The sequence below is a fragment of the Oncorhynchus mykiss genome, chromosome 12 (genome assembly GCF_057628025.1).
Source record: "Oncorhynchus mykiss isolate SJ-2025 chromosome 12, ASM5762802v1, whole genome shotgun sequence".
NCBI classification, from domain to species: domain Eukaryota; kingdom Metazoa; phylum Chordata; class Actinopteri; order Salmoniformes; family Salmonidae; genus Oncorhynchus; species Oncorhynchus mykiss.
In genome coordinates this window covers 73,198,813-73,259,211 of record NC_143033.1, presented here as the reverse complement: position 1 = coordinate 73,259,211, position 60,399 = coordinate 73,198,813, and the positions used below count along the sequence as shown (strand labels likewise).

The following is a 60,399-nucleotide window of genomic DNA, read 5'->3' as shown; positions in this document are numbered from 1 at the left end:
AGCAAAATTATCCTTGGTATGACCTTCTTAAAACAATTCCACATAGTTTAATAGAACCTCCCCTCACCCCCCTCAAAAAAAAACAATCATGGAATTTCAGCAGTTGAATTGCCTACAATGGGCAATCATAGAAGTCACAAACCACAATTGGGTTCACAAGTTTGGACAACACAGTACAGTAGAGTAGTGTAAAGTAGAGTTTAGTTCAGTACAGTACTGAACTATCACAATTACGTTATTGTGGAATTTCCCAGTTGTATTGAGTTGAATGACTGTGTGTTTGACACTCAATTCCATTTAAGAGACAGCAGAGAGAGAGAGAGAGAGAGAGAGAGAGAGAGAGAGAGAGAGAGAGAGAGAGAGAGAGAGAGAGAGAGAGAGAGAGAGAGAGAGAGAGAGAGAGAGAGAGAGAGAGAGAGAGAGAGAGAGAGAGAGAGAGAGAGAGAGAGAGAGAGAGAGGAGAGAGAGAGAGAGAGAGAGAGAGAGAGACGGGGCACTGCTTTTTTGTCTCTAATCACTCACTATAATAAACTAGAGATAAGGAGAGAGGAAATGTACTATACTGTATATATATAAGCACAAGATAATAACGATGACACAACACTACTGAAGTCCCAGTGAGGTGGACACTTTGACTTTAACCTTGTAGGTCTAATGAGTGTGTTGTGTGTACATGTGTTTGCAGTTACGTGTCTCCGTATGTGTATTGGAGAAAGTCGTATCAGTTAATACCTTCTCCTCCCATTTAGCTTTGTCCTCTCACTCCTCTCATGCCTTCTTGTCCTCTGGCGTTTGATCTGCTCTCCCTCCTCCTCTGTTCCATTTTCACGCCCCCTTTCTTTGGTGATGAAATGTTTCTTCTGCTGAATGCAGAGCCCTGTGATCAAGTCAGTGTCCTCAAGTCCTCCATTTTGTCAGTGTCCTCAAGTCCTCCATTTTGTCAGTGTCCTCAAGTCCTCCATTTTGTCTGTGTCCTCAAGTCCTCCATTTTGTCTGTGTCCTCAAGTCCTCCATTTTGCCTGTGTCCTCAAGTCCTCCATGCACGCACGCACACACGCACACACACACACACACACACACACACACACGCACACACACACACACACACACACACACACACACACACACACACACACACACACACACACACACACACACACACACACACACACACACTAAAGCAACAGTGTGAAGGCTGACAAAAAAGTGAAAAGAGAGTGTTAAAGACAAACAACATGCCACACCACACCAGATGATGTGCCATCCGCCAGTATGTCCAGGCTCTCCAGCATCTAGGACAGAACAGACACAAGCACACAAACAAGCTATTCGTCTGTCCAGCCAGTCAGTGCCAAAAGGTTGTCAGACAGTGATGGTAACAACTGCATGAGGCTTTTTGAGTAACGATTTCAGACGTTTATTCAGGGGCCACAAACAATGTGTGCCACCCTAAGGACCAGTCTGTCTGTGTGGGACTGGCCAGTACTAACACCACCGTGCAATGTCTCAGACACAACCAGATTCATAAAGCCTGATAATTGCCACTCGCTGTCTGTTTAGTACCTTTAGAGTCACACATTAGTCGAGTTGAGCCTGAACAGCATCAGGAGATGAGCTATTATTAATGAATAATTTCATATTCAGTGCCCTCTCCTCTCCTCTCCTCTCACACCTTCCTCTCCGCTTGCTCCCCCTACCCCTCCCCCTCTTCTCATCACCTAATGTGTCGGGGTGAATATAGATGAAGGCTTAACGGAGAACTCCTTTCAATAACTCCGATCACAAGTCCCATCAAGAGAAGGAGCATATTAACTATGAACAAGAGGGAGTGAGTCAGTCGTTCACAGTCAACAGTGATGAATCAGAGAAAGAGAGGGAGAAGGGAAGAGAGAGAGAGAGAGAGAGGAACAGAGAAAGAAGGAGGCTGATGTGAAGGAGAGAAACAGACATTGAGAGAGAAAAGAGAGAGACTGAATGAGACAATGTGAGGGATGATATGAGAGAGAGTGTGTCTGTGAGTGTCTGTTTGTACGAGAACAGGGGCGCAACTTTCACTGGGGACAGGGGTGGGGACACATTCCGAAATTGCATTTTTGTCCCCCAACCCCACAGTTTTATCATTGGAATGTGAAACAACACAAGTCAATTGTGTGCTTTAGGACCATGCGGACGCCGCCTCCAAGTGGTCAGGTTGGCTGTTTGGAGTGTTTATTTGACTGGACAAAAAATATATATGTCCCCCCACTTCTAAAACCAAAGTTGCGCCCCTGTACGAGACAGTGTGGGAGGGATTGAATAACATCAGTGTGAGAGACAGGCAGACAGAGACGGAAAACAGAGGAGAGGTGGAATTGTTTAACTACAGGTTTCTGTCCAGTCATCCCCCACAGCAGAGTAGCACAGTTCATCAGTTGGAGGAGGACACAGAGGGCCTTGACTCACAACAGATGGGAAGCAGGCGTCACAGTAAAGTGCTTATAGAAGCTGGTGAGCCAATGATGATGAATTACTACTGTAGTGGTGGCACTTCTGGGTCAGGACAGAAACTTACACTGAGTGTACAAGACATTAAAGGAAAACTCCACCCACAAACAATCTTTTGGTATTTGTTTCATTAGTCCATTGTTGACATTGTCCCAAAATGTTTTGCTTATCAGCAATTAAGTTTTCAAGAAATGTAACTTTCAAAATTCAGAAGTCAACCCTATATGATGCATTTTGGGGATGATTTCTGTATTTATAACGGTTTTGTATTTTATCCCCCTTTTCTCCCAAATTTCGTGATATCCAATTAGAATCTTGTCTCATCGCTGCAACTCCTCAACGGAGTTGCGAAGATCGAGTCATGCGTTCTCCGAAATATGACCCTCCAAACCAAGTTTCTTAACACCCGCTGGCTTAACTCAGAAGCACCAATGTGTCAGAGGAAACAACGTTCAACTGACGACCGAAGTCAGCCTGCAGTTTCCCGGCCCGCCAAAAGGTGGTGCTAGATTGCGATGAGCCAAGTAAAGCCCTCCCCTAACCCGGACAACCCTGGGCCAATTGTGCGCCGCCCTATGGGACTCCCGGTCACAGCCGGATGTGACACAGCCTGGGATCAAACCTGGGTCTGTAGTGACACCTCAAGCAGTTACATATCTTGAAAACTTGATTGCTCACAAGCCAAACAGTTTGGACTAATGAAACAAATACCAAAAGATTGTTTTTGGGTGGAAATGTTCCTTTAAGACCAACTGCTCTTTCCATGACATACACTGACCAGGTGAAAGCTATGGTCTCTCCCTCTCCCTCCCCTCCCGGAAGACCTGAGCCCTGGGACCATGTCTCAGGACTACCTGGCCTGATGACTCCTTGCGGTTCCCAGTCCACCTGGTTGTGCTGCTGCTCCAGTTTCAGCTGATCTGCCTGTGGCTATGGAACCCTGACCTGTTCACCGGACGTGCTACCCTGTCCCGGACCTGCGGTTTTCAACTCTCTGTCACTACTGCACCTGCTTCTCGAACTCTGAATGCTCGGCTATGAAAAGCCAACTGACATTTACTCCTGAGGTGCTGACCTGTTGCACCCTCGACAACCACTGTGATTATTATATTATTTGACACTGCTGGTCATCTATAAACATTTGAACATCTTGGCCATGTACTGTTATAATCTCCACCAGGCACAGCCAGAAAAGGACTGGCCACCCTTCAGAGCCTGGTTCCTCTCTAGGTTTCTTCCTAGGTTCCTGCCTTTCTAGGGAGTTTTTCCTAGACAACATGCTTCTACATCTGCATTGCTTGCTGTTTGGGGTTTTAGGCTGGGTTTCTGTACAGCACTTAAAAATATATATGTTTTATTACATTTAACCTTTATTTAACTAGGCAAGTAAGTTAAGAACAAATTCTGACTTGCAATGACGGCCTACTTTGTCACACCCTGTGATCTGAGTGGGCATTCTATGTTGGATGTCTTGTTTGTCTGTTTCTGTGTTTGGGCCTGATATGGTTCTCAATCAGAGGCAGGTGTTAGTCATTGTCTCTGATTGGGAACCATATTTAGGTAGCCTGTTTGGTGTTGGGTTTGGTGGGTGATTGTTGCTGTCTTTGTGTTTGTTACACCAGATAGGGCTGTTTTTGTTTTTTTCACATTTCTTGTTTTGTATATTGTTCATTTATCATCTTCATTAAAGATGTATCACAATAACCACGCTGCGTTTTGGTCCGCCTCTCCTTCAACAGAAGAAAGCCGTGACATTGGCTGATGTAAAAAGGGCTTTAAGCTTGAGGCATGGAATGTTTGTGTGCCATTCGGAGGGTGAATGGGGAAGACAAAAGATTTAAGTGCCTTTGAATGGAGTATGGTAGTAGGTTTTTCACGCTCAACAGTTTCTCATGTGCATCAATAATGGTCCACCAACCAAAGGACATCCAGCCACATTGGCACAACTGTGGGAAGCATTGGAGTCAACATGGGTCAGCATCCCTGTGGAAGGCTTTCGACACCTTGTAGAGTCCATGGCCCGACAAATTGAGACTGTTCTGAGGGCAAAAAAACTACGATATTAGGTGTTCTTAACTCAGTGTATGTTTTCACCTTAGGTGTAGTAAGCTATCTTGGCCTTAAGATCAGGTTTTGCACAGGCCAGCGAATGTTCTTCAGATAGCCTTCCATGCAGCCTTCTATCTACCTTAGTAGGGTTCCCAGGCTAGCTTTGCCCTATCACGCTCACAGAAATCCGAAGATCAATTGGTACAGTGGACAGCTTGTTTATTCCCCTTGGGAGACGTGTCCTGCATACATGCCATTCATTCATTTTGGGTTGTAAGTTATGAACAAACATGAACCCATTAGGACTCCCAAAACCAGAGGATGTTTGACAGTCAGTGACATAACATAGAGCTTGTGATTAATTTCTTTTGAGGTGAGAATTTCACTCGTTCACACTTTATTTGGATTGTCTGGATGCTCCATCTGTAGATACTCTACAGATGGCCATACTATCAACAAACTATCTGTTGATAAGCAACTGCTTGTTACGGTTAGCGTTAGGTTTAGAATAAGGGTTAGGGTAACGTTAGGGTTAGTAGATAGTTAGTTGAAATGTTACTGAAAGTGTGTAGAGCATCTACAGATGGACTATCCAAATAAAGTGTTACCTTTCACTCTGATATGAAGCTTCCTCTGGCACCTCTTCCCCCCCCCCCCCCCCCCCCCCCCCCCACACACACACACTCTCTCCCTTTACCTCTGCTTCTCTCCCTCTCTGGCCTGTCAGATCTCTTCCTTTCAGCAGGCTCATTGTAAACTAGGAAATGACATCACAACCCCTTACTATTTGTGTTCCTTGTATAAGCATCAAAATATTTAGCCCGTATATTTGCGTTTGTGTGTGTGGGTGGGTGCCATTAAGTACTGTTTCACTCAGCATGCCTCCCTCCATACTCTGCTCCTTATACACTAATTAGGCAGATGATGGCTACTACAGGCAGACAAGAGGACACCAAAAGACCCCTGCTGCTGTAACACACCTCTGCCAGCGAGGGTGCCCACACCACACATTCACACACTTATACACACAGGCATGCACACACACATACAAGCACACACAATAGAGAAAGGCCAGATTGCAGTCATTGGCAGTCATAGAAGTAGGCCCCATTTCAGTAAAGCTTTTGTTATCCCTATACTTAAACAAGGAGTCTGGAATACCATTGTCTTTTCCAAACCTACTGGATTTCTGCACACTATCCTACCCTGCAAAATGAAGTGTAGAGGTTCTTTCACAAAAGAAAGAGATGTGTTGGAGGAGAACACAGTGCAGGTATTGTTGTACTTGTCGTGTATTTGAGGTTTAAAAAGGCTTCTGAAGTTTGGAATTTCCACAAATAGAAGTCAGACTTGATTTTCCCTTGTGAAAAACGTATCAACCCACTTAACAATGACTATTTATTATAATCCACATAATAAATCACATTTCCTGTTGCGCCAGGATTATTTTCCTGCTGTAGCAAACTGGCTCAAATTAAGATCCGACATCTGTAGAGTGGAAGTGAGTGACAATGATGGAGTGAGAGCGAAGAGAGAGCAAAGAGGACATGATGCTGGTATTACAGAGTAAAGTGGCTAGACGAGGGAGAATGAGAGCAGAGGCAGTTACTCACACAACACCAGAGTTTCATTCGAGGATAAAGATTTTTTTTTTATTGAGGCATGTGTTCTTCCAGTGATATTAACTAAGGCTATATCCCGCACACACACACTAAAACATACACTCACTGTGCAGAGCCTTGTCTCCCAGAGCCTTCATCTTGATAGATCATCGTTAGAACTTTCTTACGATGTGTCTTCAGTAGCCGAGTTGTTTTCCCAGAGCCTTCGTTAGTAACGTGGCTCTTAAAAACCTTTCGCAGGCCACTCGTGCCCAAAGTGCCCTTTTGCGTCACTTTATTCACAGCTCTCTGCTTAACACAGCCTAAACATCTTGCTTCTATCTGTCTGACTGTGACAACTTCAAAACGAAGTTAACTACGAATACAAAGTTACCAAAGTATGTGTTACACACACACACGGGTCAAGGATACAATTATGCTTCAAATGAAAAGCGAGATGACTGCTTTAAAAGACACATAGCCTATATAGGCCATGTAGCCTATTTCAATCAGACTGAAATGAATGTAATGTTCAATCAATAGAGTTCTATTCTTCCACAAGGCTACTATCTGTCATTTTTTTGCCTCAATGTGTTTCATGATGTGTGACAACACTTGCGCAATTAAATGCCCACTCTGTGATTTAGTGCATTCATATTGAGGAAGCATAATAAGCCTGCATCAATAGCCTATTTGCAGCCATACTGTAGGTGGTAATATCTCATAGGAGGTGATCCATTGTCAGGATTGTGGGATAATTATAATTATAATGTTAAGGTGAGATTTGAATGGAGAAATCTGATTTGAGAGTGCTCCTTTTATTTTGATCCAATCAGTATTGACACATGGTCTAACGACCCAAACGTTATGCCTCGCTACATTCTTGTTTGGGAAACACTCTTAAAGGGCGACTGCACTTCCTAATTTGGCCTCGTTTTCGATTTGGTTTGTTAATAAATGCTAGCGGCCATGGCTGAATTCAAACGTGAGTTGGTTTCGGGGTGTGGTTTAATGTGGGTGAGTTCACAGGTGGGAATAGTTAGCCAAATTATTTAGCCAATTAGCTTCAGCTGGCTGGTGTGCGATCGGGGCGAAGATTGGTTTGCCTTTGGATAGCCTATCTCTGGGGATAGTTAGGGATGTCATTGAATTACACAATGTAAATGGAACAATAATTTCACGTGCATATTTTTTTGGTTGTCTCAGTAGCTCTTTCATGCAGCCAAATGACCTAGTGGCCTCATGAGTGGAATGTTATTCATATTTTTCATAATTTCATAATTAATCAACATTATACATTTTTTTTAACTGCCGAAAATCTGGTGTTTCTGTGTCAAACAGTTTTGTTATATTTCAGTATTCTGTGATGTAAATAAAGTGTAAAATTGGGATGCAAACTCAAAATTGAATACATATCAACTATATCTGACATGGTCAAGGTGTCTTCCTATTTTAAAGCCCATAACCATGTGTGTGAGGTGTATACTTTGTTTCAAAGTACATTTTTGAAGACTACCAAGAAACACTCCGGGTGAACCTGATTTAGCTCACTGGAGTAAAAGTTTAAATGCTTTCAATACATGTATATACATTTTTACAATTGGTTTGAGGTTTTTAAGTCATTCAAATTTGGAGCTATTCACGTTTTAACGTCCTATTATTGTGTAATTTACTGATGGTGCCCAACTTGCCACTATGTGAGGAACAAAACACTTCATGACCAAAATTACAGAGGCAGTAGCTCTTTAAAAAATATTGGTTTGTAAATAACGATGCATCTGGTCAAATCATCGTAATGCTCAAGTTACATCGCAACTGGGAAACGAGGCCAGAGCCTGTACACAGAAATGCTACACGAAGAGCGAATCAAACAGGGTCCACAAAGGGTGACAGACTCTCAGTCTACACGAACCCTACCGGAAATGTACATCTTGTGTGACAATTCGGCAAGGAATAAGCTAACAAACAATTCCTCCAGCTGTATACCCAGTGACTGGGTATAGCTCCTGCTCTGGGACTGTGAGGACCAGATAAGTACTTGCTACACATAGGAACACATGGCCCCAGCGGAAGGAAAAAACAATATTCATCACAGTCTGTGACACATCATCCATCCACAGACACAGAGGATATAGACTCAAAGATGATCATATTACCATTGCACTATGTGAGGAACAAAACATGAAACAATGGGTGCGTTCGTAAATTTCAGAGCACTCTCGTCTGAGTGTGCCAGAGCGCAGAATAACTGATGAATTTACGAACGCTCAACACCCGTTGAATATGGCCGGTGTGAGTAAACGTCACCAAAGAAAGCATACTTAAATTGTTGCCAGCAGCACAGTTACAGTCACAAACGCTCTGGATAATATTAAAAAAGCCTAACCAGCTCTGCTAGATCGAGTAAACTGGTCCAAGTGAGGTGCTCTCTCATTTGTTTCTGGAAGTAGCTAGCAAGCTAGCCAACGTTAGCCCGTTAGCTTGGGTATTGGACTGCCTTTATGAGGTCTGAACGCTCGAATCAAGCCTCCTCCTCGGCCAGCTCGTCCAGTGTGAGCGAAATGCTCTGAATTTACGATCAGACAATCTGACCAACAATCTGAATTTACGAACGCCCAGAGCGCACTCTGGCACTCCAGATTGAATTTACTAACGCACCCAATATCATCATCATCATCATCACACTTCGTTAACTCTCCAGATGGCTTACTGTATATACTGTATTCTTACATTACAGGAAGCGGGAGGGGACATGTTATTAATGCCACCAGTGTGACAGCTACGTGCTGCAACTCAGCAAGTAGATAGATATCTGTCTAAATCAATAAATAATCAATACATTATGGAAACATTGAAATCCAACCCATTATCCTATCATTAAACATGCTTACATCTACATGTACAATACATCAGTCCAGACACCCTTCCCACTAGCAGCAAAAATGCCCAATAGTGTCAGAGACAGAGGGAAAGAGAGAGGGGAATGGAGAGAGAGAGAGAGAGAGACTGACATTTGATCAATGTTGAATTGGTCATCCATAGACAAAGAAACTTGCATACAGACACATTGATTTATGATGGTTCTACACCTGGGTCAACCCCTTTTGTCTACTTCTCTCCACGTCCCTCCATATCCCTCGCTCCCTGTCCCTCAGACCAGCGGGACCATGTCCGGTTGTCACACTTACAAGGTCTGTTCATGTGGTTTTCCAGCCGACTGGCTCTTGGCTGTTGTTTGTTTACCAGCGGTGGACCAAACAGACGAGCCAAAAGACACGAACACACTTCCCAAGTCTTCCACGGCTCCTCAGTGCCCGTCTGCTAAATTGGCCAGAAAATAGAAACTAATTTAGAGCAGTTAAAAAAATGGTGTTGTTGCTCCATTTGTTTCTTTTTTTATCAATGGCTCTATTCATAGATGTTTTATACAGTCCAGGCTATTCAGAACAAAAAAAGATTGAATTATTTATGTAAGTATTCACCGCCCAAATCTAATTGAATCGCTTGTATTTTTCATAAATAGGACATAGAAAAACAGATTTTCTGAAGTGTTTGATTGATTCGCCAGCTGTACAATAGAATGACGGGGCTTACATCCATGACCTTCTGGAACCTGTCAAGTGCGAGGTCGAACGTTAGTGAGTCAGCCGGTGAGTCAGGATCTGAGAGAGAGTGTGTCGAAATAAACCCAGTTTGTCCTGTCCTCTGCTGGCTGTCTGGTCTGACCAGGGTGTACTCTGCCCAGTGTCGCCCGCCTGCCTGCCCATCCGTCCTTGCAGAGCAGTTAAGTTTTGTGCCAGTCTAAATCAAGATGATGTCAAATCCCAGCCAAGGGACCAATGTATAGCTGAGAAAGATGGAAGGAGAGAGAGACGAGAGAAAGAGAGATAGTGAAAGAGAGAAAGAAAGAGAGAGAGAGAGAAGGTGGACCAAACGAAAGGATGAGAGAAAATGCAAGCACCTACACCTACAACCATCACCAGTCTCCTGAACATCTCACTGACACCGGGCATTCAAACAAGTACATCCTTCAGCATGCAATTATCTCCTTCACGGTCAACTCGTAAATTAATTACTATGATCATAGTAGGCGTCCACCTGTGATGATGTCATCAGGAGTGTGACGCTTGTTCTAGTTCATCAGAGAAAGAACAAATGTTTTCTTCCATGCAGTGTCCAGGAACAGGAACAGGAACAGGAACTCCCACACACAACACAAGTACCTGACTACGGTAACGTATACTAATACTAGGTTCTGTTTGCTCTTGGCAGAACTCGGCTAGGTGTGCGTGCACGACTGTGCTCTCATACGCCCTTGAAGACCTTCATTTGAAAACACTACAGTTGACCAATTACAGGCGAAAGGGCGTAGACGTCGGCTACCGAACTTCAACTTGCCCCAATACAAAATGTTGTTTGAGCGAACAGACAAAAAAAAACCTGCCAAACACCAAAACCGACAGAAACAGCACACGTTTTAGTCATTATATATGCGCGAAACGGAGCGCCACCTTTCGACTGGATATTATGCGACGGCCTTAAACCTGCATTCTTCAGCCTCATGATATCCAGCCACAGAGGACAGTGAAAAAGAACTGGTCAAATCACACACAGAGAGACCAGACTCACCAGACAGAAAATAGTCTCAAAGTTCCTTCCATCCTGAGGGAAGTTACTGGAGTCCACAGCAGCCAGTCCTTCAGTCCTAAAACTCGTACCCCTGTGGTCTGGACTACAGATAAACCCAGTTCACTAATACACAAAGTTACATTACAGCAGGAAAACATGGGGCATTGGGGGCTTAGATAGTCCTCCACAACACCTAGGCCAACCCACTGTGGAAGGGAAACCAACCCTTTCATGTCTGGGTTGTCAGCTACATTGGGGTGGAGGAGACAAGGTCAGCAAGGACAAGGCTGGGGCATCCTCCACATCACCAGGAATTCACAAGCTGAACTGTCAACGCTCCCCTCTCAGTTTAGTAGGGAGGTGGGCCTCATGATGGTGGTGTTGGAGGACCTCCGGACTGGCTGGTCCTCCTCAGGCCTTAAAGGGGTGTGTGGGGAGGTTACAGGGTGCTGGACAGAGAGAGACTGGGGGCTGGTGTTGAGACAGAGGTTAGATCTCCTCAATGGATTCAGCAGGGACCAGTCCTCTCTTCTTCCCACTGCTCAGCTTCAGGAAACCCTCATTGTCCTCACTCTTCCCCACACAGATCTGACAGAGAGGGAGAGACAGAGAGGGAGAGACAGAGAGGGAGAGACAGAGAGGGAGAGACAGAGAGGGAGACAGAGAGGGAGAGACAGAGAGGGAGACAGAGAGGGAGAGACAGAGAAAGAGAGGGGAGAGAGAGAGACAGACAGAGGGAGAGACAGAGAGAGACAGAGAGAGAGAGACAGAGAGACAGAGAGAGAGAGGGGAGAGAGAGACAGACAGAGGGAGAGAGAGAGAGAGAGACAGAGAGAGAGACAGAGAGAGATAGGGGAGAGAGAGAGACAGACAGAGGGAGAGACAGAGAGAGAGAGAGACAGAGAGAGAGAGAGGGGAGAGAGAGACAGAGAAAGAGATGGGAGAGAGAGAGAGAGAGAGAGATAGACAGAGAGGGAGAGACAGAGAGAGAGACAGAGAGGGAGAGACAGAGAGGGAGAGACAGAGAGGGAGAGACAGAGAGGGAGAGACAGAGAGGGAGACAGAGAGGGAGAGACAGAGAGCGGAGAGACAGAGAGGGGAGAGAGAGAGAGACAGAGAAAGAGAGGGGAGAGAGAGAGACAGACAGAGGGAGAGACAGAGAGAGACAGAGAGAGAGAGACAGAGAGAGAGACAGAGAGAGAGAGGGGAGAGAGAGAGACAGACAGAGGGAGAGACAGAGAGAGACAGAGAGAGAGAGAGACATAGAGAGAGAGACAGAGAGAGAGAGGGGAGAGAGAGACAGAGGGAGAGAGAGAGAGAGACAGAGAGAGACAGAGAGAGATAGGGGAGAGAGAGACAGACAGAGGGAGGGAGAGACAGAGAGAGAGAGACAGAGAGAGAGAGGGGAGAGAGAGACAGAGAAAGAGATGGGAGAGAGAGAGACAGAGAGAGAGACAGAGAGGGAGAGACAGAGAGAGAGAAAGAGAGGTAAGAAGGCAAAAAGAAACAAGGGTGTATTAGGAAGGTTCAAATAGAAAGGCAGTGGAAGCAGACAATAAATAGATGGTTTGGCACAACTACAGGGCAAAGGAAGACTACAGGGCAAAGGAAGACTACAGGGCAAAGGAAGAAAGACGAGAGAAAATGAGTGTCTCACCTGATCCTCCTTCACTGGCATGTGTCCCATCCCTCGGCTGGCAGGGACAGGCTGGGTGACCCTCCACACCCTCTCCCCTGGGCGCACCCTCTGAACGAAGTTAGCAGGGAAGAAGCCCACCTTGTCTCCACTCTTTCCCTGTCATACAGATGACACGTAGAGTAAATAGTAAATATGACATACATTCAAATACATTCAGTTCTGTATCCACAGAGTTGGGTGTTCACAATTATGTTCTCATTTACTTTGTCTGGGTGTGTATGATTTTCAGTGTTTTGTAAACTATCCCATAAAATAGAGACCTGTGCATGTGTTTCTGTACCGGTGCTCTATGCTGAGTGACAGGCACGGAAGGGTTAATACGGAGCCTCACTCCTCTCTGCCAGAGACTGAACGCAACCATATCCAGAACATTGAGAGTGACTGAAGCTCATTACCGACTCAGTAAAAAGCTCTTTCAGGTCGCAACGCTAGTTAAATTCATTATGTTTCTCTCTTAAAGCGATTTTCAGAGGAAATTATGTTTCTATTTCTGACTGTCTGGATGTTTAGGAGAGGCCAACAATATGGCAGGTGATACAGTTCATACTCACATGCCTAACTAAGGCACGCACGCACGCACGCACACGCACACACACACATTTACAGTGATGTAGATCATTAATTGCCCACCTTCCACCACTCTTCATTAGAATCATCAGTGACCAGCACCCGATCACCAGGCCTGTGAGAGAGAAAGAAAGACAGAGAGGAAGATAAGGGATGGGGCGGGGGGGGAGGAGGGGAGAGAAAAAGCAGGGGGGGGGGGGAGTACATTAAAGCCAGCATTGAAAAAAGAGAAGAGACTCACACAGGGAGAGTGTGTTCATGATTTCAAACTCTGTGTGGTGCTTCTTTGTACACAGCATGCTACTGTTCACTTGGGATGAACTCCCCTCCCATGACTCAGAGGTGGTGGCTGGTATCCTAGCAGTTAAGAGTATCGGTCCATAAACCGAAAGGTTGTTGGTTCAATTCCCCGAGCCGACTAGGTGAAAAATCAGTTGATGTGCCCTTGATCAAGGCACTTAACCCTAATTGCTGTGGATAAGAGCGTCTGCTAAATGAATAACATGTAGGTAAGGAACAGGTGACTACACACAATAATGATGTTTAAAATAGCAACAATCATTGCATGTGTAACTGACGTAATAGCACCAATCAGTGGCAAGCATGGCGTCGGACAAACAGTGACTCTGTCTCGCTCTTTCTCCCTCTCAAACGTTCTCGCACGCCCGGACTGGACGCACACACACAATTTACTCATACAGAATAACTCACAGACCCCCCCCCCCCCCCCCCCCCAAAAAAAAAATAAACACACGCAGACATGCATGCACGACATAGAGCTGGCACAACAACTGTATAACCGTTGGTGGTCTATGAGTTATTCTGTATGTGTAAATTGTGTGTGTTTGAGAGGGAGAAAGAGCGAGACAGAGTCACTGTTTGTCCGACGCCGTGCTTGCCACTGATTGGTGCTATGAAGACCCGTCTTAACCGTTTAAAGAAAAAACATTATTGTGATGATTATTATTTTTGGAACGTCTGACTGAAGGACGGGTCGGCCGAGCACTCGTGTGGTTGAGTCCACATCTGTGGTAACACGGACTCTAAACAACGCAATGAAACTTTGCTGAAACAAGCAAGGTGTTGTAGCAAACGAGCCTTCAGTAGCCTAGGCAACGCCCCCTTTCCCTTGCAATGGCTGTTTGATATTGTGATGCAATAATCTCCATGGTAATGTAGAATGTTCATTCAAATGATGTTGACTGATGTGGCTCATGCGATGCAATGTATTTTTTTGTAATGTCAGTTGACTTGAATCAACTAATCACAGCACATGTCGAAGCACTTCCTGCTTTTACTTCCACCCATTACGCCACCCCATGGACTTGAATGAGGATGCCCATTCTATTAATGATATTTCTATGGCAGCACATGCAGTCAGGAGCAGAGGAAAGGAGAAAATGTGGACATATTTTTTTCCCCGGGCTATTTGAACAGTTATTGCGTTGACCGCGGTCATTTGGCTGGCCAGTTACCATCATCCAAAATACCATGACCATCACAGCCCTATGCACAAGCACACACCCCTCACAAACACATAAACATGAATCAGACTCATGTACACAGATTACGCAGTATCCACTGTCCTATACACAGAGCTAGTGTACTGTACTGTCCTGTATACACACAGCTACTGTACTGTCCTGTATACACAGAGCTACTGGGCTGTCCTACATACACACAGCTACTGTACTGTATACACAGAGCTACTGTACTGTCCTGTATACACAGAGCTACTGGGCTGTCCTACATACACAGAGCTACTGTACTGTATACACAGAGCTACTGTACTGTCCCCATTACACAAGTTCTCTCTATGAAGTCCCTTGGGTGTCTGCTCTGCTCTCCCTGCTGCCCTATTTGATCGTCCTGGCCTGTCACACTCTCTCTCTCTCTCTAGCTCACTCTCACTCTCACACACACACACACACACACACACACACACACACACACACACACACACACACACACACACACAGACCTGTGAGACACCAGATGGCTGTGAACCATCCCCATGGCGATGTACCTCTTTATTACCTGCACCCACAGCCCTCTTCTCTCCCTAACACACATCCTGACCTTTATACTCTTCTATCTTTCCTCCCTCATCCCTGTCCTTCCTTCCTCCTCCTCTTCCTCTCACACCCGTCTACCCTCTCCCTGTTCTGCTGGCATTCTTTGCATCTGTTTTGTCTCTCCCTTCCCCCGCCTGCGTTTTTTCCTCCCTCTCTGTGCTCATGTCTGTTTCAAGCTGTTCTCTCCATCTAGACCCTCCATATTTCTCCTCATCCTTTCATCTCTAATTCATTTTCAGTGTCTTTATCATTCAGCCCCCACCCCACCCCACCCCAAAGCGGACAGTGTGTATGTGTGGGCGGTAATTGTCGCTGTGTTTTATCATCAGCAGGCTGCACCTCCTTAATGGTTCCTTCACATTGTCCCTTCTACAGATGGCAAGGATGTTTTAATCTGGAAGAAATGACAGATGCTGTAGAATACCGGGACGGACACACAAACCCACACAAACAGACCCCATTCAATCACTCACTCTAGTCCGAGGTCGTTGTGCTCCTGAGGCAGGAACTTGAAGAGCGCTACATACGTGTGGATGGAGTGAACCTCAATACGCCTGGGAACCTGGATGGACACAGAATACAGACGGAAAAACGTTTTAGTTAAATATAGTGTCTCTGAACATAAGGTCAGCTAGCAGCAAGAGGACTGTGTGTGTGTGTGTGTGTGTACCTTCACACTGGTTTCCTCTACAGGCTCCTGGAGCTGCTCGCTGTCCCCACCCTCAGGTTCAGCCTTCTCGTTTTCACACGGAGGCAGATCTGACAGACAAGGAGATGCGTCACTCAGCCTGAACGATCAGGTCAGACAGCAAGCAAGGATGTACATACTCAAGACACACACACACATAAATACACGAGGGCACACACACGCGAACAGACACACACACACACACACGTGTTCTTACCCCCTATCTCCTGTGGCATCTCCTCCTCCATGCTGTACTGCCTCTGCTCCCCCTCCTCTCCTCCTTCACCCTGAGAAACAGAGAACAAAATGGAAAAAGTGGGATTTAAGACAAAAAAGATGGAACAGAGTGAGAGAGGACAAACTCGGGACAAATCGAGACACTAAATGTGTTTCTGTAGTTTTCTACGTCAAAACCCTTATTTTACCAGGAACAGATTCTCAGGCTCTGAGTCATCCAGATATACTGTAGCTAAGAACGCTAGTTGAAGTGAGGGAGATTTGTTGGTTTTGCTAGAAACACAACAGGACAAGAGAAATAGGCTCACGTGCAGGTGATGGAGATTGGGTACAGGGTCACATGAAGGTGAAGGACCCCTCTATAGAGCCACTAATTAACAGGCTGCGTGTCCCCATGGTGCAGGTGGTGACGTCATACCTGGCTGTGCGTGGGCGACTCGGACACGCTCCCAAAACTGGAGCGGCTCATCTGTGCCAGGGACGTCCCATAGCGCAGGGCTGCGTAAATAGGGTCCACCCCACGCCCCCGGCCTGCCCCTGAAAACACACACAGATATTTAAACCTTTACAGGAACACACACACAGACAAGCAGCATCAGAGATTGGGAACTGCCATCATAACTGACGTTATAAGGGAGGCCCAGCCCAGAGCTCTAAATATAGGTGTAATGACAGTCCCAGACAGACAGTGACCTGCTGATCTGGCAGAGGGCACCAGTGAAGTCCAAGGCTCTTTACAAGTTTGCACATTGTATTTTCAGGAAGTACATTGTCGTTTCAGTGCTCTGTGAGATGAAAGTCAAGCATTAGTGGTAGAGGCTGTATTGAGTTGATGTTTTTTCAGTTTCGGTCAGAGTGAGAATCAGTTGGGACTGGTTCTCTATTCCAGGTAGAGCTCCATCAATTTAAACCAGTCATTTCCCTGCTCAACAGTCACTGTAATGGCAGCGAGGTGGGCTGTTCTGTACTACCTGATGTGTGTAATGACAGGTGATAATCCTAGCCTGCCCTGGCTCAGACCCAAGGTAAGTCCCAAACAGCACCCTATTCCCTTTATAGTGCCAAGGGGACAGGGTCCCATTTTGGAACACAAGCCCCAACGTCAAAGTGACAGACCTGGGGTTATGGTGGTGGGAGGGAGGGGGCAGGTTAACGGAACACTGATGGACGGAAGGAGGAAGGAAACAGGGAAGAAGGAAAGGACAGCAGGTGGAATGAGAGCTGGCCCTTATTCATAAGGATCTATTCTATAGGGTGAAGGACTTTAATCACGTCCACTTCCTCTCAGGGCTAGGATACGACACACACATGCAGATAGACACGTGCAGAATACACACGTCTTCATGCACGACACCCCACACATGGATGCCGATACACAAATCCACACACACACACACATTTTCTTTACTGGGCATGCTCACCTTGGGTGGGCTGCACCTCCTTGACGACAGCCAGCTGTTCGTTAACCAGCATGGGAGAGCTGAAGTTCCGCTTGAAGGCCCCGACCCCAGACTAACACACACAGAGGAGGGAGAATAATATGGATTTTCTGTTTACATTCATTCATTTTTATAGCCTGTAGTTCAGAGTTTTTATTCAGCTAATTTATAGAATTACATTACAGTAATTGAAGTAGAGAGAGAGGACGAGATAGGGCGGACTTAGCAGCAACAGTCTGACCAACAGTTGCCAAAAGTCAATACATGAGTATCCTGCGAGAAGTAATATTGCTAAAATCACTGTGTTTTCTCTGGCTTAATTGTAAATCAATTAAACCTGCTGCCGGGGTCTCGACACGCGCAACCATGCGCGGGCACACGCACGCCCACTCACACACACATATTGAAGCACTCACACAAGCACGCAGCCTACTTACACGTTCCCAACTGCACACAGAACACACAAACAATTTCACACTGAATTAGGCACGGGGACTGTTTCAATGGAGATGTTGATTTCCCTGTGTGCTGACATTGAGATGAGCTATCAGCACTGTTATAAGGCAGGGGCAGAGTAACAGGGATGAATGGTGTTCCTTTATTACTTCCAAAGATATTCTGGCGTATCTATCTATCTATGTATCTATGTATCTATGTATCTTTGTATCTTTGTATCTATGTATCTATGTATCTATCTATCTATCTATCTATCTATCTATCTATCTATCTATCTATCTATCTATCTATCTATCCATATATCTCTCTCCATCACACACTCCCTCTCAACTACTCAGTACAGTATTTTTCTTCTACATCCAACAGCTCCTGAGTTCCTCAGTGAATTTCAAACAACGTTGTTCAGGGACCTGACTTCCCCTGCATACCAATGACTTCTATCTGGCATCCTTGAAGGGATCAAGAAGGATCATGTGTGGTTTGAAACAGATAGGGAATATTCAGACAGGGAGAATTCAGACAGGGGAGCTTCTGTCTTCTACTAGAGGGACCACTCTGACCACTGATTAACGGACCGGTTTCAACAGCATCAGCAGTATCTATGCACACACAGCTGTACACAAATGCATACACACACACACACACCTACAAACACTGCTGCATACTCACTGCCCATTCCATATGTGTGCCCATACTGTTAGCAGCTTTTACTGCATACATGGACAGGACCTTGAGAAGCACTGATTCAGCCTTGGGGCCAGTACTGCAGGGGTTGCAGGGGGAGTGTGTGTGGTGTGTGTGTGTGTGTGTGTGTGTGTGTGTGTCCAGATCTGTAGACCAGGACAGGGGACATACCTTTCCATTGCAGGGCTGCTGGGACAACTCTGAGGTGCACCACAGGTGAGCACCCATCTTACAGGTTTTACACCGAAGACCCTGTTTAGAGTTACCTACAGAGAGAGAGAGAGAGAGAGAGAGAGAGAGAGAGAGAGAGAGACAGAGAAGAGGTCATGAGCAGATGAGCTCCTGTATTTTTCAGCATGTTCTTAAAAAAAAGATAGATAAACATGTTTTTGTCAGGAACATATACAGGATGCTACCCTCTACAACATAACCTTCATTCCAAATCAAAACTCAAAACCTACAACCTGATTTTGGAATCACCTGGGAGGCTTACAACTACCAAAGATTATTATTCCAAAGCAGGACAGCAAATTCTCTGGAAAACAACCAAAACCTGAAAACACCATCCAACCTGGAACTGAGTGAGTAATGTTTAGTCTGAAGCTATATTTTATTTCCAAAAGCCAAGAAGAAAAATACATTACTTTATGAGGACTGAATGCTAAATTAAGGCTACCAAGCTTGATACAACTTCAATTAGCACTGACGTGTCAAGTGAGAGGTGTCAAAGCCCTTTAGCCCAACAATGGCAGGAGAGTCACACAGTCGACTCCAACCAAATGGAGAGGCCTTAGAAGCTGCCTCCCGCTGTTCAGAGGTAATTAAAATACACTACCCTGTGTATGTAAAGAATGTTAAGACACGAAAATAGCACAAAATGAAGCTACTTATGGAAAATCAAGAGACACTTTTTGCTGACTATTATAAAAATGGGAACATCAGCAACCTTATCTTCCACACAAACCATCCCCTGGCATGGCACAGTGCTATATTAGCACACTACCCCTCTGTTAAGGTGGGGGGGGGGGGATGTTACCGAGGGGTGGAAACTCAGGATACTAGACAACGAGGACTCTGAGTCAGCTAATATAAATCTCTATAAGTATGCAACAGTATTGGTTCCAGGGCAACGCCAAACAGTTTCAGCTGGACTTTCACCTTCAAGAATTAGCTCAGCGGGAGAAGCTCTCCCTTGAGAAAGAAACCTCCAGACCAGACCTCTTCATTATATAACCCCACAGATGAGCCACCCCAAGCGAAAAGTCAACCTCCCAGCACAGAGTAAGTACTACTCCCTCAATGAAATGAAGGATAAATTCACCCAGCTGGAGGTAAGGCAGGTGGAGCTGGAACAGCAGGTGATTACACTCCAATCAGCACAGACCCAGACAACAGTCCAGCACAACAACACCCGCTTAACCAGACCCGGAGAGCTGGAGGTGGAGCGAGACATATCTGCACTCTGGACTGTGGTGAGACAAATACAACAGGAGAAAGAGGAGCAGAACAGAGCACTAGAGGAGAGGATCAGACTGCTGGAGGAGAGGGTGAGGGGGGTGGCGTGTGACAGAGAACAACCTACTAGAGCGATGGCCACCCCCGCAGAGAAGCCAGCAGAACAGCCCACCTCAGTTCCCGACAAAAGTCTCGACACCACAGCAGAACAGTCCACCCCAGACAGACCCTGACCACGTCGACATCACAGCGGGACAGACAAATTAAGAACCCCAAGCCCAGGGGATCTCACCCCCTCTGACAGCCACCCTGATAGCGCTCCTGATAACCCCCCCACACCCACTGAGGACATACACAAGACACAGGTTGTACTCCTTATGGACTCAAATGGTAAATATATACAAGGGAAAAAAAACGTTTTCCCAAACACAGTGTGCCTAAACTCTGGTGTCCAAACACCCAGCGCGCCCTAGACCTTCTGTCTGAGGGCCAACTATGTTCACATAGTTACATAATAATACACACAGGCACAAACGACCTGAGAGCACAGCAGGAAAGGGTGGCCACAGCACACAAAGGAGTAATTGAAAAAGCTTATTCTACTTTCCCCAAAGCACAAGTGGTTACATCCACCCTGCTACCACGAAAAGATTTCCACCCTGATACCATACAGCGGGAAAACGCAAGTATTTCCCGTGACTGTGCCTCAAAACCAAATGTTTACCCGGCCCACCACTCCACCCTGGACTTGAACAGCCTTTATGACCCGGACCCTAAAGGACATCACTCTAAAACGCAGCCCCAACACTTCACACAGGAGCAACAGATCAATAGACACCCCGCCCAGACCAGCGAGACACTCTCCCAGACCTGCGGGACCCCCCCCCCCCCCCCCCCCCCCTTACACATAGAGGACCCATGCTGAGAGGACCTACATCCAGACCTCATCCACACCCCCAACCCAACCAATCAACACCCCCCCAAGTCAACCATGCCCACACCCCATTTAGGCCCCCTCAGATCAGACTTATGCCCCTCCTGCCCACCCCATCCCCACAAAGAGGGCCTCAACATGGAAGTCACACATACACCCAGGCAGTGAGCAGGCAAACAGGCCCAACCCCCACTCTTACACTAGCCCAAGGCAATGGCATGTACCAGATGCTCAACAGGCTCTGCTCACACTTACTGGCCTGAGGCCAAACCGCATGACCAACAACATTGGACACTTTATGGAACACAAAGCCTTCACTATCTCATCCTGGAATATCCAAGGCCTCATCCTGGAATATCCAAGGCCTGAGGCATTTGGCCTAAAGAGCAGGAACCTGGACTTCATCAAAGAAATCAGAAATACAGACATTGTCATCCTACAAGAAACCTGGTATAGAGGAGACGGACCCACTGGTTGCCCTCTAGGTTACAGAGAGCTGGTAGTCCCATCCACCAAACTACCAGGTGTGAAACAGGGAAGGGACTCTGGGGGTATGCTAATTTGGTATAGAGCAGACCTAACTCACTCCATTAAATTAATCAAAACAGGAACATTTTACATTTGGCTAGAAATTCAAAAGCAAATGATCTTAACAGAGAAGAATGTCCTCCTGTGTGCTACCTATATCCCCCCACTAGAATCCCCATGCTTTAATGGAGACAGCTTCTCCATCCTGGAGGGGAAAATCAATCATTTCCAGGCCCAGAGACATGTACTAGTCTGTGGCGACCTAAATGCCAGAACCGGACAAGAACCTGACATCCTCAGCACACAGGGGGACAAACACCTGCCTGGAGGTGACAGCATTCCCTCCCACATATGAGCCCCTAGGCACAACTATGACAACATAACTAACAAAAACGGGTCACAACTCCTGCAGCTCTGTCACACGCTGTGTATGTACATAGTCAATGGTAGGCTTCGAGGGGACTCCTATGGTAGGTACAGCTATAGCTCATCTCTTGGCAGTAGTACTGTAGACTACTTTATCACTGACCTCAACCCAGAGTCTCTCAGAGCGTTCACAGTCAGCCCACTGACTCCCCTATCAGATCACAGCAAAATCACAGTCTACTTGAAAAGAGCAATACTCAATCATGAGGCATCAGAGCCAAAGGAACTCAGTAATATTAAGAAATGCTATAGATGGAAGGAATGTAGTGTGGAAACCTACCAAAAAAACAATTAGGCAACAACAAATTCAATCCCTTTTAGACAACTTCCTGGACAAAATGTTCCACTGTAATAGTGAAGGTGTAAACTTGGCAGTAGAAAATCTAAACAGTAAATTTGACCTCTCAGCTTCCCTATCAAATCTAAAAATGTCAAACAGAATGACAAAAGGGTTGATGAAGAATGATAAATCCTAAGAAAGAAATTGAGAAACCTGTCCAACCAAAAACATAGAGACCCGGAAAACCTGAGTCTACGCCTTCACTATGGTGAATCACTAAAACAATACAGAAATACACTATGGAAAAAAAAGGAACAGCACATCAGAAATCAGCTCAATGTAATTGAAGAATCCATAGACTCTAACCACTTCTGGGAAAATTGGAAAACATTAAACAAACAGCAACACGAAGAACTATCTATCCAAAATGGAGATGTATGGGTAAACCACTTCTCCAATCTTTTTGGCTCTATAACAAAGAACAAAGAACAAAAACATATACATGATCAAATACAAATCTTAGAATCAACTATTAAAGACTACCAGAACCCACTTTATTCTCCAATTACCTTTAATTCACTACAGGACAAAATAAAAACCCTCCAACCCAAAAAAGGCCTGTGGTGTTGATGGTATCCTCAATGAAATGATAAAATATACAGATAACAAATTCCAATTGGCCATACTAAAACTCTTTAACATCATCCTTAGCTCTGGCATTTTCCCCAAAGTGGAGACAAGTTTGACCCCAATAACTACCGTGGGATATGCGTCAACAGCAACCTTGGTAAAATCCTCTGCATTATAATTAACAACAGACTCGTACATTTCCTCAGTGAAAACAATGTACTGAGCAAATGTCAAATAGGCTTTTTACCAAATGATCGTACGACAGACCACGTATTCACCCTGCACACCCTAACAGACTCAGTGAGCATAGTTTTCCTATCGAGAAAGGCTGCCGTAGGCAGACCTGGCTCTCAAGAGAAGACAGGCTATGTGCACACTGACCCACAAAATGAGGTGGAAATTGAGCTGCACTTCCTAACCTCCTGCCAAATGTATGACCATATTAGAGACACATAATTCCCTCAGATTACACAGACCCACAAAGAATTCGAAAACATACCCGATTTTGATAAACTCCCATATCTACTGAGTGAAATACCACAGTGTGCCATCACGGCAGCAGGATTTGTGACCTGTTGCCACAAGAAAAGGGCAACCAGTGAAGAACAAACACCTTTGTAAATACAACCCATATTTATGTTTATTTATTTTCCCTTTTGTACTTTAACCATTTGTACATTGTTACAACACTGTGTATATATACATAATATGACATTTGGAACGTCTTCATTCTTTTGGAACGTCTGTGGGTGTAATGTTTACTGTTCATTTTGATTGTTTATTTCAATTTTGCATATTATCTACTTCACTTGCTTTGGCAATGTTAACAGATGTTTCCCATGCCAATAAAGCCCCTTGAATTGAATTGAATTGAGAGAGAGAGAGGGAGAGGGGGAGAGTGAGGAGTGGTTAGAGAGAGAGAGAGAAAAGAGAGAGGGGGAGGTTGAGAGAGGGGGGTGAGAGAGGGGGGGTTGAGAGAGAGGAAGAGAGAGACAGAATGTAGTAATAAATAAGGTTGGCATGTGATCAAAGCAGGTTCCTGTTTGATGTAAATCTCATCTCAGTCATCCAGAGAGGGTTGATCAAGCACTGCCCTACTTCTATTGTGCTGCACTGCCTGCTGAACTAAGCAGTGCATTATCAACGGTCCCTCTCAAAACATAGAGAGACTGACAACCAGCTGGAGGCATTTGGGTTCTATTTGGTTTTTAGTCACACCAATTATCATCAAGCATTGTCTTAGGAACAAGCCTAGTTAGAGTGGAAAAATGTTCTTTGTCCTTTTTCTAAGATATAATTTGTTTTGCGTTTTTCTTTTCTATGTTGGAGAGTGAGAAGACAATCCCTATGTCATTCAGCTGCATTGTTTTGAGTCATCCAAACAATTTATTTCCAGTTCAAGGTTTACTTATTCACTGGTGCCAAAAATAATGTTTAGAAGGATTTAGTCTAGAGCCCCATGATTACCAATCCATAACAAAGATGTGGAAACACTAACCAAACAATACATGAACTGAACTGAATCTTCTATTTGCTCAAGCTCAGTTCTGTTACAAACTGGGAGGGGAGGAGAGTGGGAGAGAAAGGAGAGACTGGGAGGCAGAGAGCAGAGACTAGGAGAGACTGGGAGAGAGAGACTGGGAGAGAGAGGAGAGACTGGAAAAGAGGAGATACTGGAAGAGAGAGTTGAGACTGGGAGAGGGAGAGGAGAGACAGAGGAGAGACTGGGAGAGAGAGGAGAGACTGGAAGAGAGCGGAGAGACTAGGAGAAAGAGGAGAGACGGAGAGAGAGAGGAGAGACTGGGAGAGAGAGGAGAGAGGGGAGAGACTGGGAGAGAGAGGAGAGACTGGAAGAGAGAGGAGAGACTGGGAGAGAGCGGACAGACTGGGAGAGAGAGGAGAGACTGGAAGAGATAGGACAGACTGGGAGAGAGAGGACAGACTGGGAGAGAGAGGAGAGACAGAGATAGGAGAGACTGGGAGAGAGAGGAGAGACTGGAAGAGAGGAGATACTGGAAGAGAGAGGAGATACTGGAAGAGAGAGGAGAGACTGGGAGAGGGAGAGGAGAGGAGAGACTGGGAGAGAGAGAGGAGGGACAGAGAGAGGAGAGAGAGAGGAGAGACAGAGAGAGAGAGAGAGGAGAGACTGATAAGAGACACAGAGAGAGGAGAGACTGGGAGAGAGAGGAGAGACTGGGAGAGAGAGATGAGAGACAGAGAGAGGAGAGACTGGGAGAGAGAGAGGAGATACTGGGAGAGAGAGAGGAGAGACTGGGAGAGACAGAGAGAGGAGAGACTGATAAGAGAGATGAGAGACAGAGAGAGGAGAGACTGGGAGAGGAGAGAGAACAGACTGGGAGAGAGAGGAGAGACTGGAAGAGAGAGAAAACAGACTGGGAGAGAGAAGAGACACAGAGAGAGGAGACGCAGAGAGAGCAGAGACTGGAGAGGAGAGACTGTGAGAGAGAGAGGACAGACAGAGAGAGAGTAGAGACAGATAGAGGAGAGACATAGAGAGGAGAGACTGGAAGAGATAGAGAGCAGACTGGGATAGAGAGAGGAGAAACTGGAAGAGAGATAAGAGACTGGGAGAGACAGAGGACAGACTGGGAGAGAGGAGAGACTGGAAGAGAAAAAGGACAGACAAAAGAGAGGAGAGACAGATAGAGGAGAGACAGAGAGAGGAGAGAGAGAGGAGAGACATAGAGAGAGAGGAGAGACTGATAAGAGACACAGAGAGAGGAGAGACTGGAGAGGAGAGACTGGGAGAGAGACAGGACAGACTGAGAGAGAGAGAGAGAGAGGAGAGACAGAGAAAGGAGAGACAGAGAAAGGAGAGACTGGGAGAGAAGAGAATGGGAGATGAGATAGAGAGAGGAGAAACAGAGATAGGAGAGACTGAAAGAGATAGAGAGCAGACTGGGAGAGAGAGAGGAGAGACTGGAAGAGAGAGGAGAGACAGAGAGATAAGCGACTGGGAGAGACAGAGGACAGACTGGGAGAGAGGAGAGACTGGAAGAGAGAGAGGACAGACAAAGAGAGAGGAGAGACAGATAGAGGAGACAGAGAGAGGAGAGAGAGGAAAAACAGAGATAGGAGAGACTGGAGGAGAGAGAGAACAGACTGGGAGAGAGAGAGGAGAGACAGAGAGAGAGAGGAGAGACTGATAAGAGACACAGAGAGAGGAGAGGCTGGGAGAAGAGAGACTGATAAGAGACACAGAGAGAGGAGAGAGAGAGAGAGAGAGAGAGAGGAGATACTGATAAGAGACACAGAGAGAGGAGAGACTGGGAGAGCAGAGACTGATAAGAGACACAGAGAGAGGAGAGACAGACAGAGAGAGAGAGAGAGAGAGAGAGAGAGACTGATAAGAGACACAGAGAGACTGGGAGAGAGAGAGAGGAGAGACTGGGAGAGACAGAGAGAGGAGAGACTGGAAGAGAGAGATAACAGACTGGGAGAGAGAGGAGACAGAGAGAGGAGAGACAGAGATATGAGAGACTGGGAGAGAGAGGAGAGACTGGAAGAGAGGAGATACTGGAAGAGAGAGTTGAGACTGGGAGAGGGAGAGGAGAGACAGAGGAGAGACTGGGAGAGAGAGGAGAGACTGGAAGAGAGCGGAGAGACTAGGAGAGAGAGGAGAGACTGGGAGAGAGAGAGAGGAGAGACTGGGAGAGAGAGGAGAGAGGGGAGAGACTGTGAGAGAGAGGAGAAACTGGAAGAGAGAGGAGAGACTGGGAGAGACCGGACAGACTGGGAGAGAGAGGAGAGACTGGAAGAGATAGGACAGACTGGGAGAGAGAGGACAGACTGGGAGAGAGAGGAGAGACTGGAAGAGAGAGGAGAGACTGGGAGAGAGAGGAGAGACTGGAAGAGAGAGGAGAGACTGGAAGAGAGAGGAGAGACTGGGAGAGAGAGAAGAGAGACTGTGAGAGAGAGGAGAGACTGGAAGAGAGAGGAGAGACTGGAAGAGAGAGGAGAGACTGGGAGAGAAAAGAGAGACTGGGAGAGAGGGGAGAGAGAGGAGAGACTGGGAGAGAGAGGAGAGACTGGGAGAGACAGAGGAGAGACTGGAAGAGAGAGGAGAGACTGGGAGAGAGAGAGGAGAGACTGGGAGAGAGAGGGGAGAGACTGGGAGAGAGAGGAGAAACTGGAAGAGAGAGGAGAGACTGGGAGAGAGAGGAGAGACTGGAAGAGAGAGGAGAGACTGGAAGAGATAGGAGAGACTGGGAGAGAGAGAAGAGAGACTGTGAGAGAGAGGAGAGACTGGAGAGAGAGGAGAGACTGGAAGAGAGAGGAGAGACTGGAAGAGAGAGGAGAGACTGGGAGAGAAAGGAGAGACTGGGAGAGAGGGGAGAGAGAGGAGAGACTGGGAGAGAGAGGAGAGACTGGGAGAGACAGAGGAGAGACTGGAAGAGAGAGGAGACAGAGGAGAGACAGAGGAGAGACTGGGAGAGAGAGGAGAGACTGGGAGAGAGAGGAGAGACTGGAAGAGAGCGGAGAGACTATGAGAGAGAGGAGAGACTGGAAGAGAGAGGAGAGACTGGGAGAGAGAGAGGAGAGACTGGGAGAGAGAGGAGAGAGGGGAGAGACTGGAAGATAGAGGAGAGACTGGGAGAGAGAGGAGAGACTAGACGAGAGAAGAGAGACAGGGAGAGAGAGGAAAGACTGGAAGATAGAGGACAGACTGGAAGAGAGGAGAGACTGGAAGATAGAGGAGAGACTGGAAGAGAGAGGAGAGACTGGAAGAGAGAGGCGAGACGGGGAGAGAGAGGAGAGACTGGAAGATAGAGGACAGACTGGGAGAGAGAGGAGAGACAGAGATAGGAGAGACTGGGAGAGAGAGGAGAGACTGGAAGAGAGAGGAGAGACTGGAAGAGAGAGGAGAGACTGGAAGAGAGAGGAGAGACTGGGAGAGAGAGGAGAGACTGGAAGAGAGAGGAGAGACTGGAAGAGAGAGGAGAGACTGGGAGAGAGAGGAGAGACTGGAAGAGAGAGGAGAGACTGGAAGAGAGAGGAGAGACTGGGAGAGAGATAAGAGAGACTGTGAGAGAGAGGAGAGACTGGAGAGAGAGGAGAGACTGGAAGAGAAAGGAGAGACTGGGAGAGAGGGGAGAGAGAGGAGAGACTGGGAGAGAGAGGAGAGACTGGGAGAGACAGAGGAGAGACTGGGAGAGAGAGGAGAGACTGGAAGAGAGAGGAGAGACTGGGAGATAGAGAGGAGAGACAGAGAGGAGAGACTGGGAGATAGAGAGGAGAGACAGAGAGGAGAGACTGGGAGAGAGAGGAGAGACAGAGGAGAGACTGGGAGAGAGAGGAGAGACTGGGAGAGAGAGGAGAGACAGAGGAGAGACTGGGAGAGAGAGGAGAGAGAGGAGAGACTGGGAGAAGGAGGAGAGACAGAGGAGAGACTGGGAGAGAGAGGAGAGAGAGGAGAGACTGGGAGAGAGAGGAGAGAGAGGAGAGACTGGGAGAGAGGAGAGACAGAGACTGGGAGAGAGAGAGGAGAGACTATGAGAGAGGAGAGACAGAGAGACTGGGAGAGAGAGGAGAGACTAGGGGAGAAAGAGGAGAGACTATGTATGAGAGAGGAGAGACAGAGAGACTGGGAGAGAGAGAGGAGAGACTAGGGGAGAAAGAGGAGAGAGAGAGACTGGGAGAGAGAGGAGAGACTAGGGGAGAAAGAGGAGAGACAGAGAGACTGGGAGAGAGAGAATGGGAGAGAAAGAGAAGAGACTGGGAGCAATGAGGCAGGCTACAGGACAGCTGGATCAGCTGGTGCGTTGAAGAAAAAATTATGACGTAAGCAAACACAAGCAAAAACAAAGAGGAATAAAATAGCTTCTGCAATCAATCATGGTGACAGGAAGTATATTTAGCAAAGAGGAAAAGAGTATGAGAATGTTAAACCTCTACACACGCAGCAGCATATCAAATCAAGGGCACGTGAACACGCAAACTAGACTTGCCCTCAGCTTCTCATTCCAATCATACTGTATGCTTTATGTCTGAAATACACACAAGAGCGGAGTGTAATACCATTCCTGTGGTACCTCTGCTATTCTCCTGCATAAATTCCAATTATAATCCACCTAATGTTTGCTTCACTGTTATCAATATTACATTGTTATTGCTATTGAATAGGAATGAAATTACGTGAGTAATTTAAACTAATTATTCCAGTCATTAGCTACCTAGTCAGGTGCTGCCTTTGAAGTCTGTTCACTTAATAGTCAAGTGGATTCTAGTATAATGGATAGTGGCTGTGACCTAATAAAGTAAGGACAATGACCAGCTAGAAATACAAGATCAAGTAACCAGGAGAAATGGCTGAATGACGCAACTAATCCTACATAGACACTGAGGCCTAAGCAGGCTGGTAGTGTCGAGAGGCCTGGGAGTAAAGTAGGCACCTTACCCACGATCAGGTGCTTGCAGAGCTGGCAGTGGGTGGGCTTGCGGAAAATGTGCTCCTGGAAGCAGTGGTTCACCTGCGTCAGTGGGCGGGTTGGGGGCGGGGCCTTGGAAGAGAGCGAGGGGGAGGGGCTTAGAGACGGGGAGTGGGAGCAGAGGGAGGGGTTGGGGCTGAGTGACGGAGAGCGGGAGGGTGAGCATTCACTGGCGAGGGGAGAGCCAGGGGGCGGGGAGGGGGGTGGCGGGTCGGTGATGAAGTCTGGGGGGAGACGGGCGTCACTGTAGGACCTCTGGAAGAAGTTCTCCACGCTCTTACTGCGCATCAGGGTCTTAAAGGAGAGGGAGCGCTTCAGACGCTGGAGCTGCAGGGAGGGAGAGAGGAGAGCATCAGGAGAACATTCACAACAGGTATCAACACGTCAGGAACTTAAAGGAGAGGGAGCGCTTCAGACGCTGGAGCTGCAGGGAGGGAGAGAGGAGAGCATCAGGAGAACATTCACAACAGGTATCAACACGTCAGGAACTTAAAGGAGAGGGAGCGCTTCAGACGCTGGAGCTCCAGGGAGGGAGAGAGGAGAGCATCAGGAGAACATTCACAACAGGTATCAACACGTCAGGAACTTAAAGGAGAGGGAGCGCTTCAGACGCTGGAGCTGCAGGGAGGGAGAGAGGAGAGCATCAGGAGAACATTCACAACAGGTATCAACACGTCAGGAACTTAAAGGAGAGGGAGCGCTTCAGACGCTGGAGCTGCAGGGAGGGAGAGAGGAGAGCATCAGGAGAACATTCACAACAGGTATCAACACGTCAGGAACTTAAAGGAGAGGGAGCGCTTCAGACGCTGGAGCTGCAGGGAGGGAGAGAGGAGAGCATCAGGAGAACATTCACAACAGGTATCAACACGTGAGGGATTTCACAGGTACAATAACAGGTGTACGTACCAGTTGTTCCCCCGAGAGGATGAACAAGCAATTTTCCATTGCCAATTCGTTTCCATAGAACATGTAGTTCCATAAACAAGTGATGTTGACTCACCATTTCATGAAAAACCAACAGCACAAAAGGACATTAGCACTCGCATGGAAAATAATCATTTGTGAAATGCCATTTAGTTGGGTTTCATGTAAGGTTGCTAGCCCGTAACCCACTGGGCACAGACGGCAATTCAAAGTCATGTCAAAGTCATTTAGTTGAAATGACATGGAAACATCATTGACTCAACCAGATTGTGCCGAGTGGGAAGGCTTTACGTTGAGGTTTGAATGTGTGTAAATACAATTTCCCTGGTTCGGCAGGAGAGAGGCTGATGAAAAGGACTGTTCCAGTTTACCCAGCAGCCTTATCACCAGCTATCAGCAGCCAATCGCATGGCTCCTTATCTGATTCAGTATCTTTACAGGGCCAATTACAGGGCCACCAGCCTACCTCTGGCCCATTGTCAGTGTGAGTGCGGGTGCTTGGCTTAAATGGTAAACATACACACATATCACACACACCTATACATGCAATGCACATATACACACACATACTTTCACACATACTGGGGCCAAGCTTCCTGCCATCCAGGACTTCTACACCAGGCGGTATCAGAGGAAGGTCCTAAAATTGTCAAAGACTCCAGCCACCCTAGTCATAGACTGTTATTTCTGCTACCGCACGGCAAGCGGTACCGGAGCGCCAAGTCTAGGTCCAAGAGGCTTCTAAACAGCTTCTACCCCCGAGGCATAAGACTCCTGAACATCTAATCAAATATTTTACACTGCTGCTACTCTCTGTTATTATCTATGCATAGTCACTTTAATAACTCTACATCAATGTACATATTACCTCATTTACCTCGACTAACCGGTGCCCCCTCCCATTGACTCTGTACCGGTATCCCCTGTATATAGCCTCCACATTGACTCTGTACCGGTATCCCCTGTATATAGCCTCCACATTGACTCTGTACCGGTATCCCCTGTATATAGCCTCCACATTGACTCTGTACCGGTACACCCTGTATATAGCCTCCACATTGACTCTGTACCGGTATCCCCTGTATATAGCCTCCACATTGACTCTGTACCGGTATCCCCTGTATATAGCCTCCACATTGACTCTGTACCGGTACACCCTGTATATAGCCTCCACATTGACTCTGTACCGGTACACCCTGTATATAGCCTCCACATTGACTCTGTACCGGTACACCCTGTATTGACTCTGTACCGGTACACCCTGTATATAGCCTCCACATTGACTCTGTACCGGTACACCCTGTATATAGCCTCCAAATTGACTCTGTACCGGTACACCCTGTATATAGCCTCCACATTGACTCTGTACCGGTACACCCTGTATTGACTCTGTACCGGTACACCCTGTATATAGCCTCCACATTGACTCTGTACCGGTACACCCTGTATATAGCCTCCACATTGACTCTGTACCGGTACACCCTGTATTGACTCTGTACCGGTACACCCTGTATATAGCCTCCGCATTGACTCTGTACCGGTACACCCTGTATATAGCCTCCAAATTGACTCTGTACCGGTACACCCTGTATATAGCCTCCACATTGACTCTGTACCGGTACACCCTGTATTGACTCTGTACCGGTACACCCTGTATATAGCCTCCACATTGACTCTGTACCGGTACACCCTGTATATAGCCTCCACATTGACTCTGTACCGGTACACCCTGTATTGACTCTGTACCGGTACACCCTGTATATAGTCTGGCTATTGTTATTTCACTGCTGCTCTTTAATTATTTGTTACTTTTATTTATTTTAAAAATATATTTTTTTCTTAAAACTGCATTGCTGGTTAAGGGCTTGTAAGTAAGCATTTCGCTGTAAGGCGTATGTGACAAATAACATTTGATTTGACACACACACACACACACACACACACACACACACACACACACACACACACACACACACACACAGGATTATTGACACAGCATCCTTACCCCACGTATTGTACATGACGTGACTATCATTCATTCCTTATCAGCTCTACTGACCGAGCTGTACCTGCATGACTGATAAATGAACACATGTCAAAGCCATCACTCCTGTATCCTGTCTCTCTGTCTCTCCAACTTGCATTGATTACCTAAATAAATACATGTCGCTCAACTGACTGATGATCTCCCCAGGCACAGGTTGACGTTTATTGTTATGAATCTTGCCCTGGAGGCAGAACTGAACCTTTTCTACTAGCAGGGCCAGCTGCAAAGTCAAAATGGGCTATTATCGTAAAAATGTATGGAAAACAAAAATGTGTTTTTTAAAAACGTTTAATTTAAGGTTAGGGTAAGGCATTAAGATTAGCAGTGTGGTTAAGTTTAAAACCCAATTTTATGACTTTGACTGTGCTAGCTAGTGACCACTGCAGAGCTGCCTCCAGGGCAAGATTTATGACAATAAATGCCAACCTGCTCCTCAGGCCAGAGATACTGATTGATGATCATACATCATGAAGAGTTAGGTGTTATGGATGGTGCTGTGGTGAAGTGTCTGTCACAGAGACACCATGGAGGTGACAGGAGGAAGAATAGCTAGCAGAGAGAGAAGGGCGTTGTCCTCTCCTCTGTCTCTCCTCTGTCTGAAATAAAAGAAGGGACCAGGGTAGGCAGACACACCATTGATCCACCACAGACACAGCTCCCTGCACTGTGCGTGCGAATGCACATACGCACACACACAAACACACACCGGCGCACACACACACTCTCTCTCTCTCTGCCCGTCGGTCTGCTGCTCTCAGGGAATAGGAGATGAAAACAGTTTGTCCAAGAGAGCGTGTGAGTCAGAAAGACAGATAGCTACCCAGTGTCCCTGTGTACGTGTTAATAGGCGTAGAAGTGTGTGTGAGTGTACCGGTTTGTGTCGAGTGTGTGTTTCTCCCCGTGTCAAATCATTTGATTACAGCTGCTCATCTGAGTCGATGACGATTGAAGTGGAGAGGCGGTTTGGTTTGACACACCTGTCAGCGCATCGCTCCCTACGTAGCGACCATAAGGCGCGGTGCAGTGCGTCATGCGTTTGTCCAGAGCATGTTAAGTCAGAGGAAAGAAGCGTTGGCGTCATAGTAACAGAATCTAGATTCTATTTCTATGGTCGGTTGTAGCAAACACGTCTCAATTAGAGCGTATCTAATCAAGCCTCTGTGCTGTTCTTCCCAAATAGCACTCTATTCCCTTTTTAGCGCATATGGGCCGTGGTCAAAAGCAGTTCACCATTAGATAGAATATGGTGCCATTTGGGACTCGGCCAGAGAGAAACCCTCGTTAAATCTATTTTAGTTGAGACGGCCGCAGCTTATTATCTGAAGTAACGCCAACATTAACCTACAGTACTGCCAGTTGGCTTCATGCATAGTAATCCACAAGGGTCCAGTTCATAATGACTGTTTGTTGTCATTTACATGTGGATTAAGTCCTTTGCATACAATACCTTATGTGACCTAGCTGCTGTACAAATCCAACCCTGGCATACATATGTGTGAACTAGTCCCTGAACTGCTTTATTCAATGCCTTTCCTTTGCAATTTCATGACAATAATCCCAGAAAGTCGAGGGATCGTTTTGCACCAGCCTCTCCACGTCCTGTGTAGTCACGTGGGTCGTGCGTCAGCCAGGCTAAGAGAAGGACTGCCTCAGAGGAAAAGCTTTCTCTATCTCTCTGTCTTTTCATTTCTCTCTCTTTCTCTTTCTCTCTCTCTCCGTCTCTCCCATCCCTCCCTGTCCATTTTTCTCTCTGCCCCCCCCCCACTCTGCCATATATCATGGGCATCCAACCCCCGCCCTCAAGAAGAATCCCTCTCTCTAGTGTCTGTTTGTCTAACTGTTAAACTCCCAGGTCAAAGCTGTGCTGAGCAACAAACACTGTTGCAGCCCTGGGAGAGCCAGAGGGTTGTTTATGGACAGCTCTCAAAATGAAAAACAAGGGAACAAACAGAACACACAAACACACACACGCACGCACACACACACATCCCTTGAGTTTTGCTCTGTCTGGAGATGCAAGAGAAACGATTGGCAGACGATACAGTATAAATAACCTGCTGGGAAACTTCCCTAAGTCCAAATGAATAATGTCGAAAGAGACACGCATGCACACTGCACACACACACACACACACAAAACACACATTTTCTCTTTCTTCTTGTTGCTGTTCACTTGTTAATGGGATGCAAGCAGCACAGGGGGAGGGGGCATTGGGAGATGTTGTGCTGTCTGTCTTTTAGAACATTATTCCAGTGAAACAAAGGTCTCTGTGAGAAGTTTGATCCAAAGCAGTGACTTATGCTTTGTGGTCTTGGAGTTGTTGTTGAATTTATCCCCCTCCAATATTTCTCCTCTCCTCAGAACCAGCCCTTCCTTACCTCTCTGACTCATGGGTGTGTTACGTAAAGATATGACACTCACTCACTTTTCCCCGTTGCCCAGGCTGGCGCATAGGGCAAAGAAGATATGACACACAAAAGTAAAGATATGACACAGCTCATTTCTACTCCAGTATTGTTTTTTTGTGTACCTAGTTATCTATTATAACTTGTTTTAACTGTCTGGTATTAGTTGGTAAGGAAGTATTGTATCGGAAGGCAAATTTCAGTGCAAGCAAACAATCAAGTATAATCTTATTTTACCATCACCCAGCAATCCCCTCCCTGACCGGACCAGATTATTGTTCAGACTGCAGCAGGTTGACTGCAGCAGGTTGACTGCAGCAGGTTGACTGCAGCAGGTTGACTGCAGCAGGTCGACTAGCTGGCCCTGGGGACACACAGGTGTCTTCATATTCTTCACTCCCCCCACCACTCTCTGTAGACATCGTCTGACCCAATATCTCCACTACTGCCTCCACACTGGGTTACTTCCATAGCTATTGGTTTAGAGTGCACACATTATGTAAATTCAATAGAAACATCAACCAGGTTTAAGTGCTACACTAGGTGATCATTCTGCTGCAGTGATCCTGCTAGAAGCACCACAGCAGAGTGGCTCCATCCCTGACTGCTAGATCAGGTCAGGACACTGGTAGAGTTAGATAGATTAGATAGAGTGATAGGTAGGTAGGTAGGTAGGTAGGAACAGTAAGGTAGGTAGGAACTGTAGGTAGGTATAAAGGCAGATAGGTAGGTAGGTAGATAGATAGATAGATAGGCAGGCAGGTAGGCAGGCAGGCAGGCAGGCAGGCAGGCAGGCAGGCAGGCAGGCAGGCAGGCAGGCAGGCAGGCAGGCAGGCAGGCAGGCAGGCAGGTAGGTAGGTAGGTAGGTAGAAACAGTAAGGTAGGTAGGTAGGTAGGAACAGTAAGGTATGTACTGTAGGCAGGCAGGCAGACAGACAGACAGACAGACAGACAGACAGACAGACAGACAGACAGACAGACAGACAGACAGACAGGAACAGTAAGGTATGTACTGTAGGTAGGTCAGTAGGAACAGTAAGGTATGTACTGTAGGCAGACAGACAGACAGACAGACAGACAGACAGACAGACAGACTAAGGTATGTACTGTAGGTAGGTAGGTCAGTAGGAACAGTAAGGTATGTACTGTAGGCAGACAGACAGACAGACAGACAGACAGACAGACTAAGGTATGTACTGTAGGTAGGTAGGTAGGTAGGAACAGTAAGGTATGTACTGTAGGCAGACAGACAGTCAGGAACACTAAGGCATGTACTGTAGGTAGGTAGGTAGGAACAGTAAGGTATGTACTGTAGGTAGGTAGGTAGGTAGGTAGGTAGGTGGAATGTAGGTAGGTAGGTAGAAGGTAGTTAGGAACAATAAGGTATGTACTGTAGGTAGGTAGGTAGGAACAGTAAGGTATGTACTGTAGGTAGGAACAGTAAGGTATTTACTGTAGGTAGGTAGGTAGGAACAGTAAGGTATTTACTGTAGGTAGGTAGGAACAGTAATGTATGTACTGTAGGTAGGTAGGTAGGAACAGTAAGGTATGTTATGTAGGTAGATAAGTAGGTAGGTAGGAAGGTAGGTAGATAGATAGATATGTAGGTAGGGAGGTAGGTAGGTAGTTAGGTAGGAACAGTAAGGTAGGTAGGTGGGTAGGTAGGTAGGTAGGAACAGTAAGGTAGGTAGGTGGGTAGGTAGGAACAGTAAGGTATGTACTGTAGGTAGGTAGGTAGGTAGGTAGGTGGAATGTAGGTAGGTAGGTAGAAGGTAGTTAGGAACAATAAGGTATGTACTGTAGGTAGGTAGGTAGGAACAGTAAGGTATGTACTGTAGGTAGGAACAGTAAGGTATTTACTGTAGGTAGGTAGGTAGGAACAGTAAGGTATGTACTGTAGGTAGGTAGGTATGAACAGTAAGGTATGTACTGTAGGTAGGTAGGAACAGTAATGTATGTACTGTAGGTAGGTAGGAACAGTAAGGTATGTTATGTAGGTAGATAAGTAGGTAGGTAGGAAGGTAGGTAGATAGATAGATATGTAGGTAGGGAGGTAGGTAGGTAGGTAGGTAGTTAGGTAGGTAGGTAGGTAGGAACAGTAAGGTAGGTAGGTGGGTAGGTAGGAACAGTAAGGTAGGTAGGTAGGTAGGTAGGAACAGTAAGGTATGTACTGTAGGTAGGTAGGTAGGTATGAACAGTAAGGTAGGTAGGTAGGTAGGTAGGTAGGAACAGTAAGGTATGTACTGTAGGTAGGTAGGAACAGCAAAGGAATGTACTGTAGGTAGGTAGGTAGATAGGTAGGTAGGTAGGTAGGTAGGTAGGTAGGTAGGTAGGTAGGTAGGTAGAGAGATAGATAGGTAGAAGGTAGGTAGGAACAGTAAGGTGTGTACTGTAGGTAGGTAGGTAGACGGAAGGTAGGAACAGTAAGCTGTGTACTGTAGGTAGGTAGGGAGAAGGTAGGTAGGAACAGTAAGGTATGTACTGTAGGTAGGTAGGTAGGAACAGTAAGGTATGTACTGTCAGTAGGTAGGTAGGTAGGTAGGTAGGTAGGTAGGTAGAATGTAGGTAGGTAGGTAGGTAGGTAGGTAGGTAGGTAGGTAGGTAGGAACAGTAAGGTATGTACTGTAGGTAGGTAGGTAAAAGGTAGGTACAATAAGGTATGTACTGTAGGTAGGTAGGTAGGTAGGTTGGTAGGTAGGTAGGTACTGTAGGTAGGTAAAAGGTAGGTAGAAGGTAGTTAGGTACAATAAGGTATGTACTGTAGGTAGGTAGGTAGGTAGGTAGAAACAGTAAGGTATGTACTCTAGGTAGGTATGTAGGTAGGTAGGTAGGAACAGTAAGGAATGTTATGTAGGTAGGTAGGCAGGAAGAATAAGGTATGTACCGTAGGTAGGAACAGTAAGGTATGTACTGTAGGTAGGTAGGGAGGAACAGTAAGGTATGTACTTTAGGTAGGTAGGTAGGTAGGTAGGAACAGTACAGTATGTACTGTAGGTCGGTAGGAACAGTACGGTATGTACTGTATGTAGGAAGGTAGGCAGGAACAGTAAGGTATGTACTGTAGGTAGGTAGGTTAGAACAGTAAGGTATGTATTGTAGGTAGGTAGGTAGGAACAGTGAGGTATGTACTGTAGGTAGGTAGGTGGGAACACATTGTATCCTTAATTTACTGAAGTGTTTCCATTATTTTGGCAGTTACCTGTAGATGACAGATATATAAGATAGATAATATAGATAGATAAGATAGATAGATGATATAGATAAGATAGATAGAAAGTAGGTAGGTAGGTATGTACTGTAGGTAGGTAGGAACAGTAAGATATGTACTGTAGGTAGGTAGGTTGGAACAGTAAGGTATGTACTGTATGTAGGTAGGTAGGTAGGTAGGTAGGTAGGTAGGTAGGAACAGTAAGGTATGTAATGTAGGTAGGTAGGCAGGAACAGTAAGGTATGTACTGTAGGTAGGAACAGTAATGTATGTAATGTAGGTAGGTAGGTATGTACTGTAGGTAGGTAGGCACAGTAAGGTATGTAGGTAGGTAGGACTAGTAAGGTATGTACTGTAGGTAGGTAGGTAGGTAGGAACAGTAAGGTATGTAATGTAGGTAGGTAGGCAGGAACAGTAAGGTATGTACTGTAGGTAGGAACAGTAATGTATGTAATGTAGGTAGGTAGGTATGTACTGTAGGTAGGTAGGCACAGTAAGGTATGTAGGTAGGTAGGACCAGTAAGGTATGTACTGTAGATAGGTAGGTAGGTAGGTAGGAACAGTAAGGTATGTAATGTAGGTAGGTAGGCAGGAACAGTAAGGTATGTACTGTAGATAGGAACAGTAATGTATGTACTGTAGGTAGGTAGGTATGTACTGTAGGTAGGTAGGCACAGTAAGGTATGTAGGTAGGTAGGACCAGTAAGGTATGTAATGTAGGTAGGTAGGAAAAGTATGGTATGTACTGAAGGTAGGTAGGCAGGAACAGTAAGGTATGCACTGTAGGTAGGAACAGTAAGGTATGTACTGTAGGTAGGTAGGGAGGAACAGTAAGGTATGTACTTTAGGTAGGTAGGTAGGTAGGTAGGTAGGTAGGTAGGTAGGTAGGTTGGTAGGTAGGTAGGTACTGTAGGTAGGTAAAAGGTAGGTAGAAGGTAGTTAGGTACAATAAGGTATGTACTGTAGGTAGGTAGGTAGGTAGGTAGAAACAGTAAGGTATGTACTCTAGGTAGGTATGTAGGTAGGTAGGAACAGTAAGGAATGTTATGTAGGTAGGTAGGCAGGAAGAATAAGGTATGTACCGTAGGTAGGAACAGTAAGGTATGTACTGTAGGTAGGTAGGGAGGAACAGTAAGGTATGTACTTTAGGTAGGTAGGTAGGTAGGAACAGTACAGTATGTACTGTAGGTCGGTAGGAACAGTACGGTATGTACTGTATGTAGGAAGGTAGGCAGGAACAGTAAGGTATGTACTGTAGGTAGGTAGGTTAGAACAGTAAGGTATGTATTGTAGGTAGGTAGGTAGGAACAGTGAGGTATGTACTGTAGGTAGGTAGGTGGGAACACATTGTATCCTTAATTTACTGAAGTGTTTCCATTATTTTGGCAGTTACCTGTAGATGACAGATATATAAGATAGATAATATAGATAGATAAGATAGATAGATGATATAGATAAGATAGATAGAAAGTAGGTAGGTAGGTAGGTATGTACTGTAGGTAGGTAGGAACAGTAAGATATGTACTGTAGGTAGGTAGGTTGGAACAGTAAGGTATGTACTGTATGTAGGTAGGTAGGTAGGTAGGTAGGTAGGAACAGTAAGGTATGTAATGTAGGTAGGTAGGCAGGAACAGTAAGGTATGTACTGTAGGTAGGAACAGTAATGTATGTAATGTAGGTAGGTAGGTATGTACTGTAGGTAGGTAGGCACAGTAAGGTATGTAGGTAGGTAGGACCAGTAAGGTATGTACTGTAGATAGGTAGGTAGGTAGGTAGGAACAGTAAGGTATGTAATGTAGGTAGGTAGGCAGGAACAGTAAGGTATGTACTGTAGATAGGAACAGTAATGTATGTACTGTAGGTAGGTAGGTATGTACTGTAGGTAGGTAGGCACAGTAAGGTATGTAGGTAGGTAGGACCAGTAAGGTATGTAATGTAGGTAGGTAGGAAAAGTATGGTATGTACTGAAGGTAGGTAGGCAGGAACAGTAAGGTATGCACTGTAGGTAGGAACAGTAAGGTATGTACTGTAGGTAGGTAGGGAGGAACAGTAAGGTAGGTAGGTAGGTAGGTAGGTAGGTAGGTAGGTAGGAACAGTAACGTATGTACTGCAGGTAGGTAGGTTGGAACAGTAAGGTAAATCAAATCAAATCAAATGTTATTTGTCACATACACATGGTTAGCAGATGTTAATGCGAGTGTAGCAAAATGCTTGTGCTTCTAGTTCCGACAATGCAGTAATAACCAACAAGTAATCTAACTAACAATTCCAAAACTACTGTCTTATACACAGTGTAAGGGGATAAAGAATATGTACATAAGAATATATGAATGAGTGATGGTACAGAGCAGCATAGGCAGGATACAGTAGATGGTATCGAGTACAGTATATACATGAGGTGAGTATGTAAACAAAGTGGCATAGTTAAAGTGGCTAGTGATACATGTATTACATAAGGATGCAGTCGATGATATAAAGTACAGTATATACGTATGCATATGAGATGAATAATGTAGGGTAAGTAACATTATATAAGGTAGCATTGTTTAAAGTGGTTAGTGATATATTTACATCATTTCCCATCAATTCCCATTATTAAAGTGGCTGGAGTTGAGTCAGTGTCAGTGCCAGTGTGTTGGCAGCAGCCACTCAATGTTAGTGGTGGCTGTTTAACAGTCTGATGGCCTTGAGCTAGAAGCTGTTTTTCAGTCTCTCGGTCCCAGCTTTGATGCACATGTACTGACCTCGCCTTCTGGATGATAGCGGGTTGAACAGGCAGTGGCTCGGGTGGTTGATGTCCTTGATGATCTTTATGGCCTTCCTGTAACATCGGGTGGTGTAGGTGTCCTGGAGGGCAGGTAGTTTGCCCCCGGTGATGCGTTGTGCAGACCTCACTACCCTCTGGAGAGCCTTACGGTTGTGGGCGGAGCAGTTGCCGTACCAGGCATACAGCCCGCCAGGATGCTCTCGATTGTGCATCTGTAGAAGTTTGTGAGTGCTTTTGGTGACAAACCGAATTTCTTCAGCCTCCTGAGGTTGAAGAGGCGCTGCTGCGCCTTCTTCACGATGCTGTCTGTGTGAGTGGACCAATTCAGTTTGTCTGTGATGTGTATGCCGAGGAACTTAAAACTTGCTACCCTCTCCACTACTGTTCCATCGATGTGGATAGGGGGGTGTTCCCTCTGCTGTTTCCTGAAGTCCACAATCATCTCCTTAGTTTTGTTGACGTTGAGTGTGAGGTTATTTTCCTGACACCACACTCTGAGGGCCCTCACCTCCTCCCTGTAGGCCGTCTCGTCGTTGTTGGTAATCAAGCCTACCACTGTTGTGTCGTCCGCAAACTTGATGATTGAGTTGGAGGCGTGCGCAGTCGTGGGTGAACAGGGAGTACAGGAGAGGGCTCAGAACGCACCCTTGTGGGGCCCCAGTGTTGAGGATCAGCGGGGTGGAGATGTTGTTGCCTACCCTCACCACCTGGGGGCGGCCCGTCAGGAAGTCCAGTACCCAGTTGCACAGGGCGGGGTCGAGACCCAGGGTCTCGAGCTTGATGACGAGCTTGGAGGGTACTATGGTGTTGAATGCCGAGCTGTAGTCGATGAACAGCATTCTCACATAGGTATTCCTCTTGTCCAGATGGGTTAGGGCAGTGTGCAGTGTGGTTGAGATTGCATCGTCTGTGGACCTATTTGGGCGGTAAGCAAATTGGAGTGGGTCTAGGGTAGGGTGTCAGGTAGGGTGGAGGTGATATGGTCCTTGACTAGTCTCTCAAAGCACTTCATGATGACGGAAGTCGTTTAGCTCAGTTACCTTAGCTTTCTTGGGAACAGGAACAATGGTGGCCCTCTTGAAGCATGTGGGAACAGCAGACTGGTACAGGGATTGTATTGTAGGTAGGTATGTACTGTAGGTAGGTAGGTAGGTAGGTAGGAACAGTGAGGTATCTACTGTAGGTAGGTAGGTGGGTAGGAACAGTAAGGTATGTACTGTAGGTAGGTAGGTAGGTAGGAACAGTAAGGTATGTACTGTAGGTAGGCAATAGGTAGGAACAGTAAGGTAGGTAGGTAGGTAGGTAGGTAGGTAGGTAGGTGGGAACAGTAAGGTATGTTCTGTAGGTTGGTAGGTAGGTAGGAACAGTAAGGTATGTACTGTAGGTAGGTAGGTAGGAACAGTAAGGTATGTACTGTAGGTAGGTAGGTAGGTAGGAACAGTAAGGTATGTACTGTAGGTAGGTAGGTAGGTAGGTAGGAACAGTAAGGTATGTACTGTAGGTAGGCAATAGGTAGGAACAGTAAGGTATTTACTGTAGGTAGGTATGAACAGTAAGGTATGTACTGTAGGTAGGTAGGTAGGAACAGTAAGGTATGTACTGTAGGTAGGTAGGTTGGAGCAGTAACGTATGTACTGTAGGTAGGTAGGTAGGTAGGAACAGTAAGGTATGTTATGTAGGTAGGTAGGTAGGTAGGTAGGTGGGTAGGTAGGTAGGTTGGAACAGTAAGGTATGTACTGTTGGTAGGAACAGTAAGGTATGTACTGTAGTTAGGTATGTAGGTAGGTAGGTAGGTGGGTAGGAACAGTGAGGTAGGTACTGTAGGTAGGTAGCTAGGAACAGTAAGGTATGTAATGTAGGTAGGTAGGTAGGTAGGTAGGTAGGTAGGAACAGTAAGGTATGTACTGTAGGTAGGAACAGTAAGGTATGTACTGTAGGTAGGTAATAGGTAGGAACAGTAAGGTATGTACTGTAGGTAGGTAGGAACAGTAAGGTATGTACTGTAGGTAGGTAGGTATGAACAGTAAGGTATGTACTGTAGGTAGGTAGGAACAGTAAGGTATGTACTGCAGGTAGGTAGGTAGCAACAGTAAGGTATGTACTGTAGGTAGGTAGGTAGGTAGGTAGGTAGCAACAGTGAGGTATGTACTGTAGGTAGGTAGCTAGGAACAGTAAGGTATGTACTGTAGGTAGGCAATAGGTAGGAACAGTAAGGTATTTACTGTAGGTAGGTAGGAACAGTAAGGTATGTACTGTAGGTAGGTAGGTATGAACAGTAAGGTATGTACTGTAGGTAGGTAGGTATCAACAGTAAGGTATGTACTGTAGGTAGGTAGGTCAGTTGGTCAATTGCTTGATAGATATAAGCAACTGCCAAAATAAAGGAAACACCAACATAAAGTGTATTAATAGGACATTGGTCCACCACGAGCCAGAACAGCTTCAATGCACCTTGACATAGCGTCTACAAGTCTCTGGAACTCTACTGGAGGAATGCAACACCATTCTTCCGCAAGAAATTCCATCATTTGGTATTTTGTTGATGGTGGTGGAAAACGATGTCTCAAGCGCCGCTACAGAATCTCCCATACGTGTTCAATTGGGTTGAGATGTGGTGTCTGAGACAGCCATGGCTGTTTATATCGTTTTCATGCTCATTAAACCATTCAGTGGCCACAATCAACCTTTCAGTGACGCTAAGCATGATGGGATGTTAATTGCTTAATTAACTCAGGAACCACACCAATGTGGAATCACCTACTTTTAATACACATTGTATCCTTAAGTGTTTCCATTATTTTGGCAGTTACCTGTAGATGATAGATAGATAAGATATATAAGATAGATAATATAGATAGATATATAAGATAGATAATATAGATAGATAAGATAGATAGATGATATAGATAAGATAGATAGATCGATAGATAGATAATATATATATATAGATAAGATAGATACATAATATAGATAGATAGATAGATAGATAGATAGATAGATAGATAGATAGATAGGAGTATTATTTACTGCTAGGTTCAGTCGGTGTTATATTGAGTACTCTTCTCTATCCTGCCAGAGGGAATTGGAGAGAGAATGTAAACAGAGGACTCATTTAAAATCCTGACAAGAGACCTAACATTATTCTAATGAAGATACAAATATCTGCAGAGTCTGTGTGGATGTAAGAAGTGCTGGGGATGCAGATGCTGTGTTGGTGCTGCTGCTGATGTTGATAGAAACAAGAGCATAAACAGGTGGCCAGAGAGGAAGAGAGGACTAGTGGAATAGTAGGGAAAGACACAAATGATCACGCTATGCAACAGTGTTTACTAAGGTCCAATTAAATGCAAGGGAATCCTATTGTGAGAGGATTCAAGTAGCCAATCAGGTATTAAGGGTCATCTAAATCCTTTTGCTCTTTATCGTATATGCAAGAAAAACAGAGGAGATATGAAACTGTTGAATGTCTGTAGATTTCACTGCCAGACTAAAGCTGCTCATTATGTATGGCAACGGCAGAGACCCACTTTGAATGAGAGATGCACGAGCAGTCTCTCTCTAGCTCTCTCTGCACGCACGCACACACACACTCATACACACTCATGCACACTCATACACGAACCCAGATGATCAAACAATGGGCACACACAGAGCACACTCACAAACATGTTTTCTCCCTCTCTTGTCTCTCTCTCGCTCTCTGTGTATTTATTCCAGACGTACTGTGCTAGGCTGTGTGAAACCAAGCTCCAGATAAAAGGATAGCTGCTCTACCTGGCTGGCACCTCCACCCCCGTCCCCCTCACATTGGCAGTACCCGCTCCTCTCCTCCCCTCCTCACCCAGGCACCCACCATCACCTTCACCCTGACAGCTCATCACCCGCCCGTTGTACTCTCCCAGTCACTGTCCACACGCTAGACCCCGTGACACAGCCTGTCAATCACAGAGTGGGAGGGAGACAGAGAGAAGGGGGAGAGAGAGAGAAAGAGGGAAGGGGGAGAGAGAGAGAGAGAAAGAGAGAAGGGGGAGAGACAGAGAGAGATAAGGGGGAGAGAGAGAGAGAGAGAGAGAGAGAGAGAGAGAGAGAGAGAAGAGGGAGAGAGAGAGAGAGACAGAGATAGGGAGAAGGGGGAAAGACAGAGAGACAGAGATAGAGAGAAGGGGGAGAGACAGAGAGAGAGAGAAGGGGGAGAGACACAGAGAGAGAGACGGGGGAGAGACAGAGAGAGAGAGAGACATAGAGAGAGAGAGAGAGAGACAGACAGAGAGAGACAGAGAGAAGGAGGAGAGACAGAGAGACAGAGATAGAGAGAAGGGGGAGAGACAGAGAGAGAGAGACAGGGGAGAGACAAAGAGAGAGTGAAGGGGGAGAGACAGAGAGAGAGAGAGAGACAGACAGAGAGAGACAGAGAGAAGGGGGAGAGACAGAGAGACAGAGAGAGAGTGAAGGGGGAGAGACAGAGAGAGAGAGAGCGAGAGAGAGAAGGGGGAGAGACAGAGAGAGAGTGAATGGGGAGAGAAAGAGAGAGACAGAGAGAGAGTGAAGGGGGAGAGACATAGAGAGAGAGAGAAGGGGGAGAGACAGAGAGACCCAATTGCCAAAGCACATGCTACCTGCAGCATATCTGGAGCTTTTCCAGTGAACACATAATCACATGAAATATGGATGTTTCCTTATCTTTGCACTGCTCCCTCCCTGCAGTGCACCACAGTCCTAATCAGTGCATCCCTGTCAGTGGCAGGCAAGGCGTCGCATTAATAAACACCCAAGCAGTGAAGGTGTTACACCAACCACAGCAGTGGTTTTCTAAGGAGAGAGAATGGTGGTAAGTCAATCAATCAATCAAATGTATTTATAAAGCCCTTTTAACATCAGCAGATGTCACAAAGTGCTGTACAGAACCCCCGCCTAAAAACCACAAACAGCAAACAATGCAGGTGTAGAAGCACGGTGGCTAGGAAAAACTCCCTAGAAAGGCAAGAACCTAGGAAGAAACCTAGAGATGAACCAGGCAATGAGGGGTGGCCAGTCCTCTAATGGCTGTGCTAGGTAGAGAGGAACCAGGCTCTGATGGGTGGCCAGTCCTCTAATGGCTGTGCTAGGTAGAGAGGAACCAGTCTCTGATGCGTGGCCAGTCCTCTAATGGATGTGCTAGGTAGAGAGGAACCAGGCTCTGATGGGTGGCCAGTCCTCTAATAGCTGTGCTAGGTAGAGAGGAACCAGGCTCTGAGGGGTGGCCAGTCCTCTAATGGCTGTGCTAGGTAGAGAGGAAGCAGGCTCTGATGGGTGGCCAGTCCTCTAATGGCTGTGCTAGGTAGAGAGGAACCAGGCTCTGATGGGTGGCCAGTCCTCTAATGGCTGTGCTAGGTAGAGAGGAACCAGGCTCTGAGGGGTGGCCAGTCCTCTAATGGATGTGCTAGGTAGAGAGGAACCAGGCTCTGATGGTGGCTAGTCCTCTAATGGCTGTGCTAGGTAGAGAGGAACCAGGCTCTGATGGGTGGCCAGTCCTCTAATGGCTGTGCTAGGTAGAGAGGAACCAGGCTCTGAGGGGTGGCCAGTCCTCTAATGGCTGTGCTAGGTAGAGAGGAACCAGGCTCTGATGGGTGGCCAGTCCTCTAATGGCTGTGCTAGGTAGAGAGGAACCAGGCTCTGATGGGTGGCCAGTCCTCTAATGGCTGTGCTAGGTAGAGAGGAACCAGGCTCTGATGGGTGGCCAGTCCTCTAATGGCTGTGCTAGGTAGAGAGGAAGCAGGCTCTGAGGGGTGGCCAGTCCTCTAATAGCTGTGCTAGGTAGAGAGGAACCAGGCTCTGAGGGGTGGCCAGTCCTCTAATGGATGTGCTAGGTAGAGAGGAACCAGGCTCTGATGGTGGCTAGTTCTCTAATGGCTGTGCTAGGTAGAGAGGAACCAGGCTCTGATGGGTGGCCAGTCCTCTAATGGATGTGCTAGGTAGAGAGGAACCAGGCTCTGATGGTGGCTAGTCCTCTAATGGCTGTGCTAGGTAGAGAGGAACCAGGCTCTGATGGGTGGCCAGTCCTCTAATGGCTGTGCTAGGTAGAGAGGAACCAGGCTCTGAGGGGTGGCCAGTCCTCTAATGGCTGTGCTAGGTAGAGAGGAACCAGGCTCTGATGGGTGGCCAGTCCTCTAATGGCTGTGCTAGGTAGAGAGGAACCAGGCTCTGATGGGTGGCCAGTCCTCTAATGGCTGTGCTAGGTAGAGAGGAACCAGGCTCTGATGGGTGGCCAGTCCTCTAATGGCTGTGCTAGGTAGAGAGGAAGCAGGCTCTGAGGGGTGGCCAGTCCTCTAATAGCTGTGCTAGGTAGAGAGGAACCAGGCTCTGATGGGTGGCCAGTCCTCTAATAGCTGTGCTAGGTAGAGAGGAAGCAGGCTCTGATGGGTGGCCAGTCCTCTAATGGCTGTGCTAGGTAGAGAGGAACCAGGCTCTGAGGGGTGGCCAGTCCTCTAATGACTGTGCTAGGTAGAGAGGAAGCAGGCTCTGATGGGTGGCCAGTCCTCTAATGGCTGTGCTAGGTAGAGAGGAAGCAGGCTCTGAGGGGTGGCCAGTCCTCTAATAGCTGTGCTAGGTAGAGAGGAAGCAGGCTCTGAGGGGTGGTCAGTCCTCTAATAGCTGTGCTAGGTAGAGAGGAAGCAGGCTCTGAGGGGTGGCCAGTCCTCTAATGGCTGTGCTAGGTAGAGAGGAAGCAGGCTCTGAGGGGTGGCCAGTCCTCTAATGGCTGTGCTAGGTAGAGAGGAACCAGGCTCTGAGGGGTGGCCAGTCCTCTAATGGCTGTGCTAGGTAGAGAGGAACCAGGCTCTGATGGGTGGCCAGTCCTCTAATAGCTGTGCTAGGTAGAGAGGAAGCAGGCTCTGAGGGGTGGCCAGTCCTCTAATAGCTGTGCTAGGTAGAGAGGAAGCAGGCTCTGAGGGGTGGCCAGTCCTCTAATGGCTGTGCTAGGTAGAGAGGAAGCAGGCTCTGAGGGGTGGCCAGTCCTCTAATGGCTGTGCTAGGTAGAGAGGAACCAGGCTCTGAGGGGTGGCCAGTCCTCTAATGGCTGTGCTAGGTAGAGAGGAACCAGGCTCTGATGGGTGGCCAGTCCTCTAATGGCTGTGCTAGGTAGAGAGGAAGCAGGCTCTGATGGGTGGCCAGTCCTCTAATGGCTGTGCTAGGTAGAGAGGAAGCAGGCTCTGAGGGGTGGCCAGTCCTCTAATAGCTGTGCTAGGTAGAGAGGAAGCAGGCTCTGAGGGGTGGTCAGTCCTCTAATAGCTGTGCTAGGTAGAGAGGAAGCAGGCTCTGAGGGGTGGCCAGTCCTCTAATGGCTGTGCTAGGTAGAGAGGAAGCAGGCTCTGAGGGGTGGCCAGTCCTCTAATGGCTGTGCTAGGTAGAGAGGAACCAGGCTCTGAGGGGTGGCCAGTCCTCTAATGGCTGTGCTAGGTAGAGAGGAACCAGGCTCTGATGGGTGGCCAGTCCTCTAATAGCTGTGCTAGGTAGAGAGGAAGCAGGCTCTGAGGGGTGGCCAGTCCTCTAATAGCTGTGCTAGGTAGAGAGGAAGCAGGCTCTGAGGGGTGGCCAGTCCTCTAATGGCTGTGCTAGGTAGAGAGGAAGCAGGCTCTGAGGGGTGGCCAGTCCTCTAATGGCTGTGCTAGGTAGAGAGGAACCAGGCTCTGAGGGGTGGCCAGTCCTCTAATGGCTGTGCTAGGTAGAGAGGAACCAGGCTCTGATGGGTGGCCAGTCCTCTAATGGCTGTGCTAGGTAGAGAGGAACCAGGCTCTGAGGGGTGGCCAGTCCTCTAATGGCTGTGCTAGGTAGAGAGGAACCAGGCTCTGAGGGGTGGCCAGTCCTCTAATGGCTGTGCTGGGTGGAGATTAGAAGAGTGCATGTCCATTAAGGCCAGATTGTTCTTCAAGATGCTGATAGTGATGACAGTCTGCAGCTACTAGAAGGGTGCTATTTTCCTGGCTGCTGTCCACTCCCCCAGAATCTCATCTGCTCCTCGACACACACAGACAGACGCACAAACACACATGCACACACACCTCAGCCCGTCTGTACAAGGCACGCCACTGTGAGCCAGCCCAGCGGCGACACTCTAGAGTCCTCCTCTCCTTCTCCCTCTTTGGCTCTCTTCCTTCCTCTCAATTTCTGACATCCTTCATCTAAGTTGGGACTAGTGGGAACACGCTGCAGGCCGCTTCAGGGAGCATCTGTTATCTGGTGAGAGTCATTCTTCTCCATCTCCCTCTCATCAGAATGGCCTTGTGCTTGTGTGATATCTGGTCACGTCAAATAACTCAGGAGGCCTTCTTTTTTGGAGTGGCTCTGATTGTGTGTGTGAAGGAGAAACAGATGGATAGAATGATAAGATAGAAGGATAGACAGGGAGACCCTGTCTATAGGGTCCATATACCTCCCCCTGATCCAATTATTTGGAGAGAATGGTTTTGACATGTACCACAGTGCTCGACTAATGGATTCTTAATAGACTACAACTGACAAAGTGTCTATGGGCACAAAGCTATTGAATTTCAAGCAATTCATGGGAGCTCCATAGGCAATTAACCTACTATTTTAACACTGCAGGAGTCAACCTCAATCAGAACCATGGGGTTTAAGGTGAACAAGATAAATAATTGTGGCACTGACCCTTGATGCCTTTATTCTACAACCTAAGCTCCCAATAATGACGGGAGAGATTATAGTAGTAGCTGACATTGAGGAATGAAGCGGGATGTTCAAATCCCTGATGAGTCGGGTGGTTTTTGAATGGTGGGCTGATATTTTGGGTGCTGGTGGGAGAGTGAGTACATGTAAATAGCATAACCAATCACGCACAGATAGACAGACAGACAGACAGACAGACAGACAGACAGAGGTCCCTCCCTGCATGTCTGATGAGGAACATGCTCACTGAGCTCAAAACAAAGACAGGAGACAGGAGAGGAATCATGCTACGTGAGTAAATGTGTTTTCACATTCATGAAAGGAACATGTTTTGATTGCAATGTCAGAGTGACGTAGTAAGTTGTCTGCTATAAAAAATAAATAAAGAGGGTTTTGGCATCACTGTGCCTTCTTCAGGGTGATGTAGTAAACCATAGTAATCTGGAATACAATAGAAACGTGAAGCATGTGTGAGCTGATTCAGTGTCTGTGTGAGACAGTGTGTGGTGTGCATGTGCGCGTGTGTGAGAGAGAGCGAGCGAGAGAAAGAGGGAGAGAGAGTGTGTGTGCAGGCAACCGCAGGGTGCATGTGACGCGTCTAGTGCAGTAGTGCCTAGGTAGACGTTAATTGCATGCCCGCTTCCAACGTGCTTGCATACTCTCGCTTACACCTCGCTGCTGCCGGCTAGCCCTTGTGGGGAATTGGGGAGCAGCTTCATGCACAAGTCTCCCCTTGCCAGTACAAAGCCTCTCCATGACATGTATCCACTTCTGACCCGGAAACCGGACTAAAGTCTGGCGGCGCTGGGGTGTCTGGTGACGGGGGCAGGAGTGAATGCACCGGGAGCGCTTAATCAGACCCTGCACGCCAGCGGCACAGGGCTATTACGGTCGCCAGCAGCTGGGACTTGAGTGGCAGCTGCTCTCGGCAGACCCATGTGTGACTGAGCAGCCCTATTTAGTAGCCATACTGCTCACCCCAGCTGGGGAGAGGCCTAGAAAAGGTGGCTTAAAAATCACTCCATCCTGGATAGGCTACCACACCTATTGGGAGAGCCACTCAGTGGTCGAAAATTGCTGAAGAAAATAATTCCCCTGAAACTGGCGACATGGAACTTCAGAACTCTTGGACACTGACGACAATAGCGAAAGACCCCATCAGAGAACAACTTTAATGGCTGCAGAACTAAGGCGCTACATTGACATTGCTGCCCTGAGTGAAGACCAGGTTCCTGGATGAAGGGTCCCTGAAAGAGGAGGGAGAAGGTTAAACATTCTTCTGGAAAGGTTACCCTCTGAGTGGACAACATCAGCACGGTGTGGGACTGGCAATTAAGAACAGCCTTCTACCCAGCCTCACCGAAACACCTGTTGGCATAAGTGAAAGACTCATGTCTCTCCGTATCCCCCAAGCCAAGATGCGTTGTGCTACTCATCTCAGTGCATACGCACCAACGTTACCATCTGAAAATGAGACAAAGGACACCTTCTACCAGTCACTAGATGAAGCCCTTCACCGCATCACCGGGAATGACAAGATCTTTCTGCTGGGTGACTTCAACACTAGGGTGGGACAGAACAACAGGATATGAAGCGGAGTGCTGGCTAGGCATGGTGTCGGCCAGGTCAATGAGAACGGCATGAGACTGTTAACTCTATGTGCCGAGCACGATCTCATTGTCGCAACCACCTTGTTGCAGCAGAAGAACAAATATAAAACATCAGGGATGCACCCACGCTCCAAACACTGGCACCGGATTGACTACGTCATAGTGAGACGTTCTGACACTAACACCAGGACTGGTTCGATGAGAACTCTTCCACCATCACAGCCTTACTGGACAATATGCACAAAGCATACAGGGCTACTCTCAACAGCCCCACATCTGCCACCCTTCACAGGGATTGGCGTGCATCACGCAAGGAAGTGCAAACTACCTTGTGTGCTCTGCAGAACTAACGTGGACGACTAAGGCATAAGAAATCAAAATTTATGCCGATAAAAACGACATGCACAATTTCTACAACTCAACTAAAGCTATCTATGGCCCAAGAAGTGGCTCCATCACCCCCATGAAAACGGCTGATGGTCTGACTCTCTTGAAGGACCAAAACCAGATCCTATGAGGTGGGCTGACCACTTTGAAGCACTTCTCAATCAGCATTAACCTACAGACCACTCCATCCTGGAAGAACTGCCTGTCCGTCCACCCATTCAAGACCTCAACCATTCGCCAACCTTCAGCTATCCGTTCCCTCAAGAACAACAAGACTCCTGGCGCTGACAGCATCCCGGCAGAGCTACTTAAGAAGGGAGGTTACTTCTGCACCAGAACGATCCACCAGTACATCCTTGAGGTTTGGGACATGGAGATTGTCCCCCAACAGTGGCGGGATGCAAACATTGTCACCATCTATAAGAACAAGGGTGACATCCCTTCTGGCTGTTGCCGGCAAGGTCCTGGCCAAGGTGATGCTACATGGGCTGGTGAACAACATCACAGAGGAACTGCTGCCAGAGTCACAATGCGGCTTCAGAAAGAACAGGAGTACGGTGGACATGATATTCACGGCACGGCAACTCCAGGAGAAGTGCTGTGAACAACAACAGGACCTTTTCATGGCCTTTGTCGACCTCTCCAAGGCCTTCAACACTGTGAGCAGGGAACTACTATGGGCATTCTACAACAAATTGGCAACATCCTTTGCCAGTTCCATGATGGATGATGGCTCGGGTGGCCATAGGAGGGCAGGAGGCAGTGCCTTTTGTAGTAAGTATCGGTGTGAGGCAGGGTTGTGTGCTGTCACTTATCTAATGCTACATGCAAAAACCTTCATACCAGCCGACATAATAGGACAAGAAAGCAAGAAAGAGAAGCAAGAAAGAGAGTGATAGCAAAAGCAAGCCAGCACGAGTGTATGCGTTGCTATGGTGATTTCAGTAAACAGTGCAAATCAACATCCGGTAGAAAACAACGCTATGGCAGAAGGAAAAAGTTGAAATAGTTTAACTCTGGCGGCAAGACCCGTCTACAGTGGCGGCTGACTGCATTCACCGCTTGCCTCAAGGCATTTACCATCGTTCTCTCATTGAAAACGATGACACCCAGTTTGCTGTCTACCTCGTGCCATCTAAACCCAGCATTAGCCTCAATCTCAGCAAATATGTAGAAAAGTGCTGCCAACACATTCAATGACACATGATAGACAATGATAGAAACATGCACAGCAAGGCAGTCACATGACCAGAACATCAAGGGACAACATGTAATAAATAGCCTGTTTCTATCATTTTTGACCCCAGGGGCCTTGAATTCTGGACAGTAAATTAGTTTGCATCATTTGAGAAATTGCTTGGCCCTCTGTAATCTCTTCCATGAAAATAAATGTTCTGAGTGGAGTTATGCTGTGAGTGTCTGCAGTGTTCAAATAATTTACATTCAAAACTAAACAAACTTTCCTAATGGGCCCGATGGAAAGATAACCTGGACAGGACATTTATTCTAAAACATTCTGGAACCTGCGTGTCCCTTTGTAAAGCCTTCTTCATTTTGAGCATGTGCACGTAAGCGCAGACACACGCACAGTAAGAGAACGTTCCAATCATCTTGTCCCCCTTATGTCACCTGAGTTTTTTTAGTTCCCCATAGTGACGCAACTTACTGATGATGCGGTTTGAAATGCACCCCTCCTGTCTCAGCCTCCAGTAATTATGCTGCAGCAGTTCATGTGTCGGGGGGCTAGGGTCAGTCTGTTATATCTGGAGTATTTCTCCTGTCTTATCCGGTGTCCTGTGTGAATTTAAGTATGCTCCCACTAATTCTCTATCTCTCTCTTCACTCTGAGGACCTGAGCCCTAGGACCATGCCTCAGGACTACCTGGCCTGATGACTCCTTGCTGTCCCCAGTCCACCTCGTCATGCTGCTGCTCCAGTTTCAACTGTTCTGCCTGCGGCTATGGAACCTTGACCTGTTCACTGGACGCTCTACCTTGTCCCGGACCTGCTGTTTTCGACTCTCTCTCTACCGCACCTGCTGTCTCTAACTCTGAATGATCGGCTATGAAAAGCCAACTGACATTTACTCCTGAGGTGCTGACCTGTTGCACCCTCTACAACCACTGCGATTCTTATTATTTGACACTGCTGGTCATCTATGAACATTTGAACATCTTGGCCATGTACTGTTATAATCTCCACCCGGCACAGACAGAAGAGGACTGGCCACCCGTCAGAGCCTGGTTCCTCTCTAGGTTTCTTCCTAGGTTCCTGCCTTTCTAGGGAGTTTTTCCTAGCCACTGTGCTTCTACACCTGCATTGCTTGCTGTTTGGGGTTTTAGGCTGGGTTTCTGTATAGCACTTTGTGACATCGGCTGATGTAAAAAGGGCTTTATAAATACATTTGATTGATTGATTGACCTGGCTGCAATCTACTGTGTTCAAGACAGTTGGGTTTATTACATTCAAATTCTGAAAATAAAACTCTATATGTTATACTTTTAAAAAAAAACTCCAATACTGTAATAAAGAAGTAATTAACTATAATTTTCTTCTGATATGAAGTCAACAGTAACTCCATCTCAGCATCGTAAAACAAAAGAAAGATATCAATGTGATTGTGAAAGCAACAAGCACTTTCAACTTTCTTAAACCAAGTCATACAGGCTACTGGTATGTGGTTGTGTCATGGCTTTCTGGCCAAATATTATACGTGTTAACACAAATCAAACATATTCACCATGTGAAAACAACTGGAACAACCATTCAAACAACGTATTTCAAAACCTCCACTATCTAGTCAAAAGAACAGACTGCGTAAAACCGTAAACCACTGTAGACTGAGGATCAAATTTATCCCGCTGGTTATCTTGCAAGGATAGTTGTTGTTTCACCGAGGTCCGAAACAGTTGTCAGCCAGTGAGACATGTGAGTGTAGTATATAACTTGCCTTGGACACCGGTGTGATGGACATGTTGCTTGGCGAGCGTTGGAGCTGCGTCTCGGTCTCCATCTCGCTGTTCTCCGTCATCATCGGTCTCTTCACGGGATGAAATGAGACAGTCGGCTGTATGTGGTCTGGGTTCCAGAATAACCCGACTGTTACTGCTGAATTCATTCAAATGTGAGTTAGTCAAAAGTACTGCCCAGTGTAGCCGTTGAGATTGGCTAAATAAAGCGTACCACCTCACCACGTTTTAACGATTCACGCGCGCGGGGAATAGGCAGGCTGTTGAGGATCATGCGCCAAGAGATGCACCGGGTTACATCCAATTAATACACATCACAGGTCTAAAGGAATTTCAGTTCAGAGCTGCAGAAAGGGTGTAGTCTGTGGCGGTATTCGAAAGATTGGACCTTAGTTACGCATCAGCAAAGAACGGTCCTATTCCGCCCTGCGAGGCAAGTAACCTACCAACTGCTATTCTCTCTGATAGTACTATAGTAGTCAACTAAACTCTGATCCAAATACCTCAAATTGGATCAAGCAGGTGCGACTCTCCTGAAGAAGAACAAATATTGATGTTTTCGAATCTGAGGGTTTATAGTCCATTAGATTTCCAAAAACAAGTCGTTGAGACGTTCCAGGAAGGTTTCTCGCACAAGCCAGAACTCCTGTAGTAGTATGGTAATAGCATTTTCCTTTCGTCGAACCTTTTATTGGACATGTGCTGCCAACATAAATTCGACTAAACCTCAAACCCAGTCCCGCCTCCATCTGCGTCCGTGGCGCATGATTGGCGCACTCTTTACAACTATGTAAATATTAATTTACTCAAATTTCAGGAGTGGTGGTTGTCCGAATTTCATAAAGGGGGTGGTATCTTGGTGTAAGTGTAGGTTAGGATAGAAAATACTGGGCTTCAAATAAAGCTCCCATAACCGTTTTGGGAACAGGGAAATCTCTGTAAATGAATGCCATGGTCATAGAACACTTGTATTGTCAACATTTCCATTGATGGGCTATCATAAAGTGTTCTCACATGCCTAAGACGATATTGGTAAATGAAAGATACCTTTTGCATAATGATTACATTAGAGATTGTTATTTTATTATAACTGGTCAGTGTAGCGGTGAAAAAATAAAATAAACAAAAACTTTTGAAAATAATCTCCGCTACTTTTGTTTCCACCGTCACCACCTTGTTTTGTTTCTCTGTGTTAGTCATCAATATAGGTAGCCAGACTATACGTGCCCTTCTGTATGTGTCATCGAGCACAAGTCAAACAAGATCCGACTCTCTCTCCCTCTCTCTCCCCCTCCCTCCACTGGACAGCTCATGAATCAGCATGATGGATCACTTCCAAATAATATACTGTACCTTATTACACCTTAGAGCACACACCACAGGGTGCATGTAGGTGTCATGCCTGTCTATTATGAAATGATTGGTTAGGGGGCCAGGTTTTCCACACTGATGTGATGACATCTTGCCTGAAGCGTAATAGATGATTCGAAAACAGTTTCAATCATCGCACGTTGACTAGTGCACTTGTCTTGGAATGAATACAGAGAATGAAGCAGTCTCGCCAGGTATCCTACTGATAATGCGGTCTGTTTACACTTAGGCTAAATATGAAAAACACTGATCTGAATGACCCAGAGGAGGGAAGGAGATTCTGAGCAGTCAGTGTAATGCTCTAACAGGACACTGAGGAATCTAATCCGAGAAGAGCTTCAATTCTTATTAATAGTTTTCAAGTGATTTTCCCCAGAAAGACGACCCTTGTGGGACGGGTTGGCCCATTTTCCACTGTCTATGTGAAAGTATCTACGTGAGCGTATCTAAAAGAGAGGTAGGAAGTAGGATAGAGTCAGAGAAAGGAAATAAACAGAGAAAGAGTGAGAGGACGAGTGAGATAAAGAGAGACACCAGAGCATCTTCTGGTAATGATCTTCTCTGTTCTCTTCCTGGTTTCTGTCCTCTCCTTTCTTTAACGACTATGCTCCGCTCCCAAGGTTACCTGTGCTTATCAAATGAACCCCTATGTGTTATCTTTGTTACAGCATCTTCCATTTAGAAGATCCAGCAAATGTTGCACTCCCCTTCATTTTCTCCCTGGCCTATAAGAACACAGCGGGCACAGTCACAGCCACAGCCCTATCTGTAAGGCTGCCTTATGAAGGTGAGCTCCTAATCTCCTATACAGATGTGCCTCTGATGCCTAACAAGCAGGCAGTAGCCATTCATCATGGGCCATGTGATACTGACAGGGGGATGGTCATAAGGGGGGCTACGGGTGGTGGCTGTGGTTACAAACAATTTCCTTAGTCTTTCAACCCATCACATTCATCTGTTGTTTTCCATTGATTGGTAATTTGTTCAACTGTGGACTCACTGACAGGGACAATCAGAGACAAACTCTTCTACTCTCACATAGGTGAAAGGGGAAGAGTGATGGAGAGCCTGTGTGTGTGTGTGTGTGTGTGTCTGTGTGTGTGTGTGTGTCTGTGTCTGTGTGTGTGAGAGATTACAGTATTTCTATGTATGTATGCATGCATTCCATTATTCCACCTAAGCCCTTCATCAAAGTTCAGGCTAAGCTGTCAGAAGCCATTTAATGGAGGAGAGAGAGAGAGAAGAGAGAGGTGGAGAGAGGAGGAAAGGTAGCCAAGGAGAGTGACATTGTTTTACCCCAGCCTCAATAATCATATTCAAATTAATTATTCCTAGTTTTCTCCAGCGTGTCAGCAGCAAGTGCCAGCCGCATGGCGGATAGTGTAGACGCAGAGAGCAATGGAACATGCTACCTAATATAACACTGGGGCTGCAGTTTGATCTCCTGCATGTGTGTTTAGGGGAGGTATGTGTGTGCATTGTTTGTCTACTGCAACATGCATCATATTTAACTATATGCCACATTAGTCTCTAAAGTGTGTGTGTGTGTGTGTTTATATAATGTCATTATGCTGAACGGCACAAGTGTAAGCGTGACCAATTTCCCAGGGTGTGAGTCTTAACTACAAACTTAGCCATAGGACACAGCATTCTTATTAGTCAATTGCTTTGTGTGGAGAAAACAATACACCCTCATTGAACATTCATAAGATTTTCAATCTGCCTGCTCTGCTGTGCACTCGCTGACTAATACCCCAGGTGTCTGTAAGCCAGCTAAAAATAAGGTCCCCCCCAATGACAACATAGGAGGCGAAAACAAGCCACTCCATGCCAGAGGGAAGGAGAAGGAGGAACACAATATCTCTAGCAGCAGGGGAACAACTGGAGCCAAAATGGCCCCCGTATGGCACTATGAGCCTAACAACATCACAAACTAAGTCGCTGGTTGTCATGGCACTGTAGGACGGGTAGCAGTGTGGTTACTCCCAATGGGGCAGACAGAATGATCCTGTTCATTCATCTAGGATTTCATCACGGACATCAGATATCCACACACCATTAGTATGAAGACTTGGGTAACATACATGTTTGAATTAAGTTTTGCTACAAAGTGGATGAATTGAGTAAAATAGCATTTAACTACTCGTAACAGTTCCAGCCTGCTTCTTACAACCCCGCACAGTACTCAGGGTTGGGTTTCTCCACAGCCTTTTTTTGGAAAGTAGCTTATTGCTGCCCTCTAGTGTTGCGCTAAGGTTAGGACAACATGCATTACATACAGTAAAAAGGAAAACATGTAGGACTACAATATACAACTACGATATAGTGGAGACTACCTGACCTGGTCAGGAAAAACCTCTGCTCCCTATTTATAGCCTATAACTGGAGCCAAGAGTTTTTCCTAGTCAGGTCAGGAAAAATTTCAGAGCGAAACAAATCAACACTTCAACAAACTGCAATTAAAGAAATAACAGACAAATCTTAATAATATAGTTATATATTTATTCATACATACATATTCATTTATAATCAGTTAATTGTAAAAAAAAAAAATTAAAAAGATTTACATTAATTTATATGAACTACAGTCATTGTGTAAAGTAAAAAAAATAAAAAATAAAGTAAAGTAGTCCCCAGGTGTCAAACTACCAAGAACACACTTTAGATCCACCATCTTGTTCACGCAGCCAGCCAGCCGTCCTCCCCCACCCCCTCCAACACACAGTCTAGTCATAGGGACTGAGTGGAAATGAAAATGGACTGAGCCAGAATTCAGTAATCTGTCATCTTCCATGTTAACTGCTGGAAAATCAGAGGAATGAAACGGTATAATTGTATTGCATGTGTTTAGTCTTGACATTCTACAGGGTAGTTTATGACATAACCCGGTATGGACATGTTCTCGTGTTTTTGTATATTGAATCAATTCTAACGGAACCGCTTGAGGCTGAATTTGCCTGTTGTCTGTGCTGTCAATAGTGTATAGTGTATAGTATGTGTAGGCACGTATGTCTACTCTGCATACCTTCGCTCTCAACTGAGTTCTGATTCAGAGGGGACCATGGCAGTGCAAATGGTCAGTGCGTACCGTGTGTGTGTCTCAATGCGTCTGTGAATGACTAAGCGAGTACAAGTGGTGCCGGTGACTCAGCAACTGTGTGTGAAGAGGTCAAACAGGTGTTATGGATCCTGGCTTCCCCATGACTTTCCCTCTAGTAACTCCAGACCGTAGGGAGCAGTGGGAGCACAGTTGCATCCAGCCAGAGGGTGTGTAGTATGAGTACATTATGCATCTACGCATATCTGGGCTCCTGGATGTTCTCTAATCCCCCATAAACCCACATTCAAACAAAACAGATCAGACTGGATTAATCGCCGTTTGCATTATCCCCCCTCCCACCCCCAACTGACAAAATCACAAAAACAGAAAATAATCATCATTAAATGTTTTGCCTGTTAGTTGGTTTGAATCTTAGAAGGAAATATGTATTTTTAGAGAACATTAAAACATTCCTATTGGGCGTACCAACTCTGTTTTGTTTCTACAGTGGGCTGGGCTGCATCATGGTGTTAGGGGATCCCTAAAGCAAGGCATAACAAGTAAAGGGAAAGCACATCAGGAGAGGAATCTGTTTCTGCTACATCAGCACACAACCTAGGCCCTAACCCCCCCCCCCCCCTCCAACGTTCCCAGACAACGCCTTCATGGCAACACATTCAATATGTTGTATAACATCCATTATACATAAAAGCAACCTCACCGACTCGTCATCAACTTATTTTACAAATTGCACTGTCTCCAACCCTTCCCCCTGTACAAAGGCTACACTCTGGACATTAGGTAACAAGAACTCGTAATAGAACACAAACTCCATAAGACCAAAAACCAAGGACTGCAAGAGGGCTCAAACTTAACTGGGGAAAACACTGAACTCATGACTGAATGCAAAACAAAAACAGCCCCACCCCAAAACACACCAAACAAAAAAGAGGGGGGAGGGGTGAGAACGAGATGTAGAAGTCACCAACTTGAACAGAAAAGGCTAAAAAAAGACTCAACTATAAAAAGAAAAACAGAACAGAGAATAGAAGAGGAGAGACAGAAAACAGAGAAGGTTAAAGTGTGGTAGAGGAGGAAGGATCCAAATGAAAGGCTTTGAAACTCATGAACAGGGGTCAAAGTCTTTTGGTAAGGTGGTAGTCGTGGAGTTGGGACACATATCCCTGCACTCCAACATCTGTCAGCAGGCCAGTGTTGTGCGCTCAGCTCACTCCAGGTCAAGATTCCAAACGACTTCCTTGTTTAGTGACCGCACCTATCCAATTCCAGCGGCCCCTCCTCGTCCCACGTCACTGGTCCCAGGCAGAGAGAGAAGGGCGCTGCGCTGGTGCAGGGTCAACTCCACTTTCACCCTCTCCCCTGCATGGCCTCATGGGAGTTGAAGGGGCATTACTGTCACTGACCAGATCCTGGTGCCCGCAAGCAACACTGGGCATCTCCTCCTACCCATGTGTGGTTCGCCAGCTCGCATTCATCAAGAATGTTCATCACCAAGGGGGGAAAAAAAGACTAAAAGCAACAAAATGAAAATACAGATACTTTGTTTTCGGTTGGCTTTTTCTTTCCGTCCTCCTGGTCTGTCTGGCATCGCAAACTCACAGTGACGTCAATCTTTTTTTATTTTATGTGTTTGGGTCTCTATTCAATATTTTGTTGTTGCTAAGACTAGCTTGCAGGGG

The 60,399-nt window shown here is 46.4% G+C and overlaps 1 protein-coding gene across 1 annotated transcript; it reads right to left on the bottom strand.

The window, feature by feature from the left end:
• Window positions 1-6,163: 6,163 nt before the first annotated feature.
• Window positions 6,164-54,427, bottom strand: LOC110538173 (SH3 and cysteine-rich domain-containing protein 2). The gene is made up of 11 exons (XM_036938230.2): window positions 54,270-54,427; window positions 29,280-29,637; window positions 18,780-18,874; window positions 17,451-17,541; window positions 16,448-16,566; window positions 16,010-16,079; window positions 15,775-15,863; window positions 15,578-15,666; window positions 13,093-13,144; window positions 12,421-12,558; window positions 6,164-11,351 (listed from the first exon to the last, which is right to left on the bottom strand). The coding sequence occupies exons 1-11, from the start codon at window positions 54,351-54,353 to the stop codon at window positions 11,253-11,255; spliced, it is 1,284 nt and encodes a 427-aa protein (XP_036794125.2). The 5' UTR covers window positions 54,354-54,427; the 3' UTR covers window positions 6,164-11,252.
• Window positions 54,428-60,399: the final 5,972 nt, after the last annotated feature.

Excerpts from the sequence above, each read along its gene's own strand:
- LOC110538173 (XM_036938230.2), bottom strand. The coding sequence starts at position 54,353 with ATGATGACGGAGAACAGCGAGATGGAGACCGAGACGCAGCTCCAACGC. Across the intron at positions 16,080-16,447 it reads AGTCGCCCACGCACAGCCAG|GGTGAAGGAGGAGAGGAGGG; the intron begins GTATGACGTCAC and ends TCTGTTTCTCAG. Across the intron at positions 12,559-13,092 it reads CTAATGAAGAGTGGTGGAAG|GGAAAGAGTGGAGACAAGGT; the intron begins GTGGGCAATTAA and ends TCTGTATGACAG.